At 48.9% G+C, this 72,089-nt stretch overlaps 2 pseudogenes; one reads left to right on the top strand and one right to left on the bottom strand.

Moving 5' to 3' along the window:
• Nucleotides 1-41,695: 41,695 nt before the first annotated feature.
• Nucleotides 41,696-46,964, bottom strand: LOC149366583 (tonsoku-like protein; annotated as a pseudogene).
• A 4,544-nt stretch (nt 46,965-51,508) lies between these two features.
• LOC149366582 (sulfotransferase ssu-1-like) lies at nt 51,509-52,452 on the top strand (annotated as a pseudogene).
• The last annotated feature ends 19,637 nt before the right edge of the window (nt 52,453-72,089 follow it).

Raw genomic sequence — 72,089 nt, 5'->3', positions numbered from 1 at the left:
GTCACCTGTGCTGCCCTGCGTGGCCCACAGAGTGACGTCATCAGCGTACAGGGCGTGCTGCACGCCGGCGACAACACTCAGCTGTGCCGGCAGGTGCATCATGGCCAGATTGAAGACCAGCGGGGAAAGTACCGCGCCTTGGGGGGGTTCCCCGCGTGCCGAGTAGATAAGGACCATGCTCTCTATCTTGGATTCAGATGTGGGATTGACGATCTATTAAAAATTGGCTTATGTACCGGAATGTGTTGAGGCCACCGTCGGTCAGGCTAATGTTAGTGAGTATGACCTCGTGTGTTACATTGTAAAATGCCCTCTTAAGATCCAAGGCGAGTACTACCCGGTCATTATGGGGGCATTCGAGGGGGTCTAGGACTTCCCGATTAAGTAGCAGGAGGACATCCTGTGCGGATCTGTGTGGGCGGATTCCGAACATGGTGCTCGCAAAGATATGTTTGCTTTCAAGATATCCAAGCAACCGATCCCGCACCATCGTCTCCATTAGTTTGCCCACACATGACGTGAGAGAGATGGGACGGAGGTTATCTGTGTCAATTGGTTTTCCTGCTTTAGGAATAAAAGTGACCAGAGCCGTTTACCAGTCGATTGGCAAGGGGGTGTCCCCACGACAAATTACGTTTCGCCTTCGTCGTGTGAAAAAAAAACGGCGCTGCTGCAGCGGAACGCCGACTTGCCACGAAAGACACGTTGGGTCAACGCCTGGATTACCCGCGGAAACAGCGTCCGTCTGCCAGGAAGTCTTCAGCGAGCGTCTCCGCTACACGAGGTGCGAACGCACGTTCGAACGCATGAAATGCGCGGGAACGCCGCTCGAGGACATTCCAGCTTCTGCGCGACGTGGTTGACATATTTCTCTCTCTCCCAACACGTGACGGGGGCGTGTTTCCTAAGGAGAGTGTGTGATGGGTGCCACAGTGAACTTCCTCATCAGGCCCGGCCCCCATATAGGGAATCTAGGGAAAGAAAACGCTTTAAAAACTCGGCAGCAAGTACGGCCGAGGGGCGGGTCTCAACATCAGGCGTTTCACCATTGAGCGTCTCGCCACAAGCTCCTTTGTTTGTACATAATGTATATTTAGTTGTATAAAGTTTTCCTCCTTGTCTTTCCCGCATTCTCGTCTCCGACCTCCCTCATTCCCTCTCCCGCCCGACCATGCTACCTGATCTTTAACGTGCAGTGCTCTACAAGCCCCATTCGGACCATCTGGTGGAAACGACTGTGCAATCAAATTTAGAGTATAATTTACAGCACTCTTAGGAAGAACATTCCCCGGCAATTTTGGGGTTTTCGCGAGTTCAAGCTTCTTACGTGTCCCTCATAATGCTTATGTAATTTGCAACGACTTTTAAAACGTGCATGTCTAGCGGCATGCGTGTAACTATTGGTGCTCACGCCTGGTGTAAGGGGGTAGAGAAGCTGCGAAATTTGAGTATAACGTACCTTGCGGTCATTCTTGGCCGTAACGAGCTTTTTCCGGCTCGCCTGAGGGCCAGGAGTTCCCGCCTCGTCGCGTTCCTCGTCCTGGGGGACATCTAGCGGGGTGGGAGCGGCGCCACGCTGCAAGTAAAGGTGAACGGTTATCTTTGCTGACTGTAATGCATTTTATTCGTGGGAAAGGACTTGGTGCTAAGAGGTCGCGGTAAGTGGTCGAGAGTGCATAGCCCTCGACGACTTTGTCAGCCCACTCCACCGCCGAAACTTGCGTTCTGGGGTCAGAGCTAGCCAGCGCGGTCTCCCACCACTCGAGAGAAGGAGCGGTAACTAGATCACCCGGAGGTGGCGCTATTTTTCAGTCCCATAGGATATGATTGTAGTTGGCTCGTTGGCCGCAGTGTTTATAGTTCAGTTTGTTGAGATCAGGATAAATGAACGCGAGGAGTGATGGGGTGCGTATCGATGTCGTCTGTAGACGCCATGTAACCTCTTCTTCTTCAGTCAGGTTTTTGTGCGGAGGGGGGGGGGGAGAGTTCTCCTCTCGTTTAAAATGATTGGCTGGATCATAATATGTGATCACGGAATCCTTCGTGTAATTCAAGGAGCCAGACTCAGAACCCTGGAGGATACCGAAAACATTTCACTTGTCTCAATCTTACCTCAATACTAAAAAGTTATTCCCAAATAGATTCAGAAAAAGAGCGAAAATAATCATATTCTTAGAAAACATGCCGGCGTCCATGAAATTGGTCCTCCTTTTGGAGTAGCGATTTCAGGAATCTGAGCCTAATTTGCCGGAATGTATAGTTTACGGAGGTTTAACGTCCCAAAGCGACTCAGGCTATGAGGGATGCCGTAGTGAAGGGCTCCGGAAATTTTGACCACCGGTGTTTCCTTAACGTGCACTGACATCGCACAGTACACGGGCCTCTAGAATTTCGCCTTTATCGAAATTCGTCCGCCGTGGCCGGGATTGAACCCGTGTCTTTCGAAACATCAGTAGAGCGCCACGACCACTCAGCAACCGCGGCGGCAATTTGCCGGAATTTAACCTCATTCAGATTTTCATAGCTTTCAACAAAACGCGTATAGTGAAGAATCGCGTGGCAAACCGTTAGACTTGGTGACGCTGTATATGGAAGAAAAAACGGTGAGTTACTCGCACAAGCTTCCTAGCACTAGGCGCGTTACTAGGCCCCAATCTAAAGTAGGGCGAATTGCGGAGGAATTTCCAGATGAGGTGGGAAGTAGATATGAAGTACTCCCACGGGCCTGATATCGTCTACCGCACCGAGTAATTGGCCAGTTGTGTAGACAAGCAAAAACTATAATGCTACTGTTTTCACGTCCTACGGCGGAGCTGACGTCAGGCACCGAAACAGAGACCGACGTAAGTGAATAACGAGTGCTAGACACTTACCAGAATGTTTAGCCATCCACCAATGAGTTGCGGCTCTGGTTTCTCGTCGCCATCTTCCTCGTCGCCTTCGCCCTTGGGTGTAGCAGGGGACGAGTCCGAGTGCTTCTGAGGTGATACGGGAGAGCTGCCTTTCTTTCCCTGGGAAGAAGGTTTTCCAACAGCGCTAGGTTTCGATTTCGCGCCTGATGGACCCTTTTCAGGGCCTTCTGCCTTTTCGTTACGTTTGCTGACCTTGCCGGCGGTCTTAGCAAGGCTATCGGACGCCGGGGATTTCCTGTCTTCGCCTCGCCTCGGCTGCCCTTTTCTGCTGGCAGCCGACACGTCACGGTCCGAGTGGATGCTGTTCTGGCTCTGGTCCCTTTCGAGTCCCCGTTTCTTCTTCTGGTCGACAGGAGCGCTGCGGCCGGACTTGTAGGAGGAAGACTTAGCCAGGTTTCGTCGTGCTACAGGCTCCGCATCGACGTCCTCGTTGGACTGCCTCCGCGACTTGTCCGGCTCGTCTGTGCCGGGTGAGACGGCGTTGTCAGGCCTTGAAAAGTTCGGCGAGGGTGAAGTCTGTTCCTCGCCGTCACGACGCGTCCTTTCCACGCTGCCTGCTTCGCTGCCAGAGCGCGACTGCTCCCGTTCCTCCTTTCGGTCGTAGCTGCGTGCCCTCGAGGGAGCCGCCGGACGTTCACGGCGGCCCCTTGCTTCGACGCTTTCATCTTCCTGTCGACCACGCCTCTCCCGCTTCTCCATGACCTCCGGGGCTCGACCTCGGGCGGTTCCTTGGCGGATGGACTTAGCCTCTTCGCTGAGTAGTAGGCCTAGCAGAAATTCTGGGACAGTGCGGATGCAGCGACCAGTCTCTCAGGGGAACGCCTCCTTCTGCGTGCCCCTCGAGCAAGATGTGGCTCTTCATCTTCTTCGCCCGATGTGGATGACTGGCACGAGATATTAGACGTATCAGTAAAATGCAGCCGTGCGTGGACCTAGTGACGCTAGAATGTAGTTTTCACATACAAGGAGGTGCTGAATAGGGCAAGTTGGATTGCCTTCATAATCAGAGTTGAGAGCAAACAGATGATGATAAAAGAAAAGGCAATGCTCACTAACGCGTTTTCAGAACTAGTTTATATTGTTTACGTTTTGGAATGCCTGCGCCGCTCATTTCGAGCCGTCTGCAGTGTTATACCGCGTCACTATTTCTTTGCCTTCATACTCTGATAAACAGCGCGCACGTATGTGGCGATGACTGTCCTCCTTCGTCTGCCGAACTACGGCGCAAAATGAATTGTGAGCTCCAGGCCACAGAGTTTCTGAAGATAACCGATAAGGAAAAGAGGCGTCACTATCTTGGCGAGTTTTTTGAAGATAACGTAATGAACCGCGGTAATGACAGGAAGTGGACACCACGTATTAAGGCGAAAGCCTTTAATGCCTTGCTATCGTTAGCAGCTGTGTATCGTTAGCAGCTGTTCTTTTCCTCAAAAAGCGTTGCGTTCAAAGGGCAAGGCATCGCGCCGAACAAGTGGTGGCGTTCCTCCCTTTCTGTATGGTGCGGTTCGGGTGTCCACAGAGATAACAGAGAATTACTGCGCCATTTCCATTCCTCAAAAAGCGTTGCGTTCAAAGGGCAAGGCATCGCGCCGAACAAGTGGTGGCGTTCCTCCCTTTCTGTATGGTGCGGTTCGGGTGTCCACCGAGATGACAGAGAATTACTGCGCCATTTCTTTTCCTCAAAAAGCGTTGCGTTCAAAGGGCAAGGCATCGCGCCGAACAAGTGGTGGCGTTCCTCCCTTTCTGTATGGTGCGGTTCGGGTGTCCACCGAGATGACAGAGAATTAATGCGCCATTTCTTTTCCTCAAAAAGCGTTGCGTTCGAAGGTCGAGGGGGAGAGAGAGAGAAACAACTTTATTGCCATAGATTGGCGGGATTTAGGGCAGGTGGGCTTGGTGTGGCCCCCAGGTGGTGGCGACTTCCTGGGCCCACGAAATGAGTGGCAGTTGGATGCTTTTGTCTGGCCTCCTGAGGAGTTGGTTCCATCTTCGGAGGGAGCTGGCAGTAAGGTTCGAGGGGGCGGATTTCCCGCGCAACGCGAGAGGATGTGTGCCTGGGTGGCGATTTCTCCCTGGTAACAATTTTGGCAGACGGGGTCGTATTCCCCGTCTGTGATGAGTGAAAGTCTAGAATGGCTAAAGATGGAGTGTGTCTGTGTCACAAAGTGCGCGCATGCTTTATTTTTCTTCTTTCTTGACCGACCAAAGTGGCCACGGCTGGCCATGGCGCCGGTAGTATGCGGGCATGTCGCGACGCAGCGGCGATGACTTTGCCTCCCCCCGCGTGGGCATTGACCCCTCGCGACGCTGGAGGGGTCAAGACTACGCCGCCCCCCTCCTCAGGATTATCGCCGGGAAGCGATTGCTTTCACGAGGGGGGGGGGGGAAGCTAAGCGGCCGTTCAATTCCCTAACACCCGTCCCAACCTTGAGAAGTTAACATCCCTCCTCGTTAGGACCATACCTTTCCTTCGCGTCCCCTTCAGTTTCTTCATGTTTCTTCTCCCCCCTTCTCAACATCTGTAAATCGTTGGTGCACGGGGCCGAGAGGATTCGTTTGCTTTTATTTGTTTTTTTTGTGGTTTGTCACGTGAACACGGTGGCGGGAAAATCACGACCGAGTTAGTTGGTTTAGAGATTTCGGTGCGTGCCGACGTGTGTAGGGTCAGCCAGGGCAGTGGTCGGCAAGCGAGCCTATAGGCGGTGTCTGACGCGTAGAGCGCGGCGACGGCGGCCCCGAAAGACGCGTGGAAGACGCGTAACCCGGGGCCCAAGTTCGCCCGTATCCGCACCCCCCCCCCCATCAGCACCGCGCGCTTCCGCAGCCCGACGCTCCCTGCGACCGGACCTTGCCACTACGCAGCTAAGTCACCGATTCTCGCCACTCGCTCTGCTCTTTTCTTTGTTCTGTCGCTGTTCTCGTCCTATTCTTTTGTATATTGCTTTAATCGTGTAACTTTGTTGTATAGTTCTCGCCCTGTTGTTTTCCTTCCTATTGTTAATAGTTGTTTGTGTTCGATTCTGTGTTTATTCGTGTCGCGTCTCTGTATTGCCGCTGTTTTGTTGGGCCTTGTTTTGTAACTTTTTGTTGTGCTGGTTTGCCCAAGTATAAAGGTGTTTGATAAGTAACCTGCCTACGCCTCATGCCTCCGGTCAACGGCTAATCAGGCGTGGCCCCTATCGCCGGTCAGCAGTCTAACCTCATCTTCCGCACGCGGGGTGGAGAGGTTGTCACTCCTCCCCCTCCGAACTTACGGAGAGTGCAGCAGTGGGCAGGTTGGCCCGATTAATTATAACTTCGGCGCCAACCAAACATCTAGCCGCCCACCATATCTTGACAATTGGCGTCCGCGGACAGGACTTGCTGACCACGATTGGCCTTGACCGCGAGGCATAGTATCTGGGCAATATCTCAGCATTGCGAGAGCTGAGAACCAGAGCGTGTGCGCAATGGCAGATTTGGAGAAGATAATTGCTTTCGGGAGGCAGCTAGGCTTTGAGGGGGTAGCCCTTCAGGAATTCCTCAGAGACGAGCGCGCGAAGCACCGCGAGCACTTGAAAGAAGAGGAGCAGCGGCTTCGTGATGAGGACGAAAGGGACAAGGCGCGCTCCGCTCGGCGGCTACTAGAGATGAACACGGAGCTGCAGATTCTCCGCGCTAGAAGCGAGGGTAGCGTGAGCGCGAGTTCGGATTCCGCTGCAAATGGAAGTGAAGCGACATCGCGTTTCACAGGTGTCAGTCCACATAAGCTGATGGCGCCGTTTAACGATAAAACGGACGACTTGGACGCCTACCTGACAAGATTTGAGCGGGTCGCAGAGGCGCAGAAGTGGCCACGAGAGCAATGGGCTACGGCCCTGAGCACCTGCCTGACGGGAGAGGCATTGAGCGTTTTCGGCCGGATGCCTGGATCGGACGCGGGGGACTACGATAAAGTCAAGCGAGCTCTCCTGCTACGTTTCCACTTGACGGAGGAGGGGTTCCGACAGAAGTTCAGGGCAGAAGCGCCCCACGAACACGAAACCCCGTCCCAATTCTTCACCCGATTGGAGAATTACTGGGAGAGGTGGGTACAACTCTCCGCTTCCGAGAAGACCTACGAGGGTATCAAGAGCCTTCTTTTAACGGAGCAGTTTCTAGAGAACTGCACGCCTTCGATGGCTACTTTTCTGAAAGAGAAAACGGCAGCCGATACGAAGGAACTGCTGCAAAGGGCTGACAACTATGTGAGTGCCAGGGGGGGCCACTTACTTTGGCAGGCGCGAACCGAAGCGTGAGGCTCGGTCCGTGGACAAATCTTCGGATGCTGGCCGCAAGGGCCAACAGGGAAGGCCGCCATCAGCGTCCGTACCATCCGCGCTTCGCTGCTACATTTGCGGGCGATCGGGGCACGCCGCGGCGCAGTGCAAGGAGAACCGGAGAAATTCAGAGCAGGGCAACAGGGCACTCCCTGGAGCAAAGGACGTGTCGGCCTGCATTCAGAACGGCTATTTAGAGCTGAAGGATGGTCAGTTCGTGCCGGTGGTGAACCTCGGCAGGGCCCAAACGTCCGGTACCCTTCCCGTCGTTGAAGGTCTCATCGCCGGGCAGAAGATAAAAGTATTAAGGGACACTGGCTGTAACATTGTTATTTTCAACCGAAACCTTGTCACAAAGTCCCAACTTACTGGCCGGAACCGAGCCGTTTACCTGGTGGACCGCTCGTTCAGAAGGCTACCCGAGGCACGAATCCAGGTTGACACACCCTACTATAGAGGAGAGGTGCTGGCCGGATGTATGGAATCGCCGCTGTTCGACCTCATTCTTGGGAATATCGACGGCGCCAGGCATCCGTCCGAGCCAGACGCGACTTGGAACAGTACCGCCCCGAGCACCGAGGGGTACGAAACGGGTACATCGGATCCCGTACAGGGGCAGCCAAGTGCCCCGGAAGAGCCCGCACCCGCGGCGGCCGTGACCACCCGTCAACAGTCCAGGCAGCAATCATCGGAGACGTTCCGCAAGCTACGCGTACCAACCGCTATTGCGGGAGTCACACCGTCGCAGATGAGCCGAGAGCAACAAGCGGACGAGACCCTCCGACGTTGTTTCCAGATGCAGAGGGGGGAGAGAATAATCCAGTGCAAGGGAGGAGGCTCGTACACCTTTCTGCTAAGGAATGACCTGCTCTACCGCCAGTTCATGCCAGAGTCAGGCTCGTCTACTTTACAGCTGGTGGTCCCCTCTCAACATCGAAGCAAAGTTCTCCGCCTCGCGCACTGCGGACTGATGGCAGGTCATTTGGGGCGCAAAAAGACGTGTGACCGAATTCTGACTGACTTCTTCTGGCCCGGCGTGCACAGTGACGCCGATCGGTTTGTGATGTCGTGCGACAGTTGCCAGAAGACCGCGCCACGGGGATCCGTTAAAAAGGTACCCCTAGAGAAAATGCCTCTCGTTGACACGCCGTTTCAAATCAAGAGAAAAGACGGCGTTTTCGGCTCCCAGTGGCCTCTACCAATTTAGGAGCATGCCTTTCGGCATCAAGACCGCCCCAGCCGTCTTCGCGAAGCTGATGAGGAAGCTTCTAGACGGGATAGACAACGTCTACCATTACTACGACGACCTGCTCGTGGCGACCGAGTCATGGGAGGACCATCTAAGGGCACTGGAGCAGGTTCTCACGCGAATCCGGGAGGCCGGGATGACAGTGCACCCGAAGAAATGCGAACTCGGCGTCGATCAGCTGTGTTTCCTGGGCCACACGATTGGAAAGGGGACCCTTGGCCCCATGGAATCAACCTTAGAAAGGATCCGCCAGGCCCCCCGACCGATGACCAAGCGCCAAGTGCGAGCATTTTTGGGCCTAGCAGGATACTACCGCGAATTCATCCCGAATTACGCAACTGTTGCCGCCCCTCTGACAGACTTGACCAGGAAGCTCGCGCCGAACAGCGTTAGGTGGGGAGGGGAAGAAGAACAAGCCTTTAACAGCTTGAAGCGATTGCTCTCAGAAGCCCCCATCCTGCAGGTTGCAGACTTCGGCAAGCCATTTGTACTGCGTACCGACGCCTCAGATCAAGGGGTTGGCGCGGTACTCCTGCAGGAGGGGGGCGGACTTCTGCACCCCGTCGCCTACGCGAGTCGGAAGCTACTTCCAAGAGAGAGGACATACGCAGCAGTTGAAAAGGAGTGCTTGGCCATTGTTTGGGCGATCAAGCGCTTCAACTTCTATCTATACGGCAAACGGTTCACCGTCCAGACTGATCATCAGCCCCTCAAGTATCTGAACGAGGCTCAGTTCATGAATTCACGGCTGCTTCGCTGGGCGCTGCTCCTACAGGAGTACGACTTCGGAGTCGAGAGCATTAAAGGAAAAGATAACGTCGGCGCAGACTACCTCAGCCGGGCGTGAATCGGCATGGAGGGAACTACATGCGCGCTACGGCGGCTCAGTTTCCCCCTTAGTTAGTAAGTTAGTATTTTCTTTTTTTTCCCTTTGTCTGTCGTGGACCTTTTTTTTGTGCTTGGAATGTTTGGTAACGCAAAATCTGCGGATGTTGTGTGCAGTGTTGAACTGTTTCAATTTCAAGTGCTGTGTGGAACAGTCTGCAGTGACTGTGACGTGACTGCGTGAAGTGTGCAGTGCGCGACTGTGCGAGCCATCGTGGGAAACGTTGTGCGACGAAGAGATGGTGCGCCCTGGTGACAGTGAAGTGCGCGTATTTTATCTGTGTTTCCTTGCTCGGCAAGACGCATTTGTGCATGCACGACATTTGTGTATTTGATTTTGAAATGTTATTAAGAATAACATTCTTTTCGTGGGGGTTGTGTCACAAAGTGCGCGCATGCTTTATTTTTCTTCTTTCTTGACCGACCAAAGTGGCCACGGCTGGCCATGGCGCCGGTAGTATGCGGGCATGTCGCGACGCAGCGGCGATGACTTTGCCTCCCCCCGCGTGGGCATTGACCCCTCGCGACGCTGGAGGGGTCAAGACTACGCCGCCCCCCTCCTCAGGATTATCGCCGGGAAGCGATTGCTTTCACGAGGGGGGGACGCTAAGCGGCCGTTCAATTCCCTAACACCCGTCCCAACCTTGAGAAGTTAACATCCCTCCTCGTTAGGACCATACCTTTCCTTCGCGTCCCCTTCAGTTTCTTCATGTTTCTTCTCCCCCCTTCTCAACATCTGTAAATCGTTGGTGCACGGGGCCGAGAGGATTCGTTTGCTTTTATTTGTTTTTTTGTGGTTTGTCACGTGAACACGGTGGCGGGAAAATCACGACCGAGTTAGTTGGTTTAGAGATTTCGGTGCGTGCCGACGTGTGTAGGGTCAGCCAGGGCAGTGGTCGGCAAGCGAGCCTATAGGCGGTGTCTGACGCGTAGAGCGCGGCGACGGCGGCCCCGAAAGACGCGTGGAAGACGCGTAACCCGGGGCCCAAGTTCGCCCGTATCCGCACCCCCCCCCCCATCAGCACCGCGCGCTTCCGCAGCCCGACGCTCCCTGCGACCGGACCTTGCCACTACGCAGCTAAGTCACCGATTCTCGCCACTCGCTCTGCTCTTTTCTTTGTTCTGTCGCTGTTCTCGTCCTATTCTTTTGTATATTGCTTTAATCGTGTAACTTTGTTGTATAGTTCTCGCCCTGTTGTTTTCCTTCCTATTGTTAATAGTTGTTTGTGTTCGATTCTGTGTTTATTCGTGTCGCGTCTCTGTATTGCCGCTGTTTTGTTGGGCCTTGTTTTGTAACTTTTTGTTGTGCTGGTTTGCCCAAGTATAAAGGTGTTTGATAAGTAACCTGCCTACGCCTCATGCCTCCGGTCAACGGCTAATCAGGCGTGGCCCCTATCGCCGGTCAGCAGTCTAACCTCATCTTCCGCACGCGGGGTGGAGAGGTTGTCACTCCTCCCCCTCCGAACTTACGGAGAGTGCAGCAGTGGGCAGGTTGGCCCGATTAATTATAACTTCGGCGCCAACCAAACATCTAGCCGCCCACCATATCGTGACAGTCTGCAACCTGCGGAGCCGAGGCTCTCCAGACCTTTGCCGAAATTACCAACCTCTACAGAGAGATCAGACGCCAGTTCCCGCGTCCACACCCCGATTCAAAGGGCGAGGCATCGCGCCGAACGAGTGGTGGCGTTCCGTGGACTGCCCGGCAGCGCTACAACACGCTGTCGCGTTCCACTCCTAAAGGCGAAGCTGACGCTTCATTAATTAGCTGTTAATTAGTATTTAGTTATTAATCAGTAAATAGTCACAAATTAGTAATTTGTCATTACTTCGTCATCAATTATGTGTGACGTCATCCAGTGGTGGTGTCACCAGTGTCAAACAGGCAAAGTGGTGCGGAAAACGCTTTCGCCTCTTAGGGCGCGTTCACACTACACCAAAGTTCCGGCGAGCGAAGCGGATTCGGACAGATTCGGCCGCTTTTGACGCCGACGAAGGCGGAAAGCGGCGCGGAGAGGGTGATCGGTGCGGGACCGATTTTTCCGCCTTCGCCGCGGAAGCGACGACGGGCCGTTGACGTCATGTCCGGACAAATTCTAGCATGGCGGCAAGCATGGCAGCGGGCCGGGCTAGCGCTTTCTCGGTGGAGATGCTACTAGACGCTATAAAGGAACACCCACTCCTTTACGACAAGCGGCAGCTGAACTTTAAAGACGTGTCACATAAGGAGGAGCTCTGGGAAAAGATCGGCAAAGAACTGGGAGTGAGCGGTACGTACAATTGCTTTTATATCTTGCTTCACGCCGATACACGCGAGAATCGTTTTTTTTTTTTTCGGATGCCAGCGTAGTACGTTTCGCGTTGTTCTCGTTATGCTGTGAACTTTTATCCCTTGCATGCGGACCTTGCGCGATCGTGTACGACGCATGCTCATGCCGCCGTTGAGAACTCTGTTTTCGAGTGCCAGTAGAGTATACGTTTTGGCGTATACAGTATACGTTTCGCGTGGTCTTCCCGTTTTGAGCATACGGGAAGGATGGTTGTTTTCGCGCCGCTGCTAGCTTTTATACCACGCATTCGGACTCGCGCGATCGTACGACGCATGCATTACGCACTGAAAAACCGGCGCACATATTTTGCTTATGCCGCTGTTTGCATCTATCGCATGCACGCACAGCTCGTGCGAGCACGCGCGACGTACTTTCGTTACTTTGCTTGTGCCACTGCCAGCTCCTGTCCCATGCAGGTTCAGCTCGTACGAATATCTTGGAGTGTATATCATCACGGTAGCAGCGCTGGGCGTTGCGTTACAAGCTCTGGGGCGGACCGTGAGCGCGATGCATTTTTAGCGATTTATTTCGTGTCGCGAAAGTCGAATGCCAAATATTGTTGAAAAGTGAAGCCAAGGATCTTGATGTGGCTCCGCCGGGGGATCCTCTCAATAATCAGTTTGATTCCTGTACCAGCTTGGTTGTGTGCGCTTACGAGCGTACGTGTACCTTCATAACACCGAGGAAAATGTGAGCGCCGCCGCGGTGGCTGAGCGGTTATGGTGCTCGGCTGCTGGCCGAAAAGACGCGGGTTCGATCCCGGCCGCGGCGGCTAGAATTTCTTTGGAGGAGAAATTCTAGAGGCCCGTGTACTGTGCGATGTCAGTGCACGTTAAAGAACCCCAGGTGGTCGAAATTTCCGGAGCCCTCCACTACGGCGTCTCTCATAGCCTTAGTCGCTTTGGGACGTTAAACCCCATAACATCAACATCATCAAATGTGAGCGCCCAGTTACCACATCTGAACTGTACAAAAATACAAATACAAAATGCCTTTATTTAAACATCATGCGATGCTAGGAGGCGCACCCAAAAAAGAACAACGCGAAACGTACTACACTGGCATCCGAAAAAAAAACGATTCTCGCGTGTATCAGCGTGAAGCAAGATATAAAAGCAATTGTACGTACCGCTCACTCCCAGTTCTTTGCCGATCTTTTCCCAGAGCTCCTCCTTATGTGACACGTCTTTAACCAATGGAGTAATTAACTTTTTATTCCCTGCAGTTAGCATGCATGTTTGTATTGAGATAGTGACATGTGATGAATATTCAACTGTGCACAATTTTAGTAACGCGCGCGTGTCCTGTGATACAAGGAGAGGGCTGAGTCGGGCTGGTTGGTTCATGTCGAATGGTACGGCGCATGTGTTTGTCTCTTCTTCAGTCCCGTCCGTCAGCGCTGTTTTGCCGTACCATTCCTGTGATACGCACATCTAAATTTGAGTTTAACTTCATGTTAGATGGACCAGCTTAATTTATGTGAAACAGGCAGCTTCCTTTCATCTCGTTTAGTGGAACTGGTTGGTTTTAAGCGGAACAGATGTGATTTGTAGTTCCACGCCGGTTATGTGGAAACCAATTACAGTCAGTTCTTCGAAGGTTTAGAGATGAAACTTGGTTCCTGCTCGTGGGAGGTAAAGCTCATAAAAAACTCTCCTAATTACCTTGTAGGAAAGGACCAAGCAAAGGAGTTTCAATTTTCCTTTGGGCCTACAGATGTCGTTTCGTAGATACATGGGGTCATATTCTCGAAAGGCGCACTAATGAAATAAATGCCAACACTTCATTTCTATAAACATTCTTTTATAAAATCTCCAGTATTCGCGCTCGTATTCAGAAAAAAGACACGAGATTACTTAAGGCTATACCCGTAGATCAGCGCCTGGCGCAGGTTATCAGGTGTGGTGGAAATTTTATATTGCGCTTACGAGCGCACCCACCCCCGCTTCCGCCGCGAAGCTGGTCTTTCTTCTGCCTTTCGCAACTCTTCCAGCATAGCCATTACAGAGTTGCAGAGAAGAATCGAAACAATCTCCTCCTCCTCTGAAATGCTCGCCATTCTTCGATAAAACGGCGCAAGACAGTGTGCAGCCGAACAACCAGCGACAAAAGCGCGCGAACTGTCTGCAGGGCTCACGCGCGCTCTCGCTTCGTTCGCGAATTCCCGATACCGGAAAAGAAACTGCCATGAGGTCTCGCTGCTTTCGTGAAAAAGCGAGAAGCAGCCGCAGTTCCGCGTCGGATCCGCCGTCGCGGGTGGGGTAATGAGAACAGCCCCTTTTTTTCCAGCGAAGCGAATCCGCTTCGCTCGCCGGAACTTTGGTGTAGTGTGAACGCGCCCTTAGACAAAGTGCCGCCTGAATTTTTTGGCTTGGCCAGGATCGGAGCAAAAACGCGGATTTTGCGGCGGAATCTTAGCTCCATGGCAATGCATGCTGTTCACCTCGTCCAGATCAAATTCTTTTATTAGGGGTTGATGGCATCCTAGTCGAAATCAATAGGAAGAAATGGGCAGGGCATTGTTGGGACTGTGGCATCCCACTGTTGTCACCACTGTTGGGACTGGGTGTCCGAGCCAGGAAACGGTCGAGGCGACGGTGAGTAAAAGGACGTTTATGTACAGTATGTACAAGGGCTTTTACATGATACAAGGGTCAAGAGCACCACGGGCTAGCACAAAGAAGAAGAGCGGCCCCGGCGGCGAGCGTAGCTCCGGCGTGATGACTCTTCTGCTGCCCGTCTGCTGCTCGGGTTCAGCGCGGCTCCGTTTTTATAGCCACTGATAACGGTTACGGCAGCCAGCCGTTCAAATCCTCCAATCACTGGCCACCGTTCAAATTAGACCAATGGTCGAGAGCCGGCGAGCGTCGGAAGAGCTCGCACCGACGGAGAGGAGGAGAGGAGGAAGGGTCCGTGTCGGCGCCGCGGCGGCGGGATGAGTCACGCTGCATGTCGCGACTTGTCCGAGAAAGTCTGGGCCTGCTTTGAGCGCCGGCGGGCGCGCAGCGCTGGTTTAGACAGGCCCGCCAGCGAAATGTGGACGCCGGCACTACAGCATGTAATACGAAGGCAAGGTTACCGTTGGTCCTTCAGGGTAACGGAGTGGATTCCAAGAGAAGGCAAGCGTAGCAGGGGGCGGCAGAAAGTTAGCTGGGCGGATGAGATGAAGAAGTGCGGGGATACGGTGGTCGCCGCTGGATATGAAAAGCATTAATTGGAGAGATATGGGAGATGCCCCTGCACTGCAGTGAGCGTAGTCAGGCTGATGACGGTGATGGCGCAGCACCTGGCGGTTGTGGTGAAAACATTTATGTAGTCATAGGGAAGGATGTTTGGGGTCCTGACCTGAAGGGTCACGCCCTTACAACCACTAGGTCGGATGCCTAGTCATGCACCCCATTGGCAGTTGCCGCAGCTCGGGCGCGCTGCTTTAGGCCCTTTGGGCCTCGAGGGTGCAGCAACCGGACAGGGTCGCCTCCCAGTCCTCTCGGGTGGCGTTTGAGATGGGGGTAGGGATGGGTTCTGCTGGCAGGCCCACATCATGTGGTAGGTGTCAGACACCTCCCCACAGTGCGAGCACCGCCCGTCGAATTGAGGATCGACATGCGAGGATCGTCGAATGAGGATCAAAACGAGCAGGCGCAGGAGTACCCGCTCGTTGGCCTTCCCCAGCCCTTTGCACGGGGTGGGAAGAGTTTGGTGCGTGGGTTTGTACTAATCGCATATTTCCTTAAATATGTAAACCAGACAGAAATCGGAGTCCAAGTCGGCGTCGGGTCCGTGGGGAATGCCCGGAGAGAGAACGCGCGGGCAGCGGCGTTGGCTGCCTCGTTTTCGAGGAGGCCTTCGTGACCTCGAGCCCAAACGAGATCGATGTGCGGGATCCGAGTCTCGGCTGCAGTTGCGGTAGATGGGATAAGCCAGGGGAGTAGCCCATCCTTGCTGGACGTTTCGACAAGCCGCTCGCGAAGCGGTGATTATTTATTTGGAGGAGGTGTCGGAGGCTTCCAGGGCGATGGCAACTTCTTCATCGTGAACTGCTGACTGGGCCTTGCAAGTAAGGGCGTCTACTGTTTTGCCCTCGTTGACTACCGCAGCCGTGTACCATCCCCTGGGATCCGGGCCGGAGGCGTCAACTTAGAAGACTCCTGGTTTGCCCCGGAAAGCGCGGTCCAAGGCTTCCGCCCGCGCCAGGCGCCTGCCATTATGGTCCTCTTTGGACATGTTGGCGGGAAGAGGCCGCACTTGGAGGGCGCGTCTCCAGTGTATGGGAAGGCGGCACCTCTCCTGTGTGAATTGGGTGTGCTGGATGTGAAGTCGGGCTAGAAGGCGGCGACCCGACCCTGTCTTTGTCAGACGAGTGTATTGGTTGTTGAGGTGGGCCTCCCAAAGCTCCCTGCAAGTGTTCACCACCCCCAGTGCCATAGAGGTAGAGACCCTGTCTGGAGAACCAACCTTGATGACGTGACCACCGAGATGCACCTAACTGGTTATCGAAATCATTACGTCATGTGCCATGTCACCAAGCCCCCCCCCCCCAATCTGGAAGTCTAATAATAATACTCTTTATTATTGCGTTAGTATTAGAGGGGTCTGTGTAAGCGAAAATGGCGACCGTCGTCTGTCCCAGGGTATTAGAAATCTCCACGACAATTTGTGAGTCTTCATCAGAGAATCTTTGGCAAAGAGAAAATGATTCTTCGCGAAAGAAAAGCATGGGACGCACGATAATATTTTGTGAATATAAAGACTTGAAATATTGATATCTTGTTCGCTACATATAGTATGTGCAGGAAGCAGAAACATGAAAGGGAACTTTGAGCAAAACAACAAATTTTGTCGTTACTTCTGCACTGAAGCTGAAAGTGTTTCGTGGGCATTATCCGTCCAGAGGAAAAGTATAACAAAAAGAAAGGTGTGTTTTTTTACTATTACTTTCGAAGTAACCATCAGTTGAATGTGGAGAACGTGCTGACTTTCTTATTGCATATAGCTGTTTATATTGTAAAAAAAATGGCTGAGGCTTAGCTTAGGTTAAGCGTAGTCAGATGCGAAGCATATTGTCGCCGAGTTGCATATCGAGCACGCCGCTTGGCTAGACGTTCTTCACGCTCTTCATCAGTCTCTGTAGCACGCCGCAACTTTTGCTTCTCATTCCAACGAGCAGCCCGCCTGTCTCCAGGAGGCATCTCTATCCCGTGTACGCCTAGCAGAGGCAGGCGCACCCCCTTGTATATCGCCGCTCCAGCATCACGTGTTCACTTCAGCGCACCTAGCGGCAGAAGCAGGAAACACATTGGTCGCGACGCCTCGCGTGACGGCGCGAGCTGGGCCCCCGTTTTTCATCTGCTGTGACGTCACGCATCACGTGGTATGACATGGAGGTCACGAAAGGTCAATGGTAACGACACCCCGCGCTCGAGGAGCTGGGTTAGGCTATTTTAGTATGCTTCGCATAAAATATGGTGCTCGGCCCTTCAGCGGGTTATTTACATGCTGGTGGGTCATCGCTGATTATCAAAAACCTGTGCGTCATGCGCGAATGCCCTGTTGGAAGCCTATACAGTATAACCTCATTGACCCGCTTGCTTTGACTGAGACACTTCCATTTAGTTAGCTTTATATTGTTCTCTGGGTTCATAACGTACACTTTCAGTTTAGAAAGGCCAGTGTATGTAGACAGTCTTCTTCCTTCTTCTCGAGAGCACATCTGCCACGTCACTTCCTGCTATATGACTGGGGCACATTCGGAACCTTGAGACAATGGCCTCGACAACCACGTGATTTTCAACCACGTCTCCTGGCAGCCCTGGCCACTGGAAATGGCTTTCCTGTCTTTTTTTTTTGCACCTTGAGTGATGCCATTTGATTGGGTATTAGCAGGTTTGGTTTAGTTCATGGGGGTTTTACGTCCCAAAGCAACTCAGGCTATGAGGGACACCGCAGTATGACCGTGGAAGAACATACCGGAAGAAAAGCAGTGTATCGCTTCCAGGTAGAGCACAGGAAATGTAAAGATAGTTAATTTTTCTCCATTAAATTCCATTTAAATACTGGGCTAAATTGTCTTGTTTTAAAGGAGATACCTATAGTTCGTTTAAAATAGTGGCTTCCATGAGAAACGTGAAAATATTTGAAAAATTAGCAAGCGCTTCAAAGAGAGGGACTTTAATTATCACCTAATATTAACATGGGGTCCAATGGGATGTATTCAATACCATGAACAGCAGTTTGCCAATATTCCTCAAGAGCAAAATATACAGCAGCTGTATCTTACCCTTACTCACCTATGGGGCAGAAACGTGGAGGCTAACAGAAAGGGTTCAGCTTAAGGTAAGGACAACGCAGCAAGCTATAGAAAGAAAAATGATACGTGTAATGTTAAGAGATGGGAGGCGGGCGGAGTGGGTGAGGGAACAAACGCGGGTTAATACATCCTTGTCGAAATCAAGACGAAGAAATGGGCTTGGGCAGGGCATGTAATGCGAAGGCAAGATAACTGCTGGTCCTTATGTGTAACGGAGTGGATTCCAAGAAAAGGCAAGCGTGGCAGGGGGCGGAAGAAAGATAGGTGGGCGAATGATATTAAGAAATTTGAGGGAATACAGTGGCCGCAACTGGCGAAGGACAGGGTTAATTGGGGAGAGACATGGGAGGGGCCTTTGCTCTGGAGTGGGCATAGTCAGGCTGATGATGATGATGTGAAATAGTTTTTCTCAGCGTTTGAAGTGAAGTGTTGCACTTGAAATTAAAACGTGTACTGCGAGTTCAAACCCACACATTTCGCAGAGAGATTTGTCTTGTTTTGTTAGTAAGAAACTGTGTGTAAGGTGGACAAGTACAATGCGAGGCGATACAAAACTTCTGTAAAACGGTCTTGATACGTAGATGATTTCCGGTCTCCTCGAAATGGGTATTACAGAATGTAGCTTGAATATTCGTTCTCCCCAACCCGAAACAAAGAAAATGCCGGAAGCAGTAATTATCGATGCGAAGCCCATTTCTTAAATCTGTACTTGGAGCAAGTTGTAGCGCAAACCACTAGCTAGCCACTTCCTTCCAGCAGCATAAACGCGAGGGCGAAGGACGAGATAGCCTCTTCTCCGAGGGTTTTCAGGTTCGCATTACAAAGCGAGACCGGTGTTTTCACGTGGATTCCGCAGCAGGTACGGTTTCCGGTGTCGGCACCTATGGCGGAAGTTTTTCTCATCAATCACAGACAGCAAACGGCCATCGATACTATCCTGAGGAAATGGGCAAATGTTTTGGCACAATTTCAAGAAAATTGCGACGGCAAAGTTATCTGGTGTAGAGGAATGTAGTTTTCGTTTGTGCCTGAGTACGGAATAAAGTACATCACTTAAGTACTTCCGTGCAAGTTTAACGTGTGGAAACACCCTCCATGCCCAGAAAGTCAAGAAAGCGCTTTCGCAGGCATCATTAAGTGCGGAAACTAAGCTTACCACTATGCTTTTAAAGGAATGTTTAAAATAAAAGCATCTAGTATCTACTAACATGATAACTAGATACCGGCCGCAGTGGTCGAATTTCGATGGAGGACAAATTTAGAGGCCCATTTGCTGTGTGATGTCAATGCACGTTAAAGAGCCCCCGGTGGAAGAAATTTCCGGAGCCCTTCACTACGGCGTCTCTCATGGCTTGAGTCGCTTTGAGACGTCAAACCCCATAAACCGAACCAAACCAGAAATCTTGAAAGTAAAACGAGGGCTGCGCAACAAGCTGTTCAACAAGGCTATAGCGTTTTCCCAGTCATCGAGGGCAATGTGCATGTAAAGGGCCATTGAAAAGTTCATGCGCCCTGCTTCAGCATTAGGTCTTGATGGTATCGAGACCGGCCAGGGTTGTCCTAGACTTTTCCACTTGACAACTTAGCTAATTAGTTTTTGTGGGGATAACGTCCCAAAGCAGTTCAGGCTACGAGAGACGCCGTAGTGGAGGGCTCCGGAAATTTCGACCACCTGGGGTTCTTTAACGTGTACTGACATCGAACAAACAGTACGCCAGGCTCTAGAATTTCGCCTCAATCGAAATTTGACCGCCGCGGCGGGGACCAGTTGACAACTTTCTCAATACCTTAGATATATTTGGAAAGCATTGGAACGGTGCGCCCCTCTTAAATGCGATCGCTATTCTTCAGACGCTTACCAGTTAAGTGCCCCGCTGCGGTGGCTCAGTGGTTACGGCGCTCGGCTGCTGACCGAAAGACGCGGGTTCGATCCCGGCCGCGGCGGCCGAATTTCGATGGAGGCGAAATTCTGGACGCCCGTGTACTGTGCGATGTGAGTGCACGTTAAAGGACCCCAGGGTCGAAATTTCCGGAGCCCTCCACTACGGCGTCCCTCATAGCCTGGGTCACTTTGGGACGTCAAACCCTAATAAGCCAAACGAAACCAAATCTTACCAGTGAAGTACCTTCGGATGGGATGAAGGAAGGAATAAACATTTATTGAGAGAGAAGAGCGAGGTGGTTGTGGCCGACGCCGTGGAGATGGCGATGAGTGCCCCCTGGTCTTTCAGGGTGGCGCTGGTGAGCCGCACCTACAAACAGCCACGCATTTGGTCGGTGAATGAGAGGCACAAAATCTTTGCGCAAGGAATCGCCTCACTTGAGCAAGGCAATGTGTCGTATTTCACAAGCCCTCCAATGTGTGCCGCCAGAAACGGAGAAGTTAATGGAGGATCTGCTGCTGCCGCATTCGTTGAAGTCGATTTTGCGCAGGCGGTTGCGCTGCACGTTCTAAGCATGACGGTTATCTGAAAAAGCGTTAAAGAAGTCGTTACACAACAGTCGGCACAAACTGAGCGCGTCCCCTCTCGGCTGCCGCGGCCGCCATACCCTCCTCTTCCGCTTTCCACCTTAAGATTTCGCCTTTCTCTCTTCAACCGCTGCCCCTCACCCGCCTTTTAAATCTCGCCCTGACAAAGCCATCCTCGCCTTTGATCTGAAAGGGGCTTTCGACAATGTTAAACACGGAAGCATCCTGGCCAACTTGAGTTCTACCGATTGTGGGGCTAGGGCCTACGCGTATGTACGAGATTTCTTGACTAATATCCAGGCCTTTCTTCGGATTGAGGGCGAGGAATACGGCCCTTACATGATGGGAACACGGGGTACCCCTCAGGGAGCGGTGTTATCACCGCTCCTGTTGAAGATAGCTATGATGCGCCTCCCAAGCCAACTGGTCTGGGTGGAAGGCATTCAACACGCGTTATAAGCAGATGACATTACAATTTGGACCACTGAGGGAAGCCTTGGGGACATAGAGGCCCGCCTTCAGAAGGCCGCTTCCATAGTCGATGCGTATGCTATTGACTGTGGGCTCCAATGCGCTCCAGCGAAATCAGAGCTTCTGCATGTCAGAGCGGACCCGCAGGATAGGACAGCAATTCACATCTCTCCGTCAGGAGGTCCTATTAGAGAGATAGAGGAGCTCCGTATTCTGGGCCTTTTCATTCATCACAGACTCAGACCGGACTCCACCATTGTGAAAGTGAAGAGAGTAGGCGAACAGGTAGGGCGCATGATCCGCCGCGTTTCCAACAAGCGGGGCGGTCTGCGGGGCAGGGACGCGCTTCGGCTCGTCTATGCCTTCGTGACTAGCCGGATCCTCTACGCCGTGGCATAACTCCGCACTACTAAGGAAGACGAGGCGCGAATAGACGCCATCATCCGCAAGGCAACTAAGCGAGTCCTGGGTCTCCCGGTGGCTACCTCTAATGCCAAACTCAAGGCATTGGGGGTGCTAAACTCCTACCAGGAGCTGCGGGAGGCCCACCTTGTGAACCAATACACGCGGCTCATGCAGACGGTCCCTGGGCGCCGCTTGCTAAACCGCTTACACATCCAACACGACTGCACTCCAGAGGAGGCGGAGCGTATCCCAGTACAGTGGCGCCATATGCTCTGGGTCTCCCCGCTCCCCCGTAACATGGACACCAACATGCACGAAAACAGACGACAAGCGCGGGCTCGGGCTCTTGAGAGACAACACGGCTCCCGACCCGGAGTATATTATGTAGACGCAGCAGGGCCATCGCCCACGGGATTTTACACGGCCGCTGTCGTTCACCAGGAAATGCACGTTGGTGGACTCTCTTTTCGAGCCCCGAATTCAATGCCAGCCGAGGAAGTAGCGATAGCGCTTGCTGCCGCCCACGCCAATTCGAGAATCATCATTACGGACTCCCGAAAAGCATGTGATCATTACTTGGCAGGGGAGATCTCCCCCTAATCTGCTTGCATTCTAAGACGGACTACCACTGATCCAACACCGAAAAGAATCATTTGGGCTCCTGGCCATCAGAGCTTACGAGGTAATGAGGCCGCTGACGCGGCTGCCCGAGCGCTTATTCACCGGGCTCCTCAACCCAGCTCTTCTGGCTCAGAGACTAACCAGCCGCTGCTGCGATTCAGGGAAATAATAACGCATTATAGCGACAACCACCGCCTTTTCCCGGCCCCTGCAAAGGGGCTGAGTAAGACGGAGGAGCGAACTTTAAGGCGCCCGCAGACAGGTACTCTACTCTGTCCTCCAATCTTAAAACATTAGGATCCTAACACGGATGGGCGATGCCCGCACTGTGGGGAGACCTGTGATAACTTCCACACGGTGTGGGCATGTACTCAAAATCTCCACCTCCCCCCTTCCGCTACCCCTTCCAGAGAGGCATGGGAGACTGCCCTCCTCAACTGCTCCTCGCTTGAGTCCCAAAGGGCTCGGTGAAACGGGCGAGAGACGGGGCATTGTCATGCGGTGTATCGGACTAGGGACGCCGACCATGTAGCGGGGCTGTGGCTCCCAAATTCTATTTCAGCAATTAAAACTTTTCACCACCACCACCAACGCCCTCCTTTCGTTATCGCCCTACTTTCATTATTCGCTGGGCACTTCACTTTACTAGAGTTCTGCTGGTTACGCCGACAACGACGACGACGACGGGCAAGCCAGGAACAGGCGCTGCTGAGAGCTGCGCTATAAAATTGCCACGCTGGAAATGATGGAAACCAGCATCCATTAACCATGGTGGATTGTGGTAGTGGGGCATTATGGTATACTGGGATTATAAATGGTGGGATAACGGCCATACAGGATGGTGGACATGAAAGGTGGCATAAGATGGGGTGGAGCGCATATGGCAGGTTCTCTCAGATCATGAATGGCAGTTTGCCAATATCCCTCAAGAAAAAATCTACAACAGCTCTATCTTACCGGCACTCACCTATGGGGCAGAAACATGGAGGCTAGCAAAGAGGCTTCAGCTTAAGGTGAAGACAACACAGCGAGCTATCTTAAGGTGAAGACAACACAGCGAGCTATGGAAAGAAAAATGATAGGTGTAGCGATAAGAGATTGGAAGCGGGCGGAGTGGGTGAGGAAACAAACGCGGGTTAATGACATCTTACTCGAAATCCAGAGGAAGAAATGTGCTTGGGCAGAGCATGTAATGCGAAGGCAAGACAACCGCTGGCCCTTAAGGGTAACAGAGTGGATTCCAAGAGAAGGCAAGCGTCGCAGGGGGCGGCAGAAAGTTAGGTGAGTGGATGAGGTTAAGACGTTTGCGGGGATACGGTGGCCGCTGCTGGCAAAGGACAGGGTTAATTGGAGAGACATGGGAGGGGCCTTTGCCCTGCAGTGGGAGTAGTCAGGCTGATGATGGTATAGTGGTCATGATCGGTGGTCGAAAACTGGAATGATAGAAAATGGATTTGCAGCCATGTTGAGTAGTGGTTAGTGCGTGTTGGTCTGTTCAATAATGAAGGGGCCGCGTGATCGCGCTACATTGTACAGTCGTGAGCAAAAGTGGAGAGATCGGCGCTTCGGCGGCGGGAGCAGTTGCGGGGCCGCCCCACGGCGCTGCTATCTCGTTCAAAGACATAACATCTTATTATAAGGATAGGCACAGCGTGTACCCAGCCCCTGCAAAGGGACTGGGGAAAGCAAACGAACGCGTTCTACTTAGACTATTCACTAATACAATGCTGTGCCCGGCAGTATTAAAACATTTCGATCCCGCGTTCACTGGCAGGTGCAAACACTGTGGCGAGGTGGCTGACACCTACCACATGGGTTGGGCTTGCCAGCGCAACTCAGCTCTCTCCCCCCCCCCCCAACCCTACCAGAGAGGAACGGGAGGCGGCCCTGCTTGGCTGCTCGGACCTTCAGGCCCAAAAGGCTTTGGTCAAGAGGGCTAAGCTGGCGGCTTCGACCAATGGGGTCCCGGAATAGGGACTCCACCCATTGCGGGGCTCTTTAAGAAAGCCTCACCTCTTTTATTAAATAAAGGCTTTTCATCATCATCATCTCGCCGCGCTTAAAGTCAGCCGCGCTCGCTCGCTGCGAGAGTGCCTCGAGTGACGACAAACTTCCCCCTCGCTCTCGCGCGGGTGTTTATCACGACTGATAAATTCCTAGTGCGGATTTCGGCTACTCTGCTGGTGAACGGTCGCGTCGACGAGGAGTGTGAAAAGAAAAGTGTGTAGTTCCCGAAGGGAAAGTGGGGGCAGCTGCTCCCACTCTCGGCGCGCTTCGGCGGTAACGCCGTCGGTGGCTTGCCTGCCTAATCAGCCGGCGGCTGGCACTTTTCAAGAAAAAAAAATGCTCGGGAAACTTTGCTCGAGCCTTGAGAAGTCACTTTTCAGGCCTGATTTTTGTCTTCAATCAGTAAATAGCTGTGAGAATGCCAAGTTGGGATCGCGGGAAAAACACAGAAAAAAGCTGTTCTTTAGCACTAATGCATCCGCATATTGAGAGCGCGTGTGAAATGCAAGCAGAGCCTTGATGTTGCGCCTTAAGTGTTGCAAAATTAGCATAGTTTCAACCCTTCACTGTGTGAAATGGGCATAGGCTACCTTTACTGAAGTTATTCGTTATGCGTGTGAATGGTGACGGCCTTGTGATACGAGTTCTCTGTAACAGAGCTCACTATGCACTGAGTCATGTTGCAAATTTGCAAGTCTGATGCGCGCGATTTGCGATGTCCATGAGCGACTGGTGCACCAGAAAGTGTCCCGTAAATGGAATTGTCGCGAAGTAACGGAGCAAGCGGACGGAAACGGGGCGTCAAACCACTTGGCTCCAGAGTGGTAAAGGGAGGTTTGATGTTAGTTTCACCAATATTTCGCGTTTTATCCATGCTGAAAAAAAATAGTAATTTTTATCGTCAGTTGGGAACTCGTCTCCATGTTTTTTCTCGTCTAATGCACCTAATAGTAAATTCCAGTCGGCGATCTGGAACAAGCTTTTTTTTGCTTCATTAAACGGAAAGCGCGTTTCTAAGCAGGATTCGGATTCAGATGCCGAGTTCTGAATGGCTGCTGCCACGCCACGAAGTATTTTCTGCTTCTTCGTTTGCTCACTGTGTTGCTCCAGATCGTACTTAAGCCAAAGTGGAGACACACCGCTGGAACTGCGAGAATACTTCTTGAAAGCGTCATCTCACGGTCCGTGCCTATATGCATAGTGCCTCCTTTTAAATATTGCTCTCCTGTTTGCCCAAAGATTTCCACGAGGCAGAGTCTTTGTATACAAAACTGCAGGGTACGTCTCATTATTCTCATGGGGAGAGACTGTCTGGTCGAGCCAGCCGTCTTATATAACTCGATCCCTAATGTGAGCACTTCTCGCGGCGAAGCTGAAGAGCAGATTGCTTGGTATTGAGCGTATATTTGCGGAATAGGCTCGGCACGCTGCCAGAAGCAACGTGCGCCTCCCACACGAGTCCTGATTGATTTGGTACAGCGAATACATCAGAAGGAAAACACAGGGCACTCTGGCTCCCCGCTTCATACACCCCCTTCAAATAAGTTACCACAAAATGCAGGGCAATCACGGGATCGTTATTGCCTTGAAAAAAAAATTTAAGCAATGGTGCTCTAATACTTTGTAAACTGGCCATTCACGGCAATTACACGAGCTGCACGGCGCGGCATAGACTCGTATATTGCCGGCACAACGCTCTCGCTCTCGCGCAGCCTGTTCCATTCCTGTTGCACGGCACTCCACAGTTCATCTGATGTAGCCGTGCTTAGATTCCGGGCTGCCAGTGCCTTTTTTATCATCCCCCACACATTCTCAATCGGGTTTAGGTCAGCACCTGCTGGTGGCCACTCCAGCGTACGGATTCCCAGCTGGTTAAGAAGTGTGCCCACGGCGCGAGCTGTGTGCACAGGGCTCCGATCCTGCTGAAACAGGAAGAAGCCGTCGCTGAAGGGGCCACCAAGCACATGGGGGATCAGCTCCTGTTCAATGATGGTAGCATATGCGGATGCGTTGAAGCGGCCCTCAATGCGCACGAGGGGGCCCAGGCCATCCTTGCTGATGCAACCCCACACATTCACAGAGCACCTGCCACTTGAGAGCACGCTTGACGTGTACTCTGGTAGATATCTGTAAAACAGGAGCGTGGACGGAGGTGACGAAGAGAACAAAACAGGTTTACATGATCTCTTTAGTCCAAAGGAAGCCCAATAATATATTACAAACCTATATAGAGAAATTCCTGATATTTGACAACCTAAAATCAAGACCTTAACCTTTTTTTCAAACGGATACTGCATAAAGACCGGTATTTGAATAAGAGAAGATGAATAACACCGCTACCGCTGTAACAGACCACAGCCATGACAAACATATTTATCTGAAGCACAGAAAAGAAATGTGAGAATTGTATTATTTTGAAGTAATGGCACCAATGGCTGAAGGGCGCTAAATTTAACGTCAGTGCTCAACTCTTTTTTGACATGTGCTAACGTCTACTCGTTTCTAATATTACAGAAAGAAAAACATATTAAACCCGCAATTCGGCTAAGTATACGTAACGCATTGGATACTCAGCATCGGAGAAACGGTTTTCACATACCTGCAGTTAAAGGGGCGCCAGACCTTCTGCTGCTGGTCCCACCGACTGGAGAAAGTACTCTCGTCAGAAAATACAACCTCCCTCCAGTCGGTGGTCGTCCAGTGCTGCACGGCTTGAGCAAATTGGAGCCGCTGAAGCCGTTGCCTGCTTGTAAGGTATGGCTTCTGGGCCGCAACAGAGTTGCTTAAGCCTGCTTCTTTGAGGCGTCTTCGTATTGTTGACGGTGACACCTGAAGGCCCAAGGCTTCACGTATCTCGCGGGAAGTAATGAAGGGGTCTGCCACAACAGCTGCGACGATCAGCTGATCCGTCTCTTCGTCGGTGATCCGTGGTCGACCACTGCGCTCTGCGTCACCAAGTCGGCCACCTTCATCCCGGTATGCATGTATAGCTCGACTTACGGCATTCCTCGAACGGCCAGTAATCCGGCAAATTGCACTCTGCGAAGTGCCCTGCAAGCTCAGTTCGACGATTCGTCTTCGTTCGGCGATAGGCACCGGCGGCGACATACTTGCAAAAGAAGAAGAAGAAGAAGAAGAAGAAGAAATTTCTTTATTTTGCTTGAGCAAAAAAGGTGACGGAAGAAAAAGCTGCTTAGTTGCAGCTTGACAAAGCTCCCGCCACCCAGACAGCAAGCACTTGCACAGCACATAGTTTTACAAAATTGATAAAACAGTCCTCTGAAAAGAGCAGTCAATTGTGAATTGTCACGTGCAGAACAATAAACAAAATAGACACTTGAAACAAGATTAAAAGAAAAAAAGGAATCCGTGGTACAGGTTAAACAAAAATTTTATAAATTCCCTTGTGCGACATTTGCAGAATGTCTATTTGTTTTTCGTCCAGTTCATTGAGCGCATGCGGTATGGCGTGTTTTAGTCGTTGTTTTCCGTACATTGTACGGGAAAATGGAATGAGCCATGGTGACTGATAGCGAAATGAATAGGTATTTGTTGGTTTTGTAGTCTAGCTAAGGTCAGAAATGTCTCAGATTTTCCTTGTATTGCATTCTTGTACTTACTTAACAGGTTATAAGAGTACATATCTTCCACTTTTAGAATGCGATGTTTGAGAAAAAGGGGTCCTGTGTGTTCTAAAAATGATGTGTTTTCAATAATGCGGATGACCCGTTTTTGTATTAAGGCAAGTTTATTGATGTTTGACTTGGTGGTATTTCCCCAAAGCAGTATACAGTAGCGGAGTTGTGAATAGAAAAGGGCATTATATAAGAGCTTTCTTGTAGCTAGTGGGAGGGTGTGACGGTGTTTGTTTATTGTACCTACAATCCTACTTAGCTTTGTCGACAGATGTTGAACATGCTCGTTCCAGGACATGTGCTCGGAAAAGAACATGCCAAGCGTTTTCACACACGTTTCCAGCCCAAATGTATACGGACCGAACGTAATGGTGGGAGATATTCCAGGTAGGACTCCGGGTGCACGAAAAAGAATACATTTTGTTTTGGATTCATTTAGTATCAGGCTATTTTTTCGGCACCATTCCTGTAGATTGTTACAGAATAAACTGGCATCTGTTTTTATTTCTTCTAAGTTTTGTCTAGATATCAATACTGTGCAATCGTCTGCAATATGACAAAGGCAGAGCTTGGCATGAATCAACGGCTAATATAGCCGTCATATCGGACCATGATCACGTGGGAATCGCCAGCACCAAGTGAAAGCCGCGCGATGGCTGAGAAAGCGCCGTACTCGGACGCAGAAGCTTCGACGCGATAGCGGCTCATGATAAAGATCGATTGATAAAACGATCTCTCAGTGTATCACCAATGCCCTGTTTCGCCACCAAAATGCTTGAACCTGTGGTTTGCTTGTCACTTAAAGCGACTATGCTGCGGCCGTGTTTCAATCTGGACCAAAATGTAGGGCATCTTGGCCGTAGTTGTGCAAGGCTCAGAATTTTGGTAATGCAAATTTACCGCACACTCGCACGCATTTACAATATATTAGCCTACGAAGGACAAGTATCCTTGATATGGATAGGGCCTTGTCAGGGACCACGGACCCCTACGAGAGCAAGATTTCTGTCTACTACTTATTTCCATCGCATGCCATGTTACCCATTTCCGAGTGGCTGCTACTATTACCATAGTTACCTCTCCGCCGCGGTGACTCAGTGGTTCGCTCGACTGCTGAGCCCTAGGAGGCAGGTTCGATCCAGCCGCGTTCGATGGAGGCAAAACACAAGGCGCCTGTGTACCGTGCGATGTCGGCGGTCATTAAACAACCCCAGGTGGTCGAAATTATCTGCAACACTCCACTACGACGTCCCTCGTAGCCCTAGTTGATTCGGGACATTAAACCTAAAAAAACCGTAAGCTGCAACAGTCACCAACAGCAGCAACCATCCTCATTCAATGGCGAATCGTTTTGTGTCACCCGAGAATCGGAGAGAGCGATTTTTCAGTTCCATTGCTATATAGACAGGAACAGCAGCTCTGTCTCTGTTGTCCTTCCAAAACGCGTCATTATGCAACTGCTTTCGCAGAAATTCCGAGTTACCTCATGCTGTACTTTATGAGGGTTAATTGGTTTGTTCATAGAAGGTTGTGGCCAAGTACTACACCAGGGTGGCCAAATCCTGTTCTGATGAGGAAGTGCGTTGTCGGTTCTGGTCACCGAAATCAGGCCGCACTCCAAGTCTGGTTATGCAATTCCATCGACGCGCGGAGCTTTTTTTTTATCCGGTGGAGAATTGCGTGGCACCGGGATTCGAACCCCGGTCCTCTTGCACGCGAGGCGGATGCTCTACCTCTACGCCATCGCTACGCCATCGCTCTGGAAACTGAACCTGGCAACGTTTAACGCAAGAACCTTATCAAGTGAGGCTAGCTTAGCAGTGCTGCTGGAGGAATTTGCCGGTATTAAATGGGATATCATAGGGCTTAGTGAGGTTAGGAGGACAGATGAGGCGTATACAGTACTAAAGGGCGGGCATGTACTGTGCTATCGTGGATTAGCAGATAGGCGAGAACTAGGTGTGGGATTTCTCATAAATCAGGATATAGCTGGCAACATCGAGGAGTTTTACAGTATTAACGAGAGAGTGGCAGCTATCGTAATTAGGCTTCATAAGAGGTACAAGCTGAAGGTGGTGCAGGCCTACGCGCCTACATCAAGCCATGATGACCAGATAGATGAAAGCTTCTATGATGATGTGGAATCGGCAATGACCAAAGTAAAATCACAGTACACTGTACTGATGGGCGACTTTAATGCAAAGGTAGGTAAAAAGCAGGCTGGAGACAAGGCGGTAGGTGACTATGGCATAGGTTCTAGGAAGAGTAGGGGAGAGTTATTAGTAGAGTTCGCAGATAGAAATAATTTACGGATTATGAATACCTTCTTCCGCAAACCAGCAAACAGGAAGTGGACGTGGAAAAGCCTCAATGGTGAGACTAAAAATGAAATAGACTTCATACTATGTGCACACCCTGGCATCGTAGAGGATGTGGATGTCCTCGGTAAGGAACGCTGCAGCGACCACAGAATGGTAAGGTCTCGTGTTAGCTTAGATTTGAAGAGGGAACGGAGGAAACTGGTGAAGCGAAAGGCTATTAACGAGTTAGCATTAAGAGGGAAGGTAGAGGAATTCACAATGTCGCTGCAAAACAGATTTTCCGCTTTAACTGAAGAAGACGACCGTAGTGTTGAAACAATGAATGATAATCTTACAGCTATCGTTACCGAGTGCGCCGCAGAAGTAGGTGGCAGGATCGTTCGACAGGATACCAACAAGCTATCTCAGGAGACTAAAGATCTGATTAAGAAACGTCAAAGCATGAGGACGTCTAACTCCACAGACAGGATAGAAGTAGCAGAGCTATGTAAGTTAATAAATAAGCGCAAGGTAGCCGACATAAGAAAGTTTAACATGGAGAAAATCGACCATGCTCTAAGGAATGGAGGTAGCCTAAAATCAGTGAGGAGAAAACTGGGCATAGGTAAAAACCAGATGTATGCGCTAAAAGACAAACAGGGCAATGTCATCAGCAATATGGATAAGATAGTTGAATTAGCCGAAGAGTTCTACACAAATCTATACAGTAGCGAATGTAATCATCAAGTTACTGAGGGAGGCAGTCGAGCACAGCAATGGGACATCCCGCCAGTCACGAAGGAGGAAGTAAAGAAAGCCTTAGGAGCAATGCAAAGAGGGAAAGCAGCTGGTGGGGATCAGGTAACAGCAGATTTGCTGAAGTACGGAGAAGAGATTGTGCTACAAGAACTAGCCACCCTGTATACGCAATGCCTTGTGACCTCGAGAGTACCAGAAGCTTGGAAGAACGCTAACATTATCTTAATTCATAAGAAAGGAGACGCCAAGGACTTGAAGAATTACAGACCGATCAGCTTATTGTCCGTTGCCTACAAGAAATTTACTAAGGTAATCGCTAATAGAGTCAGGACAACCTTGGACTTTAGTCAACCAAATGATCAGGCAGGCTTTCGTAAAGGATACTCGACAATAGACCACATTCACACTATCAATCAGGTGATAGAGAAATGCGCAGAATATAACCAACCCCTATATATAGCCTTCATTGATTACGAGAAAGCATTCGACTCAGTGGAAACCTCAGCTGTCATGCAGGCATTGCGGAATCAGGGTGTGGAAGAGTGCTATGTGAAAATATTGGAAGATATTTATAACGATTGCACAGCTACTATAGTTCTCCATAAAGTCAGCAATAAAATTCCAATACGGAAAGGTGTCAGACAGGGAGACACGATCTCGCCAATGCTCTTCACTGCCTGCTTACAGGAGGTATTCCGGGGACTGGAATGGGAAGAGTTGGGGGTAAGAGTTAATGGAGAATACCTGAGTAATTTGCGATTCGCTGATGACATTGCCTTGCTAAGCCACTCGGGACAAGAACTGCAAAGCATGATCAATCAGCTAGACAGGCAGAGTAGAACGGTGGGGCTAAGAATTAACATGCAGAAAACCAAAGTAATGTTCAATAGCCTTGCAAGGGAACAGCAGTTCGCAATTGGTAGCGAGGTGCTGGAAGTCGTAAGAGAATATGTCTACTTAGGGCAGGTAGTGACCGCAGATCCGGATCATGAGAGGGAAATAACTAGAAGAATAAGAATGGGGTGGAGCGCGTATGGCAGGTTCTCTCAGGTCATGAATGGTAGCTTACCAATATCCCTGAAGAGAAAAGTATATAACAGCTGTATCCTACCGGTACTCACCTATGGGGCAGAAACGTGGAGGCTAACAAAGAGGGTTCAGCTTAAGTTAAGAACAACGCAGCGATCTATGGAAAGGAAAATGATAGGTGTAACGTTAAAAGATCGGAAGAGGGCGGAGTGGGTGAGGGAACAAACGCGGGTTAATGACATCCTAGTTGAAATCAAGAGGAAGAAGAGGGCTTGGGCAGGGCATGTAATGCGAAGGCAAGATAACCGCTGGTCCTTAAGGGTAAGGGAGTGGATTCCAAGAGAAAGAAAACGTAGCAGGGGAGGGCAGAAAGTTAGGTGGGCGGATGAGATTAAGAAGTTTTCGGGGATACAGTGGCGGCAACTAGCAAAGGACAGGGTAAATTGGAGAGACATGGGAGAGGCCTTTGCCCTGCAGTGGGTGTAGTCAGGCTGATGATGATGATGATGTATTTTATGACACAGCACTCTTCTGCAGATTCAGCAGAATGCATACTGAGCTTGCAGGTGTCGTGAATAGAGTTTAAAAATTCTTCTCACGTCTCATAGCACCCTAGTATATTTTGCGGCGCTTCGCAAAGAAACCTGCTTTCAACGCGAATCATTTCACACGCCCGCAGCCTAAAGAAATAAAATTAGCATTTCAAGAAACAACACTACTAACTTGGGCCAAGGGGGAATTTTGTCTCTTCTTTTCAAGAATTCGCCTGTTTTGTCAGCCAGCTCTTGTGGTCGTGTCTCATTCATTTTACTGTACCAAAAAAAAGCTTATCATATGTGCTAAGAAAATAACGGGTAATGTTCTGTGCGTTTTTGTCTGTAGCACCTTCCAAGCTTGCAAAAAAGACCGGTCGCTCATGGACATCGCAAATCGCGCGCATCAGACTTGCAAATTTGCAACATGACTCCGTGCATAGTGAGCTCTGATACAGAGAACTCGTATCACAAGGCCGTCACCATTCACACGCATAACGAATAACTTCAGTAAAGGTAGCCTATGCCCATTTCACACAGTGAAGGGTTGAAACTATGCTAATTTTGCAACACTTAAGGCGCAACATCAAGGCTCTGCTTGCATTTCACAAGCGCTCTCAATATGCGGATGCATTAGTGCTAAAGAACAGCTTTTTTCTGTGTTTTTCCCGCGATCCCAACTTGGCATTCTCACAGCTATTTACTGATTGAAGACAAAAATCAGGCCTGAAAAGTGACTTCTCAAGGCTCGAGCAAAGTTTCCTGAGCATTTTTTTTTTCTTGAAAAGTGCCAGCCGCCGGCTGTTTAGGCAGGCAAGCCACCGACGGCGTTACCGCCGAAGCGCGCCGAGAGTGGGAGCAGCTGCCGCTACTTTCCCTTCGGGAACTACACACTTTTCTTTTCACACTCCTCGTCGACGCGACCGTTCACCAGCAGAGTAGCCGAAATCCGCACTAGGAATTTATCAGTCGTGATAAACACCAGCGCGAGAGCGAGGGGGAAGTTTGTCGTCACTCGAGGCACTCTCGCAGCGAGCGAGCGCGGCGAGATAGCAGCGCCGTGGGGCGGCCCCGCAACTGCTCCCGCCGCCGAAGCGCCGATCTCTCCACTTTTGCTCACGACTGTACATGGAGTGATAGGGCTAACTCAAATTATAGCGAAGCTGCCTGATGGACGTGAAAAAGGTTAAAGGCTCAGGAAACCGCCAGCACGTAAACATCCGAGCGGCTCCGCGTGTGACAAGTTTCGATCGGTGAACAGATTAGGGCTCTTGTTTTTGTCGCACTATCATCCGTGCAGCATAAATAGGCATTCTAGTTTGAGCTCGCACTGTTCAGTGTAAACCTAAGCGCGAGAGTCATGCAGCGTTTACTACAGCTCACATTAGTCTTGTCCCTATATGGGCTCATCATGGCGAGTGACACTTGGAACTTCTACCAGGTACAGTGGAAGTGATCTGTATTATTGCCCTTGTACCTACGATTGCCATTTGTAATTTGACAAATGTAGAGAGAGAAAAAAAGCCTAAGCATTTCTATTGCGTCGCTGTAACCAAAGGTAGCCAAGTTTAAAGCGAGCTGCGTTAAAATTTCGTTGCGTTACAGCGTAGCATTTCTATTTGAAATGTATTTCAGAGTTGAAATGTTGCGATGAATCCTGTAAAGGAAGAGACTTGTAGGCATGATTATATTAAAAAGCGAAGCTCCTGATTTCAAAGAGAAACTTAGGAGGTGTTGAATTAAAAGTAGGTGAGGGAGTTAATGCACAATAAATTAACGACCTTTCATTTGATGATAATTTTGCCCGTCAAAAGAACTCAGGATCAGGGTATGAATTGCAGCGCATGACTGAGCGTGCAACGGGCGAACTACTACAATAGGGAAGGAGAGGTAATTGGTTATTAGGGCTTTAACGTCCCAAAGCAACTCAGGCTATGAGAGACGCCGTAGTGAAGGGCTCCGGAAATTTCTACCACCTGGGGTTCTTTAACGTGCACTGACATCGCACAGTACACAGGCCTCTAGAATTTCGCCTCCATTGAAATTCGGCCTCCACGGCCGGGATCGAACCCGCGTATTTCGGGTCAGCAGCCGAGCGCCGTAAACACAGCCACCGCGGCGGTTCTGGAAGGAGAGGTTAATTTGAGGGAAACGTGCAGGGGTCAGCCTAAAGGATAACTGTCTGGTGTACAAATCAGCCCTCAGGAAAGGAAGAGGAAAAGAGAGTTATGCTGAGTGGAGGTGTGCACAGAAAACCTGCGAATATCTTGAAGCACATTAGCGGCATCCGTAATCAGAACCTTAAAAAATACATGAAGCGTGACCGTACATCCGGCACGAGAGAACAAAGTCACTGGGAGGGCAACAAAAGGTTAGAGTGCATTGGCTGCTGCACTTAAGTTATGAAAGATTCAACTAACCGTCATCCAAAGTAGACTTTATCACAGCTGTACATTGTCACCACTCTCGTGGGGGATCCAAACTTGAAAAAGCATACTAGAATAAAAACTTTTGAAATTAGATTAAGTACCATGAAGGAAGATATGAAAAGGCAACTCGCCGAGCATTATGACGCACTGAGGGATGCCAGTAGATTAGAGGGCAAACGCAAGAAATCATATCCTAGGTGAAATTAAGAAGAGATGAATTTGGGGGCGGTATATAATGCTTAGAATAGCAAGAGATGGAGCGTTAGGGTGTCAAGTACGGTTCAAATGGGAGACAAACATAGCCGTAGGCAGAAGAGTGAAGTGGGCAGAAGAATTGTGAAATATGTAAAGAAAGGTTACCCGCCGCGGCGGCTCAGTGGTTAAGGCGCTCGCTTACCGAGCCCGAGGAGCCGGGTTCGAAACCAGCCGCAGCGGATGCGTTTCAATGGAGGCGGAACGCTAAAAGGCGCCCGTGTGCTGTGCGATGTCAGTGCATGTTGAAGATCCCCAGGTGGTCAAACTTATTCCGGAGACCTCCACTACGGCACCTCTTTCTCTCTCTTCTTTCACACCCACCTTCTTTCCTTCCCTTACGGTGCCGTTCAGGTGTTCACAATTTTTTGGATTGGAAAACGTTTATTGTCAGCACTGAGCCCTAGTGGGCATTATACTAGGTGGCTTCGAGCCCATGGCTCTTGGCGACCTTGTGAGCCCACTCAGTGGCCCGGACTTGCGTCAACGGGTCTGAGCTGGCCAGTATAGCCTCCCACCGCTCTAGAGAACAGATACTGCCCCGTTTCCTTTCCTCAAAAACCAGTTTACAAGGATGGTCACGGCAGGCATTGCACAGGAGAGAGGAAACTGCGTGTTAAATGAATTTCGGTGTCTGTGTAGCCTCCTTCCACAACCTCACAAAGACACTAACCTGGGAGTGGCCCAAGGATTCATTGCACCGACGCAGCAGAATCGGTTGGTTGGTTTATGGTTTATGGGGTTTAACGTCCCAAAGCGACTAAGGCTATGAGAGACGCCGTAGTGGAGGGCTCCGGAAATTTCGACCACCTGGGGTTCTTTAACGTGCACTGACATCGCACAGTACACGGGCGATGTCAGTGCACGGTTCCGGTTGGTTGGTTGGTTTATGGGGTTTAACGTCCCAAAGCGACTCAGGCTATGAAAGACACCGTAGTGAAGGGCTCCGGAGATTTCGACCACCTGGGGTTCTTTAACGTGCACTGGCATCGCACAGTACACGGGCCTCTAGAATTTCTCCTCCAAAGGAATTCTGCCGCCGCGGCCGGGATCGAACCCGCGTCTTTTGGGTCAGCAGCCGAGCACCATAACCACTGAGCCACCGCGGCGGCCCTGATTCCGTCGCTTCAGTTGCGGGGGTGTTTACGCTCAAACTAAGTAGGTTCTCTCCAGTTTCACTGATGCTCTACGAACACAAAAGCGGCGATCTTGCACTGCCGAGGTATAGGCCGTTCAATCGATCCTTTTTAAGGCGCCATTCTGTCACCCCTTCCTGCAGGACACACGCTCGAGACCCATCCTGATGTACGAGTGTTACCGCACGGGGGTCACGGCCGAGCCAGCGAACACTGTCAACTTCACCATCCTGTGGGACTGCACTGGGTCCCTGGGCGTCTGGTGTCCTCTCCGCACATGGGCTGCTCAGACCGGCGAGCCCAACAGCTACCGACAGTGGGTGACCTCAAAAGCGCACTGTGCTGACCCAGTTCACGCTCTCGCAAAGAAGCATTTTGAGCTCTGACACGAAATGGGCAAAACAGGAATGGGCCACAGCGCCCGTATTGCTGCCCACAACCTCTAGGCCACAATCTGTGTTCACCTCAAAAGAGGCAGCATAGCTATGCTTGTGAAAGTGATTACTAAATTTGTTCACTAATTAGAAGCGTTATATAAGAATAGGGTGCAGTGCATATGGCAGGTTCTCTCAGATCAGGAATGGCAATTTAAAAATAACCCTCAAGAGAAAAGTACTCACCATAGAGCAGAAACGTGCAGGCTAACAAAGAGGGTACAGCTTAAAGGGACACTGAGGAGAGCTCTATTAATATTTTTTTTTATAGCAAAATCCGATAGTTCGGCATTTCATGGCTTTGTTGCCACTTGGCCGGCAGCGAAAGATGCATTTATTTCTAAGAAATTTGGATTCGAAGTTGAAATAGTTTTTCCCGCCGCTCTGATTCAAACTTGGGATTCTGCTATGACGACACAGAACTAAGTGACGTGAAACATGACATTCACATGACGTAACGCAGACTCCGTGATTTCTGGCGGCCAGCAGTGCGGCCCAGCAGCAGCCGAAAAGAAAGCTACCGCCGGCCGCACGTTGAAGGCATCTATCGGCTATTGCGGCCGTCGCTTCGTTTACATTTGCACCGGCGTTTTGCCAGCGTTACAATGGATCCCGTTCTCGAAGTCGTCAACGAAGTTCTCGCAAATAGACGCCTTTAGCATACCGTGTACCTTGTTACCGCTAGCGGAATACCGGGAGCCCCCATACCGCTGAGAGCAAGCGCTGATTGGACCCGGCGCTGCAGGAGCGCGCGTAGCTATCGGGTACGTGGCGCCATCTGGCGACGTCAAGGAGATTTGCGCATGCATTTGCTGCGCCTCAGTGATTCGTAGCTTCTCGTGTCCTAGTGTTGCTAGAACTATTGGTTCTAGCAACACTGTTTTGTGCTATGACGCCATGAAGCTTGTACTTGTGAGTTTGGCCTGTGGCGGCGATACCTGTATTTTGGTTCTTGCTCTTTTCTATGTTACAGGAGCTGTGTTGTCAGTATGAATGGTGTTTTTGTAATCAGGAGCTGGTATTCTGTCGATGCAAGTCAACTTCAATTTCTCCTCAGTGTCCCTTTAAGGACAATGCAGCAAGCTATGGAGAGAAAAATGATAGGTGTAACGTTAAGGGATCAGAAGCTGCCGGAGTGGGTGAGGGAACAAACGCGTCAGTGACATCCTAGTCGAAATCAAGAGGAAGCAGTGGGCTTGGGCAGGGCATGTAATGCGAAGGCAGGGTAACCGCTGGTCCTTAAGGGTAACGGAGTGGATTCCAAGAGAAGGCAAACGTAGCAGGGGACGGCAGAAAGTTAGGCGGACGGATGAGATTAAGAAGTTTGCGGGGATACAGTGGCCGCAACTGGCAAAGGACAGGATTAATTGGAGAGAAATGGGAGAGGCCTTTGCCCTGCAGTGGGTGTAGTCAGGCTGATGATGATGACAAATATTTAGCGACTCACTACGATTCATTTAGCGCTTAAATTCAAAACCAAAAAGGCTTAGAGCCCTTGAAGGCTACAGCTAAAATTTACATTGTTCTGCTTCAAGAAAATAACCGCTAAGCACAGCTCCCCGCAGAATTTGCATTGTGTCAAATGACTCCCGGTCTATTGCGTGTAGTCTTCGTGGGTTGTTGTAAGTGTTGGTCTGTAGCTTTCGTACTGCGCAATTTCCTTTCCTCAAATACAATTTTCATTTTCTTCATTACTGTATTAACAATTTGAGCAGCAGGCGAGCAATTCGAAATTTACTACAGTGAAACCGAAACAAAAAGTGTGGGCCAGCTCCTTCAACAAAAGCTAGGTGTACTAACATCAATTTTCGCAGCAGGTGGCTCAATGGTAAGGCGCTCGTCTACCGAGCCAGAATACCCGGGTTCGAACCTGACCGCTGCGGCCGCGTTTCGATGGAGGCGAAACGCAGGAGGCGCCCGTGTTCTGTGCGATGTCAGTGCACGTTAAAGATCCCCAGATGGCACCTCTTTCCCTCTTTCTTCTTTCACTCCCACCTCCCTCCCTTCCCTTACGGCGTGGTTCAGGTGTCCGCCGAGATATATGAGACAGATACTGCACCATTTCTTTACCTCAAAAACCAATTTACCAATTTTTGCCCTCTTGCGGCAGAGGCTTGAGGAGAAGCAGGCGCAGTACAAGCTTTATGCGGACCAGCGGAGTGGCGCCAAGTGTCGTGACTTTCAGATTGGCCAGTACGTGCGTGTCCGCAAACCAAATGTGCGAGGCAAACTGTCAGCTCGGTTTTCGGAGCCTCGGAAGATTGTGGAGCAGCGTGGACCTGCATCTTATCTGCTGGATGATGGGCGAGTGTGGCACTCGTCCAAGTTTTCTGCGGTTCGCCCAGAAGTAGTAGTTCAGCAGCAACTGTCCTCCCCAGCTCCAGCGGCCCTTTTCGCTGATATTTCGCCGCCTATCGACGGCAACAGAATACTGCCGCCCAGTTCACAGTCCGGAACCGTGGTCCAGGGTTCTTCTTCGGACGCGCCTTCAATCCATCTGTTGCCAGCCGCTCAAGTTAGCTGCTCGGGCCCTTCATCGCACCTGGTTTCGCCCGCTCCGGAATCGGCAGCCGCTCCTCAACCCTCGTGTAGTACATCCACAGCGGCAACTGCGGCTTCACTTCCTGTGCCGCCTCGCCGAAGTACTCGTAAAAAGAAGCGGCCCGCATGGTTCAAAGACTATGACATCAGCTAGACATTTTGTTTTTTTTTCTAAAGTGCGGCGGAAATGTGATAAAGATGAAGTGTGGAAGGTGTGCTGCATGCACTCGTGCGCACGGGAGTAGAGAAGACGACGAAGTAGGAGAATACAGATCGGCTCGACCGTATGCTACGTGTACTGTTTTACTGCTAAGTACCATTACTACGATACAACACCGATGAGAATCGCATTATAGATAAACGGAAAACTAAACAGGCTATTACATATGGCGAGCTATGTATATCAGATAAATTATAATGAGCTGCTAATCTATGATGGTTAAAATTTAACTGTCAGAATTTAAGTGACCAGCTAGCTGTTAACACATCTCAGTTGTATATTGATGTCTGCCACTGGTGGCAGAAATAATCTGGTGCATTTTTTAATTAACAATTATTTTTAAATATTACTGACAATCTTCAGTCAAACAGCCTGTATTGTCGTCTTGAATGGCCAGTGCATAGCTATGCATGCTTTTACCTAACAGGACCACGATTAAGAGTTACCGCACGCATTAGCAGTGGGCTGCTCAAAGATTGAAACAAGAGATTGCACATGCTCTCAAGGGGGCAGTACACTTCTTGCCTACCGCCGCTGTCATTGCAGCTGACGCCGCGACGACAGCGGGAGAGTCACACTGAAGATGTTTTATGGCAGCAGACACACAGATCATGAAGTAACCGCAGCCAAGAAGAGAGAGAAAAATGACTGAAGATGGTTAGCTTCATATGTCTGCACATGTTGTACGCATCTTGGCACAAAATATGCTGGTCTTTGATCCTGGAAAGAACTTTCTGTAACAAAACTTAAAGCTAAAAGTGATTGAGGGGGCTTCCCAATTTTTCCGTGCACTGTTTCCAAGCAGCTTTTCTGGTAAGTTAGGGCAGGTAACTTTGTTTTAAAGATGGGTATCCAACTACAGCGGCGTCACATATCTAGGACTCCTTTTTTTTCTTTCCGATGCCATAACATAACACTATTTAACTGGCTCTTCTAAACTTTTTCTTCTTTTATACATAAAATTATTGCCTATCTGGTGGTAGAAGGCAGGAATACACAGGTAATGGCTAGATATTACAGAGGGTATATCAACCCTCAAAACTGCCCTCAGCACAACTGCCACTTTGTTCACAGCAAAGTCCACATCTTTTCATCGATAAGCTTCGAGTACAACACCATTGGCACCAATCAATCTGAGTGTATGCCAGCATCCGTGGACTAATGGTTCAGTATGCATGAAGTTCTTTCGAGTTTAAACAACTGCTTTAATTTGCAATCATGTTTATCAGGCATGCAACTCAGCAACATTGGTGAGTGAGCACCGAAATGGCCAAATGTTGCTCTCGAGATTCTATCACTTGTTTTCATCCCTATAACTGCTTATCTTAGAGCCCGCCGAGGTAGCTAGGTGGTTATGGCGCTCGGCTGCTGACCCGAAAGACGTGGGTTCAATCCCGGTCGCGGCGGTCAAATTTCGATGGAGGCGAAATTCTAGAGGCCCGTGTACTGTGCCATGTCAGTGCACGTTAAAGAACCCCAGGTGGTCGAAATTTCCGGAGCCCTCCACTACGGCGTCCCATAGCCTGAGTCGCCTTGGGACGTTAAACCCCAATAAATGAAACAATGCTCATTTTAGAGTCTATCTGAAAGGTGTGCAACTATTGCAGCAGTTTAAAAAGGGCAAGTGAACATTTTCGAGGTTGAAAAGGCTTTGCATATCCCTGCATTGCATTTAAAGGTACACAGGCGAAAGTTAATTTGAGTCTTCTTGTTTATAATTTTGTGCAAGCAGCACTCAACATGAACCAATAAAAGTTCAAAAATTTGAGGGAGTGTTAGTGATGCATGTTGTAGTGGAAGACTTCAGATAAACATTTCTGCATTCTCTCTCGAAATGTGGCCAGGTTCAGTCTCATGTGGGTACCCATTGTGGGTACCCATGTGGGTACCCATTGTGGTGGGTACTCACCAAACTACCAGTACCAAATCGCAATGCAGGATCTATCAATGTGCAATAGATAAACTATAATAGAGTTGATTTCAACCTTCTTTGGTTCCTGAGCCTGTCACCACCACTGACAGCAACATCACATCACAAAACAGGTTTGGAAACACAGTGTGCTGTGCAGGTAAAGTCGTTGTGATGAGCATGGGGCAAGAAATGCATTCACCAGGTTTCAAACAACACTGAGAAAGGATTCTTAACAGTGTTTAATCAACATGAGATGCACTGCCACTGCCTAGTGAAGGCACAAGTTGAAACCAAAACTGCTCAAGAGAAAAAGCTAAAAAAGAGAGACATCTTGATTATATGTGAGAATGCACGCTCGGACAGTGTGCTTTGACTATAAGTGATGATACTTCTGTCATCTTAACCAGAGTAAATGAAAGATGAAATTTTGTTGTCACAGGAACTTGTATGAATTCAGTCAGTGACATGCCGAAAACGTGCAGCTTTCATCCTGAAGTAGAAAAAAAAACAGCTGCATCACACATTCTTCTCTCTCCACCTCCAGTCAGCCCGCGTGGATTATACAACAAATGGCACACTGATAGTAGCACCTGCACCCTGGTACAATCGGAAAACCTTCTGCTGCCTACAAGTGAATGCGCAACACAGTACACTGACAATGATGCTGTTCAATTTAGACAAAAACCATCAAAAATCTATTGCTGTAAAAGAAACGAGTGATTCATTTAAAAAATGCACAGGACATCTCTGCCCACTTTGTAAAGTGGAGTACCATCACATCTTAACTAAGACTGCTGGATCACTGTTGGCCTGTCCAAGCGAACTAGGCTAATGTATTTCACAGAAACCATGAATGCCGGGAGGTTTGCTTAACGGGAAAATGAAATATACACCCTGGTATAGGAATAAATGACCGGCCACAAAAATATCTGAGACCCTTAAGGGAACAGTTTCAACTCACTTTATGCTCTCGGCAATAAATTTCCAAAGTATAATTCTGACCTCGCCAGGAAGTCAGGTTATCGTGCTTTCCTATAGTGAGAGAGCATAGAGAAGCTTGATATAAGGGCAGTTCATTATGACTGCCATAGAAAAGAAAACTACATATTCATGCATAACAAATCTCTTTACATTAAGAAGACAACAAAGTAGGCTGTATAAATTACAGAACATAAGTAAAGGGCAGGTACAGAAAGCTCAAAATTCAGCACGTTTTACAGCCCAAAGCAACAAGAAATTAGAATATACACCTAGAGGTCACCCTGAATGGCACTTTCATGAGTGATAACCATTACGACACGTATAGAACGATTTCAGACCGTCGTTACATTAAAAGAGTGCAACACACTAACAAATGTTACCTGGCACCACATGCTTTCATAAACAACAATCACAAGCACTGTGATCAGAGAAAATTTTCACACCACTAAGCTTGTGCGACAGATCCTCAAAGCACTCGTAACTGATGCCCGGGCTAGCTGTGATGTCCAGCTTGGACAGTGTTCCTCCAACCACTGATGCACACACGGCACTAATGTCTTCGTCCGTCACGCCACAACAACCAATCCCAATTTCCACAAGTCTGCACTTAGCCTTCGCCAGGAAGCTAGCTAATGCTTCTCCAACCCTTGCCACGTCACCTGTGAAGCAACCTGAAAGATCCAAGACCTGCAGGGGATTGTCGTCCAGCACCAGGCTTAGTCTATCAAGTGCGTCAACACTCAAGGCGTTGAACCCTACATAAAGGGCCTCCAAAGTCTTCACGCATCGCAGATATGAACCGGGGTCTGTGAAACCGCAAGATTCAATTCTTAAGACTCTCAACCGGGGTGTAAGTGCTAGAAGTGATGTCAGCGCCGAGCCACCTTCGTTTCCAATAGGATTGTAGCTCAATTCCAGCTCTGTGCATGGCAACTGAGCCTGTGTCTTCTTCAAAGACTGGACTGCAATGTCAAGGTAGTTACCTCTCAGGCCTGTACATTTGAGTCCAAGGTAATTGAGGGAGCGTAGTGTGACAAGGCACTCACACAGTGCTGTCATCGCTGAAGGCGTCAGAACAGTGCCAGAAATGTCAAGGGTGTGCAGAGGGTCTTGATGCCTAAGGGCACGGAAGAAGAGGTCAATGTTTCCAATGCTGAAACAGGGAATAGTGAAATCCCCACTTTCCACACATGGCTGAAGGATGGAGGCAAAGTTCGCACAGGCAGGGACATTTTTCCGCTCGCACTCCGAACGGTACCGCTCAGCAAGAGGAGGCAAGTCCCAGGATTCCACTTGTCCAATGACCTCCGTGCAAGGACCTTGCAGCAAGCTATCTATGCTGTCCGACTGGTCAAGCAGTGCTCCATCAGGAAGTGTTATTCTCAGCACAGGGCGCGTTCCCTGGAAATCCTGGTAGCGTTTTGAGGCTTCGGCTGCCAGCCACCCAACAGTCCTCGCAGAACCAGTACCCTTCGGCAATGGAACTAAGAACAGTGTGTTGAGGATGCGAACTCGAAGTGAGGAATTGCTTCCTGAGGATGCAATTATACTTTTACAAGGAGAAGGACTTGGAGTTGCTGCAACCTCTTCATGAGGGGTGCCAGCAATAGGGGGCAGCTCCTCCTGCTCAATGCTGTCAGCTGTGTTCATGACCTCGGCATCATCACTTTCTTCAGTAGAACTTTCCTCCTCATCAATACGCATGATTTTTGTGCTGAAAGAACTTTCAGCTGACCGATTCCTTTTCCGTGTCGCAGGCAACTGTGGTTCTACGAGACGTCTTGACTTGGATTTAGGCTTTCCGAGGTCATCTTCAAGCCAGTCGTCTGCTCCTTTTATCAAAGCAGGACCCTCTTGCACGTTGCTGCGTTGTGATTGAGATGCTATCCATGGACTGTCGTCGCAGATGGGCCCGCAGAGAGAAACACTGTCTCTGTTAGAAGCCGTAGCTTTTTTAAGCCACGCTTCAACTTTTTGCAGGTTTGCTTCTTCACTGGAATTTAACTGTGACTTGTTCTCACGCTTCCAATTAAGGAGAACGTCTAGCGGAGTGTGCCCTTCGGCAGTTCTCACTGTTCGGCTAGCTCCCTTCTCCAACAAGTACAAGGCGACCTCCAAGTGCCCATTTCCTAACGTGTCATGCAGCGGTGTTACACCCTTCATGCCAGGGCTGCTCACATTGGCACCTGCTTCCACAAGGCACTTCACGATCTCCAAGTAGCCATAGTTTGCGGCCTCATGCAGAGGCTGCCACCCACTGTAGTCCCGGACGTGCATGGAGTGACCCATTCGGAGTAGCTCCTTGACCTTCTTCAACGAACCATCAATGCAAGCTTTGTGCAGCTTTGTTTCACCCTTAGTGTTGATTTTTTCCTCCAGCTTTTTCCTCGGCCTTCGCACAGAGTCGCTGAACTCAGGGTCGCTGTCACTGGCATCGGAGATGTCATTGAGATCAATTTCAGACAATGTGCCCGACTGCTGGCTACTTCTTGAGCTGTCCGTGTCATCAGCACCAGCTGCCCGCAGCTCTTCTATTCGGTCCTGTATTTTGTCTTCAGCCTTGCCTCGCACCAAAACCAGCTCCTCTAGACATTCAAGTTCCAGCGATGGCTTGCCCGCTCTTCTGGAGAGAGTAACCGCTTCCTGAATTGCACCTTCTACTTCTGCAGATTCCTTGCCGCTCGTCTTCTGCAACATCTTAGCAATCCTCAGCTTAATTAATGCTATCTCATCAGGTTCATCGGCCCGTAGAGTAAGCTCGAGGCGGTAGTATTTAAGGGCCGACTCATATTCGCGGACATCACTGCATGTCTCAGCCAGGGAGACATATAGATCAGCCAGCTTCTTCGAAGGTATGGCGTCGGGACATGAAAGGGCCTCTTCAACAGCTTTTTCATACTCTTTCAGTGATGGCTTCTGAAGCAAGCAGTGCACCAATGCATCACCGGCCTTTTCATGAAGCCTGACACGTTCAACCACATCCGCAGCATCTTTCAGGTCTAAGTCCCAAGTCCTGAGTGCCTGGCTCAGCTTCACGCAACGAACAGCATGTTCATGGTCTTCCTGCTTGGTGGTTTTCTGGCGCATGGCGTGTTTGAAAGCGATTCAAGCTTCGTCCCGATCCCCAACCTGCAACAAGGCGGCTCCCCGAAGCAAATGGGCTTCACACTTTATATCCGGCTGCTTAGCTTCTCGACCAATGTCAAGGAGGCGTCCTGCCAGCGAAAGCGCGTTTTCCGCGTTCCCTCGCCTGAGGTGGATGTTTGTCAACACCGACAGGCACCGACACAAGTCCTCTCTGGATTCGCGATGCTTCACAAACTGCACAAGGGCAAACTTGAAGCTCTCAATGGCTTTGGCGTCTTCGACAGCGTCATACAGGAGGCCCATGTTGAAGAACAAGCGACCTTTCATGACAGCTCGTTTGGGCTCGCTCAAGGTTTCAGCGAGGTTGTCTTCCACGATGCGCAGTGACTTTAGGTACACATTTCTGGCCTTGCTGATGAGCCGATCGCTGGGCTGTGGCTCTGTCTGGTGCTGCACAAAGTACAACTGGCCGATTGTTGCCAAAGCGCGCTGCTGTTCAACATGTGACCCGGCCTTTTCGGCCAGCGACAGATAGCTCTTGAGGTTGTCGCGGGCCTCGTCAAAGCGCTCCAGCTGTATCAGGCACTCTCCGCGTCTTCGGTGCACTTCCGCTTTGTCCAGTGGTGTTGGGTCTGGCAGCACGCTGCAGATTTGGAAAGCCTGCATAAAATTAGCAGCAAGCATGAAATGAGTTGCTGTGTTAGTGCATTTTTTTTTCTCCAGAAGAGCTAAGCTTAAGGTATACATGACCATTTTGCGGTGGTTTTTCTCCTCATGCACAGATAAACACAAACACAGAAATACATTTAGCTTTTGCCTCATGGTAAACACGACAGCACAAAACAAGCATCAATAAATGTTTCTGAAAAGGCTGAAAAAATTTGAACTTGTGTGGAACAACTGCAAATCGATAGAGCAATCTGTATACAAGATAAGCCCTTCGCCCTGAAACAACATAACTCAGTTTGATCAAGGTACAATTTTCACAATGCAGCATCCATCATGTTTTCAGAAAGAGTGGTTCTAAGAAACCTACATTCAACTGTTTGCTACTGTGGCGGTGAGATACCAGAGCGAGATACATATAGTAAGCTCATTAGCTACCCAGATAATATGTGCATAACTAACTTCACAAGCATAGTAGTTTGCGATGTTTCTTAAATTAGTTGTATACGGTTATACGTTTTGCCTCCTTAAACACTAAACACTTTAGCGCGAGAAAAGTCGCCTGGTTCTGAATTTCTCCGTCTAATCTAGCAACAGAAGTTCCCTCCACACAGAAAGCTCCTTCGAAGCTCGCTAATAAACTAAATTATAAAATTATAACTTGCCCCACAGGACAAGAAAACGTAGTCGTCACCACACGTACCTCTTCGAATTCGACCAGTGCCGCTTCATGATCTCCATGCTCCCGTAGAGTGTCGCCCTTGTACAAGCACAGATCGTACAAGTCTCGGAACTTTCCGTTCCTCTGAGCGTGACATTTATCTTGATCGATACGCCGACACAGCGACGCAGATGCGTTCCGGTTGCTGCCTCCTGGCATGATTGCCGGATGCAGATCGCGTCAGCGCCGCGGATGATTAGAAACGACTCCGACTCGGAGCGGATGCCTTCGTCTTGCTCCATCGAACATGATCACAGGGGTATGTTCTGCGAGCAGGCACCATTCTAGATACCGAATATGAGTTAACGTCCGGGTAAACTATGAAAGTAAGACCTAAACGGTGCACTAAGCTCACTTCACTACTTTCACAACACAGACAGGGACTTGGAGATCACCACGAAGGCAGCACTGCTTCCACTTCACCCTAACATCACAAGGCGGGCTGTCGCGGTCGACGCGCCGACGGCCTGATGGTCCTTGGAGAGCATTGTGATGATATCGCGCTCTACACTTCAGCGATCCGGCAGCTCATAGTCGGCTGACAGCAGCGTTCAGCAGTTCTCTTTAACGCACACTTCGGTGGTGCTTACAATGACGGCATGTCGCTTACGGCGCAGTCTTCTTTTGCGGGCACAAGAGAACAGCGCGGACACGGTCCGATCGTTGCTTCGGCACTTAACACAAGTACCCGCGCATTCCACTGCACTGCACTTCGGGATCGCTGGCACACATCAAGGACTGTCACACTCTGTTTAAGGTATAGTAACACGCTTTGGTGCCGCTTATATATAAAACTGTGTACACGAAGGCTTTACAACACGGATATCGCCGGTCTTTTCCGTCCCGAACGAGCGCTCAACCGCGAAACATCCCGCTCATCTCTCCGTTCCCGAGCGCGCCATTTTTCCTTTCGTTGCCAGTGGCGATTGGTCCGCCACAGTGCTGTTGAGTCTATGGCCAAGAATTTTACTTCCGATCCTTAGCAGTGGAAGCTTACATTCGGATAAATAACAATAAATAAAACCAAAGTACGAAAGAATATGAAAAAAAAACAAAGAAACAAAAACCATGCGTCTGTTTTCTTAAACTCGGGAAAAAGAAAATACAACTTCGGATAATGACATAAACTCAAATAGGTTTCGAGGGAAGGAAATCTTTAACGCGCTCAGATGTCCTTTTTCTATTTATGCACCACACAACATTACGGAATGGCATTTTGAAATTATTGAAGGATGGGTTGTAAAATGAACGGGCAAAAAAAAAGGCATATCAGATGATATTTACAGAATTATCACCTATCTAAACTTTTCTAAGCATTTATCTCTAAGCATTTATTATTTCACTCCGTACTTGCGTGCGTGTGTGTAAATGAAATTTAGTTCTGTGGAAAAGACTGGGCGGAGCAACCGTCTTACATCTAAGTAAATGCCTGAACCGCGTCGTGATGGCAGGGATTAGTTTATTGAATTATTCGGGTTTAACGCCCCAGAGCCACTCCTACTATAAGGGACGCCGTAGTGAAGGGCTCCGGAAATTTCGAACACCATGTACGAGGCCCGTGTACTTGTGCATCGCTCGTTGCCATAGCAACTGTGACGCCGAGCGGCAAGAATTTGGCCCGGGCCGCACCCGGTGTTTGACCTTGGCCGATTTGGACTAAAATCGATTTCCACTCATAATTCGGCGTGCCCGACACGATGGCAACCTCCGAATCTGACCCGGGTCATTTTCAAAAAAATTTTTTTTTGTGGGCCAACAAGTTCCCAGGTTTGAGATATGGTGTCGCTTGTGGCGTCACCATTCACGTCACTACGCTTTCGTACGTCACACAGCGGAGTTAAACTCGGCAAATTTTTTCATGTTAGATCCCTCCAAGCCCACGCCAACTGGGTAAAGCAGTGGAAATGGATGTGCCATTCATATGAAATTGGAACGCAAAGCTTCACTTTCTGGTTCTAATTAAGTTACCTTTATAAAAGGGCAGTGGACACCGGATAAAAGGAGTAGCATATGAGAAGCTTCCGAGTCCCCGGTCCTGGAATGATAGGCATTCGCTCTTTAAGAAAAGAACTGATTCGAGAGATGGGTCATGATACACAAATAATAAAGTGTTATCAATTTGAGCACAGTCTTTATCAAAAGAAAGTGAAGGCGCAAACAACAAATTATGCAGTTCCACGTACAACAACTTAAATAAGCACAAAGAGCAATAATCAGTGATCGACTGAATTGTTAAACAAAAAAAAAATGCGCACAACACTCATAAATGCACACAAAAAAAGAAATGCCGCGCACAAAAATTATCACAAAGAAAAATCTCTGCCTCTCCCGTAACCGAGAGTAGAGTAAGCATGAAATGTTTACGGGCCTAATGTCATCTCGGTGGACACCCGAACCGCACCGTACAGGAAGGGAGGAACGCCACCACTCGTTCGGCGCGATGCCTTGCCCTTTGAACGCAGCGCTTCTCCCCCGGGCCCCTGTGCGCCTGCGCGGCTTTGCTTCGATGCGCGAAGCCCCTAAGAGGTCACGTATGACAACGAAGTGTATCGTGGAATTTATGTGCTTTTTGCACGCGTTATTAGAAATCGGAAATTATAATTCCGTGCATTATCAAACGCACAGATCGACTGATATCTTGATAAACATTGAGAAGGCACTGGCAGCAGTTATGTTTTGTGGCTCCTTTGGAGACCAACCGGCGCTTGCATGCCGGTCGCGTAGGAGGGCTTAGAGAGTCTCGTTAAATCTCGTTAAGTCTCGTACGGTGCCCGGATGTTTTCGTTTCACTTCCCTTTTATTCAGAGCCCGGATGACTGGAATTCAGTGCCCGGATGATGGCTCTCGGTCTCGGCGTGACGTCAACACACTGCCGACAACGGGAGCTAAAAGCATTTCATGCTTAATAACCACGATGTGGGCAGTTTTTATAGGAAGCAACCATGTCATAATTTCTTATGAACAAACTGACATCACCTATCGAATTATTCTAATCAAATATATGAATAAAAATAACATCGGCATATACGCGGGGCTGAATGCTTGTACGCACTCCATGCGGATTAAAATTGAGCTGTCCATCTCTCCTGCTAGTCTCTGTGCTTCTTAATGGTCTTCTGTTTCTTTTTCCTTCACTGGCTCGGTCTTCTGTACCGCATGGTTGTCCAGGTTTCACAGGAAGCACTGTTTCTCATTTAAAAATGGCTGAGGCTTAGCTAAGGTTAAGCCTAGTCAGATGCGAAGCATATTGATGGCTAGGCTTGGTAAAGTTCCTCGCTTTGTTCTTCAGTTGTTGTAGAACGTTGTCGCCGAGCCGCATATTGAGCACGCCGCTTAGCCAGACGTTCATCCCGCTCTTCATCGGTCTCTGTGGCACGCTGAAGCTTTCGCTTCTCGTTCAAATCAGCCCTGCTTCTAGGCGGCATCCCAACACCTGGCCGCCTCGTAAGTGCCCGGAGAGCGAGGCAAGCTCAGCTTTATACCGCTGCTGTAGCGTCACGTGGTCAGCTGCAGCGCCTCTCATGTGGAGCCTCCACCGCCGCGGCCGACCGCGCGAGCCGGCAGCCCATCTCTCCTCTGCTGTGACGTCATGTTGTCACGTGGTGTCACGTGGTCACGCTAAAGGTCAATGGTAGCTCCACCGCCGCGCTCGACGGGCTGTAGTGTAGCTCTAGTAATATGCTTCGCATAAAAGGTTTCCGCATTCGATTGGCAGTACTCGTACTTCAGGGCATTCTGGATATCCTGGACTGGTCGAAGTGCCTTCTCCACCTTTCCTGCTGGTGTAACTACCTTTAGCTTCCCGCTTCTGCTCGTTGCGCACAGTAACACACCGCTTATAACGGTTTACCGCGAGGCGCTTCTTCAGCATCTCTTTGTTCCGAATGCGGTAGAACAACTTCTGCTTCCGTCCCGTCGCCGTCATTACAGTTTTTTCGCGCCTGAAACCTGCCAGCAACATTGTCAGTCCCGCGCAACAGTCGATCAACGTATGATGTCACGACCAGACTTGAGCGTTCTTCTCTATTCCGGCTTTTGCCTTGGCACTTAACCCACCGAGCAGCCTCCTCGCTCGTTCTGCTTATCACGTGACCTGGGTAACCAATTTGAACGCTTTCCACCCGATACTCAGCGCTTACATTGATGAGAGGGTGGCAAGACTGATACAGCACACTATAAGCACGGCACAGCGATGAGATCCTTGATGACGTTCTATTATTGCGCTGACGCAAAATGTAACTTTTTTGCTGATCGCAGATGGCACAGCCAAAAAAGATGGTCCGGGTTCATTATCAATTTTTGATCCAGAAACTGTAATTCGCCTTCATTTTAAGCCTCATGCCTGAAGTTGAAGCCGAGTTCTTCGATTTTGTCTGCCGCCTAACCAAAGAATAAAAATCCTGGAAGAGCAGAATAAAGACCCCTTGAAAACGTTCCGAAGTGTATGTGGGAGGGCGTCTGTTCTGTAAGTTACTCTTCTTTTCCCTGCAAAAACGAGCCGGTCTTCGATTATCCCGTGTAATACATAGCATAAGCATTATTTAGGCCGCCGCGGTGGCTCAGTGGCTATGGTGCTCGGCTGCTAACCCAAAAGACGCGGGTTCGATCCCGGCCGCGGCGGCTGGAATTTCTTTGGAGGAGAAATTCTAGAGGCCCGTGTACTGTGCGATGTCAGTGCACGTTAAAGAACCCCAGGTGGTCGAAATTTCCGGAGCCCTCCACTACGGCGTCTCTCATAGCCTTAGTCGCTTTGGGACGTTAAACCCCATAAACCAACCAACCATAAGCATTATTTACACTATTATGTGCAAAATGCATAGATCTGAGGGCTCATAGTTAAGTAGTGTCTTTTGATTGCCTAATACCTTAAGACATGTTCTTTTGTTTGCCTTCTGTGTTTTCCAGGCGAACAACTAACATGTCCAGTGAAGACAACAATCTCTGGCAAGAGGTGGACGGAGAGCGCTACAACGCAACGTTTGACCCAAACAAGATACGGGAAGCCCTTCAGCTGAAACCTCGAGAAGGCGACGTCATCCTGATGGCATATCCAAGCTCCGGAATCCACTGGATGGCTCAAATGATTCAGCTGATCTGTTACGAAGGACGCAGTGCTCGCATGAGGAGTTCTTATCGAGGATTCATACTCTCGAGCAACTTGGTAAGAAGGTTGATGAAGTGACGTCTACACCTCGCCTGCTTACTACCCACCTGCAACCGGGAAAAGTTCCCGTCACTTCAGAAGCGAAATATGTGTACGTTGCTCGAGCTCCGTGGGATGTCTGCATATCAGTCTACGAGGCATGGGGAGCACTTCCTGGCGTGCCCAATTTTTCGTCATTCGGGGAATATTTGCCAACTTTTCTTGCAGGAACGGCGGTCACGGGCGACTATTTCCAACACCTGCACGCCGGTTACGCGAGAAGAAATGAAAAAAATTTCTTATTTTTCACCTACGAGGAGGCTTCCAGAGACTGTGAAGGCGTTTTTCTCCGCCTGGCATAGTTTCTCTCCCCCAACTATGCCGGGGTTCTCCGCGAGAACCCGGAGTTTCTTAGCGAAGTCGTTGACCAATGCGACGCCGAGTTTATGAGAAAATTTCTCCAGCTTCCCAAAGAGAAGTTTATCGAGCGAGTGTACCGAAACTCAAGCGTTAAGTATGACGCCGCACAAATTGCGGCGGAAATTCAACAGAATACCATCCAGTTCGTAAGAAAGGCTAAAACAGGCCGATGGGCGGAAGCCCTCAACAAGGATCAGCTGAGACTCATATTGGACAAGAGAAATGAGATACCAGAGGGTAAATGTGTGAGGGATATATGGAACGAAGAATTTCTGAAAGTTTCGGAAGCTGTGCTATAGTGCGTGGTCGCCTTACCACCTGGAACTGAGAATTTGATTAAATATGTCGTAAGAATATCTTACCGCACAACGAAGAGGTACTGTTTGAGAAGAACGTCCGGAATTTGTAACTTTTAGCTGTGTGCTCAGAACAGAGAAGCTACTGTGACGCAAGCAAAGCAGGCGGGTGAAAAGCACATACTTCAGTTCGTCTCTACTTGCACAGACTGCCAAGAAAATAAGCTTTATTGGCTTTTTTTTTTTAAATTGTTTTTCAGACACTTTGTGCACAAAATCGCTTCGCCAGATGAACTCAAACTGCGTTTCCCTTCGCTCTGTCATATCCTGTTGCAGTGGCGTAGTTGATAAAATGATGAAATTGGTGTGACGAAGAAACTCAGAAATCTGTTACTTTAAACAAAGTGTAAAAAATACCATCTAGTTTCTCGTGACTGCTCTGTATGAAACCGTTGTGGATTTAGGAGTAAGCATTACGGTTTATATTTTCTCCACTCACGACATGCGCGAACTTTAAAATAATAATTTATGTGTTAGCCACACAACCTTGTTATTAAGAAGCGACATGGCAGTTGCCCGTAATGGAGTTATATGCAAACTTGTCGGTTCAAAACAAACTTCGGAAGGCTTTCTTGACATCACGTGTAAAGCAAGGGTCATTTGACCTCGCGTTGAATGCGATTCTGGATACAGATAGCTGCAATTTTTTCGAGTTTATCCAGTAATAGAAGCCAGTTTTTTTGGCGGTCACTTTTCAAAAAGTGTCTGCAAGCCAGAACAAGAAACTAGCAACTATCTGATACATTTCAAGTGAATCGACAGGTGCGTATACCGGCATAGTGTCATTTTGTTTTATTAATGGGAAGCATTATTTGGCTCACGAGAAGCAAAACCTGTCACCGGAAGTTGTCCGCAGATCGCGTACGCAGAGCGTGTCCATCGAAACTGGTACCATGTCACATGAACTCATAATCAGATTATAATTGTGTGAATGAGGTACAAGGTATTGACGGTGTAGTATGTCGTAACAATAAAAATTTGGCCCGGGCTACGCGCGAATTTGACCTTAGACGATATGGACCAAAATCGATATCCAACCATAATTGCTCGACACGATGGCGACCGTGGCGACCATCAAATGCGTCCCGAGTCATTTCCAAAGTTGGCCCTAGCCGCTCCCGAAATTTGTCCATCATAGTCCGTCGGCGCTGTGTCTATCACCTCATGTCTTCCTGTCCCGTTTTTTCGCGCCGTTCCGTTGCTATGATTATGGACCAACTGGCCCAAAAATCTTCCCTTGTTCCCGAAATTCGACCTTGACCAAAATCGAGGCTTGCATATTGGATTGGTGTACCAACATTCGGTCACGTGGTACACGCTATGTTCACGCGTTGATCTCACAATACACATCCGCGGCACACAGAACCCCAGCTGTGTTCTCTTCGTTATACTCGGTGGCAGGTAACCTCGTTGGCGTTGCGACAGTTGCGAGCAATGACACATACCGTATAACGAAGCAATGGCTATAACGAACAAATCTTGGGGTATCGTCCATATCATTTGAACAATGTTAAACTGCATTATTCTCTACCTGCTTTTTATTCCGTGGCTAAGATTTGTTAGGCAATATTTCTGTATTTTTAACCCGATAGATCTTGTAAGAAATGTACTTTGTAACTTAATACAGTATTGTGCGGTTTTATCGTAAAGACTTTCAAAATTTTTCTTACCTCAACCGCTGGCTCGTTTGCGGTGAAACTGCACACAGAGCTTGCGTATTATGGTAACTTTTGTATCGTAGCAAGCTTTACAACGGTACTTACTTAGTTGAGCCGTGCATGACGCAAAAGCGTAATCGTCTGCTTCGAGATCGGCAAACCGAAACCCAAAACACCGAGTTTTGGCTGGATGGATGGACGGATGGACGGATGGATGGATGGACGGATGGACGGATGGATGGATGGATGGCTGGATGGATGGATCGATGGATCGATGGATGGATGGATGGATGGATGGACGGATGGACGGATGGACGGATGGACGGATGGATGGATGGATGGATGGATGAACGGACGGACGGACGGATTTACGAATAGACGGATGGATGGATGGATGGATGGATGGATGGATGAATGGGAGCGCCCCCTTTGAAACGGGGTGGTGGCCATTGCCACCACCCCGTGTTACTGTGTTGGCAATTCTCATTAAAATTCGCCATCACCTTTACCTACGGTTTCCTACAATTCTAACCTTATGCCACATCTCTACTTTTCAGCCACCAATCCTCCAATCGCTTTTTGCTAACTTCCACTGCAGATTTATTTACATGACCATTGTTATCTTTAAACCCTAGGGCCTCAGGAAGAGTGACTGTGCCTGCATCGACATCCGGATGGATACCATCACATTTTAGTATGAGGTGTTCAATTGTTTCCACATATCTACCACACACTGCACATATGTCATCTTCTTCGTTAAATTTCTTTTTGTAGCTGCGCGTTCTAAGACACCCTGACCTAGCTTCAAAAAGTAGGGCACTGCCTCTTGAGTTATCATAGAAAAATTCTTTCCTCATCTGCCTTTTCCAGTATCGATGTACTTCCACACTATGTTTCTTTTCCACTGAATTCATCCAATTTTTAACTTCCGCATTTTTAACCGGTCGTTTAATGCTCTTTCTTTCTCCGTCCTCATGACCGGCATACTTACTGGTTAGTTTTCTAGTTTTTTTTCCGCCATTGTGAGTCAAACCTCTTTCTGTACAAATATTTAAATACCTTAGCTGCCCACCTGTTATCGTCCAATTTCCTCAGGCGTTCTTCATAAAGTATTTTCCTCTTAGCTTCCCGTGCTTCGAACGATGCCCAGCCCATATCCCCTTGTACTGCCTCGTTTGTGGTTTTGCCGTGGGCACCTAGTGCTAATCTTCCAACAGCTCTCTGATTTACGTCTAATCTCGACTGAACTTCTGCCCTTAAGCACAGAACCGCTTTGCCGAAAGTAAATCCCGGCACCATTATTCCTTTCCAAATACCTCTTAGTACTTCATATTTGTTGTACCCCCATAATGCCCTATGTTTCATTATCCCGGCGTCTCTTCGTCCTTTTGCCCTTAGAGCCTGTTCATGCTTTTCCGTGTATATCTGCCCTTCGTTTAGCCATATCCCGAGGTATTTGTATTCGGCCACTTTGGGTATTTCGTGGCGTTGTATTGTAAGCACCTGATCGGTTGTATCGTTAAAAATCATCACACCTGATTTAGTTGCGCTAAAACTGAATCCTAGAGCGTCTCCTTCGTCTCCACAGTAATTAACCAAAGTTTGTAAATCTTCCTGGCTATCTGCTAAGAGTACAATATTGTCCGCGTACATTAAACCCTGGAGTCGCTGCTCAACTACATTTACGCCTAATCTGTACGACAGATTATAACCTAGATTACTTTCTTCCAGCCTTCTTTCCATATTTATCACGTAAAGCATGAACAGCATGAACTTTTTTTCCCTTCCCATGTAATTTCAACTTCATTACCTCGGTAGATTTCCTGTAGAAAGTCAATTACCTCCTGACCGATACCTAAATCTTTTAATATGCTCCACAGGAGTTCCCTGTTCACGTTATCGTATGGACCGCTTTTGTCCAGAAAGGCTAATACAGAGGTCTGTTTCCCGCCTTAGCTACTTCTATGCATTGGGTAACCACGAACAGGCTATCATCTAAGCGCCTACCCCTTCTGAACCCATTCTGAAGTTCTCCGAGCATCCGATTACTGCATTTTTAATTTCACCGCCTGCATTGCCAGCCTGTACATAACAGATGTTATCGTAATCGGACGGAAGGATTTTATGTTAATCTTATCTCCTTTCCCTTTATAAATCAAATTCATTTTACTCTGTCTCCAGCTGTGCGGAATTTGCTTATTAGTTATTACTGTCTCCAATGCTTTTATCAGCGCTTCCTTGCCTCTTGGGGCGCCAGTAGCGCCATCTGTCTTCTGCAGTGGAAAGCGTCACAAGGCGCCAAGGCGAGCGTTGCAAGGAGCGCGGGGGCCTTTTTGTCTGCTTCAACTGAAGCGCTTCGAACATTTTCGGCCAACTGAGAGGGAAAAATGCCAGTAACAACTATTTTAACGAGGCTGTGCCATTAAAAGAATATTGTTTCACGTCTTCTTTTTTTCGTACAATGACTTTATCCAATAGACCGATTTCACAAAGCCTACTGCGCATGCGCGCGTTTACCGGAAGTAGCCAGCCGCCATCTTGGCTGTAGTCTTTCGTGGCGTCGTCTGCACGACAGCCTACATTACTTTGCGCCTTGACTGGCATTATACCCGGCCGCAGTAGCTTTCCGCCGTTTCGTTTATTGTGTTGAGCTCTAAAAAGGTAACAGAGGCTCCACGGCGGAGTTTCGAGGAGTGCAATGCTAATCGCGGTAGGAGCAGCGCAGAGAGGGTGGTCAGTTGCCGCATGAAGTAGAGTGGCCGCGGTGGCGACGCTGCGTTTGTTCCTCGAACCTTGCTTTGGAAAATGCTGCAGGTGGCGATAAAAACGCGCTTGACCGCCGCTTTCGTTAATTTTGTCAGCAGAACATTTGAACGCATAGCGATGCACGCGATTTAATTAACGTCTTCAGACAGTATTTACATTTCTAGCCACCTCATTTTGCTGTTTCAGTATTCGCTGTATTCATCTAGGCATTCGCTATAGACGTGTCACACAGCGTTTGTTGCCTTTATTTTTTCTTTCATAGCCCTTGATCAAAACCGGCCATGCGATTGTTTTTTTCTTATTCACGTAAACACATACATGTATTCACGACGTGCTCGGCGGGTCACCAGCAGGAAAGGTGAGCGATTCGAGCGTGCTATGCCGTTTTTCTAAATGGAGATGTGACAAATGCTTGTGTTCAGTACAAAATGAGAAAAGGAGAAGCCAATCGGGGAGCTTTTGAATACGCCTAATTAGGGTTTAGGGGGTTTAAATTTCGTGACGAATAGTTTTATTTTGATTATTGATACACTAATTACTTTTTTATTTAGGTTAATATAATCTTCTGCCGGGGCGTCTCCCGCACGACTCACTTTCGCTATTTTCGTAGTACGAGTCTGAACAGGTTGACTGATTGGTAAACACTAGATGGCCTTTTTTATCCAAAACAACGGACAAAATGTGGGTGATATCCCGGCATAAATGGCATGTGGCTGTTACTGGAATACCATGTATAATCAACGACCAGTGAGCAACAAAACATTGGAAATTATTCCACATTTCGACAGTTTTATAGCCTCGCTTTCTCATTCCGTGTAATAGAGAAAGCATTATCGCTAGTATCGCTCGAGACATCAGGAGTGAATACGTGCATCAAGCTAACATTGTGGATTCCTGAATATAACAATAAATCTTAGCACACTTGTTCCCTTACAACCTTGCACCGGGCAGAAATCGCTGCAAAGAAGGCTTGACGACGCAGCACGAAGGCAAATCCGATTGCCTTCTTTTTAACAATTTAAGGGACTGCCTCAAAGCGGAGAGCCGCGTAAAAGGCATATAATACAGTTCAGTACTTGAAAATTTGCCATTTGTCATTGTCCACCGATCAACAGGGACAGTACGGCTAAATGTACTGAACAGCACTTCTTCAGCTGCATCTCGTGAACAGCTTCTACGCAATGTCTTGGCTACCTTTTCTCTTCTAGAAAACGGAAAATCCGGGACGCTCTGCTTCGCACAGTTGTCGGAGCTCACGACACTCCTCAGGTGAACGCACTTGTCCCACAAATACAGCATTCACGCAAAGGAACACCGTGTGGCGACGCAAACAGGGCTGCTTCTCGAGCGTGCGCCACGCACCGCGCTGACCCGGCCGCCGGCCGGAGTACCACAACTCCCAGAGTGCATCGCGGCGGCGGTGGCGTAGCGCAACTGCTTGTGAAATCGGTCTATTCAGCTTATATCGTCTGCTTTCGTGGCTCGTCTAAAGCGTCGGAGGACGACGTCGCGAAGTCCTGAGCTGTGTTTTCCTTGTTTAATTTCGCTGTAGAAGACAGATGGTGCTTCTGCCGCCCTTCAACAAAAACTCGGTGTTTTGGGTTTCGGTTCGCCGATCTCGACGCAGACGATTACGCTTTTGCATCATGCACGGCTCAACTAAGTAAGTACCATTGTAAAATTTGCAACGATACAAAAGTTAGCGTAATACGCAAGCTCTGTGTGCAGCTTCACTGCAAACGAGCCAGCGGTTGAGGTAAGAAAAATTTTGAGAGTCTTTACTATAAAAACGCACAACACTAAGCCTAATTATACAGCTCTCCCCGTACGTCACACCTCGGGCAGTTTTAGCAAGCTGGGCGTGCGCATAAGCGCGCTACGCAGCGCAGAGGACTTCCGCTATGCTGTTTGCCAGCACAGGAGCTCTATCTGCTCCCCGCACGTGTATCATCACCTGCTTTATTGCTATAGCATCCTTGGCCACAATTCCCTACTGCACACTCAGTGCGAAATGAGCATACACAAAGGAGAAAACAACGCCACTCACTTGTTCGTACACTCAAAACATACGAAGGGGTACCCAAAAGAAACCGGACTTATTTTTGTTTGAACTTATTTGTTCACATTTTAAGCACAGACCTTCAATCTCCTTCAAAGTATTCCCCACTTGCAATGATACGCAAGTCAAATCTTTCATTCCATTTTTCAAAACATTGTTTAAATTCAACTTTTGTGATGCTTGACAGTGCCTCCGTCGTTTTTTTTTCTTCACCTCAGCAACATCAGCGAAACGCTTTCCATTCACCTATTTTTTCATTCTAGGAAACAAAGAAAGTAGGACGGGGCAAGGTCGGGAGAGTATGAGGGTTGGGAAATAGGGGTCATGCCATTTTTGGTCCAAAATTGTCGTAGAGACAGGGCTGTCTGAGCAGGGGCATTGCCATGATGGAAAAACCAGTCTCCCGACCGCCACAAATCAGGCCGCTTCCACCGCACACTCTTGTCCAATCTTTCCAAAACATCCTAGTAGAAAGCTTCGTTAACTGTCTGACCCTGCGGATCAAATTCTCAATGGACGACTCCTCTCACGTCGAAAAAACAAATCAGCATTGTTTTGAGGTTTGGTTTTACCTGACGAGCTTTCTTGAGGCGAGGTGAATTTGAAGTTTTCCATTGGCATGATTATTGCTTTGATTCAGGATTCGATTCAGGAACACTTGAGTTGTCCCCATAGCATCTTCCTTGTACGTCTTTCTTAATATTTCAAGAGTTTCCTTTCAACTTTCTCCGAGCAAAAATCAGAATTTCACCGGCGCACGCTGTTCACGAAAATCAGCCATTGCAAAAACGACATTCACACAAAACATTCGTCACTCTAAAACTCTGCCTAAACTAGTCTGACCTCCTTCAACGACGGCACTCGGTTTACTGACTCTGGAATGTTCGTTCTATGCGCTCCTAGTGGCAAAACGCGGTACCACAGAAGCTTTGCCGACCAAAAAATTTAGTCCGGTTTCTTTTGAGTACCCCCTCGTAGGGACACTACCCCCCGCAGCACTGACATCCAATTGTCTCCCTGCAACAATATCCATAATACACCTCGCGTAATTAGGCGATAGTAGTTTCAGTAATTAGTCCACAGTAGATGTAGTAACCGCCTTATGCTGTCCCCTCGAGAGAGGGCCTTTCAGAATATTTTCGAATAAATTTTTGGAATAATTAAGAGATCTGCCAGAATCTTAGCGTAATGAACATAGCTCTTCTTAAAGCCACAAATCACTGCATTCATTGTACAATTTTCCCTCACCATACAATCGCACTCTAGCAGAATTTCGCTAGCTGTAAAAGGCACTAAAACATACTGTAGAAAAACACCCGGCACTAAAAAGTAAATACGACAACCACACTGAGTTTGATGATGGTGGTTCAAAGATGTATTCTCAACTATGAAGTGGAGTTGTATGAAATGACGGCGGAGGGAACAAGCTTTCGTGGTGGAACACATTTTTCACTGCTGAATGTTTTGCCACCTTTGCGTATGTAGAAAAATTATGAACGTAAAATTGATCAAAGCAGAATTTGCATTGACTCCACAAAAGAACTCACACTGTTTCCACCCTATAAATGCAGTCACAGCATCAGTCGGTGGTGTCATAGAAAACCAACTTATCGCTTCAATACAGTCATGAAAGTTGTGTGATCAAAGTTCTAGTAGGTCTTCAGCAATTTCTGAATTAGGGGCGAAGAAAGAACGCACGTCGGGTTTGCGCATGCGCGAGACAGGGAAATAAAAACGTAAGCTCTCTCTGCAAATACAGCGATTTAGTACGGTGTGGGCTGATAGGTGAATATCGGACTGAGTTGAACATTGAATAAGCCACACCTTGTGAAACCTATATTAGGAGAACGGAACACGCATACTCTAACAATGTTTCATTGACAATGTTTAATTTCTAGTTCGCACAGAGCACACTCACATTACACACTGCTTTGTTATCGCAGAACATGAACTTGCATTAACACCTCTCTTGTTGCGAAAGGAACACTACGCGAGTCGCCGAGCCATTTCGCGGATCCGAGGAAAGGCCATGCTGCGCATGCGCGAGGAGCAGTGACGTCACACGGCGCACAGCTGGCGCGCCGCCGCCGTCACTGCGCGGGTGACTCAGAGGTGCCGCCACCGCGCTCGCCAGTTGCGCGTGCGCAGTAGCGGCGCATAGCTAGCGTGCCGCTGCCGCGCGCTCTCCATCGCCTCTCTCTCTCTCCTCGTTGCTTGCGCAATCCTCCAGGTTTAACAGAGCTAAACCACTGCCAATTTTTTGGAATAGTTGGTGCATACTTGAACTGGTGAAAAAATAGCTCCAATCCATGGAAACCACAAGAAAGAACGAAGACGAGACACAGCGCTTGTCTAAAATTACGCGGACTAGTGTGCGCTATAAACTATTGATGTGCGAATATTCGAAATTTTCGAATATAATTCGAATAACATATCTTTAGTATTCGTATTCGATTGGGAAACCAAGTATTCGTGTTGTGTCGAATATTCGATCCGACGCGAATATTCCTATTTGGCCGAATGTTCGATTGTGAGCACAGGCGTTCATATCAGTCCGCAAGTCCTATCGACATAGACATGGCGACATTGCGCCGCCCAGAGCATTGCGTAACGTTAGGCCATGCCGTAGCTGACTGCGCTGATGAGCTCCTTTGTGGCTATACCTGCCAATGGGCGTCTGAGTCTGATTCGTGCCATGGCGAACCAAGGCTGTGGAAAGCCATCGGCGAAGCTGCTGCATCCCAGCAACGCGCTTTTGTGCTTATAGCATGCTAGCCTTATTCAGTGCTGTGTACTAGTCATTTTCTGTGATAATTCCACTCCTCTAGGAATAATGTTGTAGACTTTGATACTTTTTGTGCAGCCACACACACCTTTTGTGTACTTTTACTCATTGATAGTTGAACTGTGATGTTCTTAGATGCTCAAATAAATGTTTTGTAGTGGTTAAATGCGTCTGTCCTTCATTATTCGATATTCGATTCGATATTCGGAGCTAAGTATTGGTATTCGATTCGTATTCGAAAAATTTGACAATCGCACACCCCTACTATAAACCACATTTTGTTTTCAAGCTCAAAAATGTAGAAAAATAGTAAAAACATTTGAGCAAGTTTAGAACCAGAACAAGATTATTGGTCCAGTTTCCGTCATAACATAACTATCTTGCGAGAATTTTTTGTACTTTTTGCTTCATAGACAAGCAAAACTGCTAAAAAAGTTTCAAAACACTGTAGCGTAACCAAAAACGAGGACCAAAATGAACAGAAGGAACATCACGAGCGCAGTGATAAAGAGCTCGCTTTTTTTGAGAACGCGATAATGTTGCGCAAAATTGACTACGTGTTTTTTTTTTTGCTGGCGTATAAGTGTGCTGCTTAAGAACAATAAAGTTTGATGGAAGTTAGCGCTCGTGGTGTTCCTTCTGTTCATTTTTATCCTCGTCCTTGGTCTCGATACAGTGTTTTGAAACCACCTACTACCAACAAGCCCAAGAAGCCACCCTACTGCTAAACAAGCCTACCCTCCAGAACCTTTTTTAGTTCTTCACAAAGAGGGAGAACTTTGAATGTTGCGTTTTCGCAACTGATAGTCTTGGTTGCTTTTGTGCCATAAAACACGGCACACACAAGCTCGCGCTTTTTATCGCCAGCTGTAACGCAGAGTGCCACAAAATGTCGACCTTTTTACCACTACACCGGATATTCCAATTTGCCGATGAACTGCGTACGGTTTCCGGGGCAGACGCCTACAAACACAGCTGAATGGAGCATACCTGAGCATGGCTGGAAGCAGGCTTGATATTTTTTTTATTTATTTACATTGATATTCGCCGTAGGGGTATTATGATTGGACAAGCTTCCAAGAATTGTGTCTTTTAGTGAACACTAAAATCCACTCATTCTGCACCGCTCTGGAATGCTTCAACAAAGTCCCTGGTGGGCGTGGAAAGACGAAAGTCATACATACGCAGATGTTTGGGGGCATGATGCGCCAGTGGAATGAAAGTATCGTACTTACACGGATCACAGTTTTACGTATCCGTTGCCGTCCTGCGAAGACTGCTTTTTGACTGCCCTTGCCGTCTGGTAAGCCAGTTCCCGTATGTTCACAGGCACTGAAAGCGCTCATCTTTTCTCTGACACGAGCCTGTAGACTCCTGCGTGCGTGTCTGTCTGAAAAACATTTATTACAAGTATATTACGGGGAGGAAGCTTAACCCCGACAATCACTATGTGGTGTCCTCAGTACAGGAGCCCATTGGCGACCGCCGCGGCTCGGGCTCGGTCGTCCAGATCCTTCTGGCTCACCAGGTCGGAGTAGCCTGCCTAGCTAGGCTGCCTCCCAGTCCTCCCGGGTGGGGTTGGGTTTTGGGGCGAGGTTCGGGGTTGACTGGCATGTCCACGCCATGTCCAAGGTGTCCGAAGACTTCTCCGCACAGCACGGGCACTTTCCGGTACATGCAGGATCAAAGTGTTTTAAAACTGTCGGGCACAGTGTTTTGGTGCAAAGACGGGGGAGTGTGTGTTCCTCCGCCTTTCTAAGGTCCTTATAGGGCTTCGGATAAATTGCGAGGCCCAATTGTCATGTTCTTCTTTAGTGCAGGAATTGTGTGTAGTAACGCACCACTGAAACCGTTTTGGAGGTTTTCCGAGGAATACGCAGAAGGAAAATTAGAGGTAGTATGGTTAACTCCTCAAAGAGTAGTTAGAAATGTTCCGAGTGATGCCTAGCACACCTACTGGTATAGGCAAATAGGTACTTGTTCTGCGCCCTACATACAGTAAAGATCCTGTTACTTTTACAAATTTGACTTAATCCGAATCAAAACGCAGACGCAGCAGCTGCAAGCAAGAAACCAAGAGGCAAGAAACAGCCAATTCATAGTAGAATCGCGAACAGCTATCGTTCGACCGTTCGGTGTAACACGCTATAATATATACACAAAAACCAACGACAACCCGAAGTATTCACACCCCACGTTCCAAACTTTATGCGCGAAAACATTAACTGCACGTCTCAATCGCTCTTCTAGAAAATCTGTCCCCCTTTCAGATCCGATGGATCACTCATATACGAAGATCCGGTTTTCGCTGCAAAAAAAAGCTTCCACTATCTCCCGCGTCACTCGGTCCCGGTGACGAAACGGAACACTCGTTTTTGAGAATAGCGGAGGGCACTTTTCTTGCGCTTGCTGCAGCTGCGACAGTAGAGCATCGAATCTTTCGAAGAATCACCGTCATTGAGACAGTTCTCATACTCCACCAGCCGCACAATCAAACAACTTCCTCTCTGACCAACGTACACCTTACCACATGTCAAGGGAACTTTGTACATTATGCCGACCTTGCAAGCAACAAACGGTGATACATCCCTAACACCACAACCATTTTTAAGGCGAAAGCCTTTAATGGTTCATTCTCCCGTCCGTGCGACGGACGTTACATTTCTGCCGTCCGTCCGTCCGTCCGTTCGGCGTTACATCCAGCGCCTGGGGTGACTCACCGACGAGCGCAGTTGCGAAAAGGTGACGTCATCATCATCGACAGATGGAGCTTTCGGCGCGGCGGCGTCGAGCGCTGCTACAGTGCCTAGAATTCTAGGCACTGTAGCGCTTCTCCGTCGTCAGTCGGTGTGTTGCAGCTAGTGGAGGAGGATGGTTCCCAAGCGGTGCGGCCGTAACAAACATAGGTAGTCATTGGCAGTCGAAGTAGCGCGACAAGGGCTTTTGCCTAGCGCACTTGAGGCTGCCAAAGTGCCCCGATAGATTTTTCCGGCGTTGTGCCATGCTGCGATTTCCTTTCAATTGACAGTTTTTTCGCGGCTGAAAATGTGATTCGAATGCCATACCTGCCAGCAGCATTCTTAAACCCGCACAATAGTCGATCAACGTGTGACATTACGACCGCACTTGAGCGTTCTTCTGTATTCCCGCTTTTGTCTTGGCACTTAACCCACCGAACAACATCCTCGCTTGCTCTGCTGATCACGTGACCTGGGTAACCACTTTGCTTTCGTCTTTCCACCTGATACTCAGCGCTTACATTGATGAGAGGGCGGCAAGACTGATACAGCAGACTTTAAGCACGGAACAGCGATGAGATCCTTGATGACGCTCTATTATTGCGCTGACGAAAAATTCAACTTTTTTTGCTGATCGCTGACGCAAACCCAACAAAGATGGTCCGGGTTCTTTCCCAATATTTGATCCATAAACTGTAATTCGCCTTCGTTTAGAGCCTTATGGCTGAAGTTCAAGTTCAGTTCTTCGATTTTGTCCACCTAACCAAAGAATAAAAATCCGGGAAGAGCAGAATAAAGACCCACTGAAAACTTTCGGAAGTTTATGTGGGATAGTGTCTGGACTGTAAGTTACTCTTTTTTGCACTGCAAAAACTAGCTGGTCTTCGATTATCCCGTGTAATACATAGCATAAGCATCATTTACACTCTTATGTGGGAAATGTATAGATCTGAGGGCTCATGGTTAGGTAGTCTCTTTTGATTGCCTAATACCTTAAGACATATTCTTTGTTTGTGTTCTGTGTTCTCTAGGCGAAGAGTTAACATGTCCAGTGAAGACGACAATCTCTGGCAGGAGGTGGACGGAGAGCGCTACAGCGCTTTATTTGACCCACACAAGATTCGGGAAGCCCTTCAACTGAAACCTCGAGAAGGCGACATCATCCTGGTGGCATATCCGAGCTCCGGAACACACTGGACGGCTCAGATGATTCAGCTCATCTGTTACGAAGGACGCAGTGCTCGCACTCATGAGGAGTTCTTCTCGAGGATTCACTTTCTCGAGCATTCTGGCAAGAAGGTTGATGAAGTGACGTCTGCACCCCGCCTGCTTACTACCCACCTGCAACCGGGAAAAGTTCCCATCTCTTCAGAAGCGAAATATGTGTACATTGCCCGAGCTCCGTGGGATGTCTGCACATCAGTCTACGAGGCATGGGGAGCCTTTCCTGGCGTGCCCAATTTTTCGTCATTCGGAGAGTATTTGCCAACTTTTCTTGCAGGAACGGCGGTCATGGGCGACTATTTTCAACACCTGCACGCCGGTTACGCGAGAAGAAATAAGAAAAATTTCTTATTTTTCACCTACGAGGAGGCTTCCAGAGACTGTGAAGGCGTTTTTCTCCGCCTGGCAGAGTTTCTCTCCCCCAGCTATGCCGGGGTTCTCCGCGAGAACCCAGAGTTGCTTAGCAAAGTCGTTGGCCAATGCGACGCCGAGTTTATGAGAAAATTTCTCGAGGTTCCTAAAGGGAAATTTATCGGGAAAATGTACCGCGACTCAAGCCTCAAACTTGACGCCGCAAAAATTGCGGCAGATATTCAACAGATTACCATCCAGTTCGTAAGAAAGGCTAAAACAGGCCGATGGGCGGAAACCCTTAGCAAGGATCAGCTGAGACTCATATTGGACAAGATAAATGCCACACCAGAGGGCAAATGCGTGAAGGATATATGGAGCGAAGAGTTTCTGAAAGTTTCAGAAGCTGCACTGTAGTACGGTCGTCTTCACACCTGGAACTGAGAATTTTAATAAAAATGTTGTAAGCAGCTTTTTTTTTTAAAGACAGGCAGTGGCACTCCTTGAGAAAAATGCCCACAATTTGAAACTTTTAGCTGTGTGCTCAGAACAGAAAAGTCACTGTGACGCATGTAAAGCAGGCTGGCGAAATGCACATACTTCAATTCGTTTCTGCTTGCACAGACTGCCAAGAAATTGAGCTTTACTCGCTTTTTATTTTTCAAAAATATTTTTATTTTTCAGACACTTTGGTATAAGATCACTTCGCCAGATGAACTCAAACTGCGTTTCCCTTCGTTTTGTCAAATCCTGTTGCAGTGGCGTAGTTGATAAAATGATGAAATTGGTGGGACCAAAGAAATAAGCAATTTGTTTCTTTAAACAAATGGTAAAAAAATTGCCTCTACTTATTCGTGACTGATTTGTATGAAACCGTTGAGGATTTAAGAGTAAGCATTATGGTTTATATTTTCTACACTCGCGCCATGCACGAACTTTAAATAATAATTCATGTGTTAGCGACACCGCAGTTGCCCGTAATGGAGTGATATCCTAACTTGTCGGTTCAAAACAAAAATTCAGGGGGGCACTTTGTTGACCTAAAGTACGGTGAGACGAAAGCCTTTTGCGCTGTGTTGGTGCTTGTGTCACTGATGTATGGTTAAGATGTTAATTAAGTACACAATTGTTTGTGAATCTTAAATGCTGAAGACACTGGACGGCGTGTGGGAGGCATCCGTCTGATTCGACGCCTTTCTGCAAACAGTGCCCAACATCCTAGACAAGGAGAACTACATAATTCGTTGTCCTCTCCTGATGCGCTGTGTATCCTTACCGGCCTTTTAGTTATAATATGTTACTATTATGTTCCTGCCACTTAGCGCCTACCTAGGTGCTCTGTGAATAGTTGTTTTTGTGTGTGTGTATACACACACGCGTGTATATTTATATGATTTCTGTACAAGACCATGTAAATAAATACCATGAAATGAAGAAAAAAAATCAGGAAGTAGCGTAGCCATTAGCAGGCTCGGCTGCGGAACGGAAGGGTGGTGGTTGGAATTCCATCGTGCAGAAAGATTTTTTTTCGGGTCTGACTAGAAAAAGCGTGACACTTCTGTTGACAACCTTCCGTCGACAACGATGGTGCATTAAAGGCTTCCGCCTTAAAACTTCGGAATGCTGATTGGCTGCGTCAAGCAGTGTGACTGTTCTCCAGGGCTGTCGACGGCCTGGTCTTCGTGCACACTTGTACCGTTTCAGGGAATGTGCAGAAGGCTTTGCCTGTTTCGTCTCGGGAACCGCTGGTCTTCAGTCTTCACCATGTACTTACGAGGTTGGTGCTGCTTTCGTGAATACCGCTGTGCGTCACCAGTTGTCGCTTTGAACGCGACCAGTTGTCTTGCAAGCGACAACATGTCCGCCAGAAGCAAGTCCTTACCAGGCAAAAACAGCAAAGCATAATCATAATGTAGAAGCCCGATAAAAAACCGCTGCAATCGTGATGGCACGTCTTCAATGCTCTTTTGGGAAATGGCGCGGCTTCGGCACTTCTGACAGCGGGTAACAAGCGTCTACAAAAAACGGGCACTGATTGAAGCCAGAGGCTGCGCCAAACAAAAGACCGTCGACGGTTTATTTGCAGCCTTTTCAAAGCCGACGAAACGAAAGCAGGGAAAGGGAACGAGAGAGGGGAAGACGAGGATTGGCGTCCACTGTAATGGCGATAAGCTGCAACCTGATACGCTAGGTGGCGTAACAATGCAGCCACGTAGTTTTCTATTTTTAGCTGCGCACCACCCAGCTTCGCCATTGCCGGCTCAGCACCGATGCGCGCCATTTTGGATGCTAATTGGCGCTTGTCTGGTCATAAGGTGGCAACACTACATGATTCCGTTCTCTCATAGGCAGCGTACGGCAGCTTCCGTTTAAGCCGCGCCATCTGGTGGCTTGTCGAGAATTTTTTTTTTACTTTAAACAGACGCGTGCAAGCCTCTATATTCACTGTTTTTAGGACGCAGATTATCACACTCTGTCTTCGAACATGTAAGACAACAGACTAAATCTACTTGTGCAAAATAAATTTCTGGCTCATTTCTTTCCTTGAACACCAACAATTAACAGCACGCCAATAATTTACAATGATCCTTGGTTGTGTGAGGACTGTCAGATTACCGCTTGGAGATGTTTTTGAGAGAAAAATCACCGTTTAAAAGCTGCTAGCTGTAAGGCGAGCCAGGATGCGAAGCCAGATTTTGGGTATAGAGCAGCTGAGAGAACAAACTTACGCGGTCGCAGATCGCTCGGAGCGCGCTAATTAGAAATCAAAGCGATCTGTGCCCTTTACTTTTAAGTTTTCATGATGATATTTATGGCTGCGACTTGTTGTATTTACGTGAGCAAGTGTTGACCGTATACACGCTACTCCGTATCCAATGAAATAGACTGGTTGAAGTTGAAGTTGAAGTTGAATTTACAATTCTATACAGTGAGAGATCCCATGGTACAAGACCGCGGGCGGGACCTCCCATGAAAATAAATTTCAATAAGCAACATAATATAAAATACACAACACATTAATTAGCGACGAAACAGAATAAATATAGGCACATAGTGTAATATTAGTTACTGAAATATTTAAATACAAACAATGTAATGCACGATAATGTAAAATAAAACACAGATACCGCGATACATAGAATCAATAACATAACAAAAAATCACAAATTAAGAAGGAAAAGCATACTGCATGGTTGCCTGCAGTATGGTTAAAGCAAGATTATCATTGAGAGAAACGTTTACAAATGAAATCTTCAGCCATCAACAACACGGCCATACCCGTTTGCTCGCGGCTGCGCGCGCTTTTAAGCAGCGTGAAGAAGAAAACAGAAGTCACACCAGCTTTGCTCCGTCTGTCTGGCACCAGTTCACCTAAGGATAATCGAAACAGCTGCCTCCCAAAGTAAGAAACCAGGTAACGCCAGTATCTACTGCACTACCTCCCTTTTCTGCACCACCCAACCCTCTGGAAGGCGCACCGACACTGTTTAACACATGGAAGATAAGGAACTGTCTGGTGCGATGGATCCGCGCTACTTCAAAGACGTTCAACGCCACGCAGTGGGTGTGCCCGGACCACCAGGACCATCGCTACGTGGCGAGCGAGCGTGGTACGGTGTGGAAGGAGAACCAAAGTTCGCACGGTCCGTTCGCGAACAGGCCCAAGTCTGGTCGTCGGACTCCAAGCTGTTCTCCTCCGGTAGCGGCCCGGCTCCCACGTTGCCTTTTAGCGAACAGTCCCAAGGGCCGCCATGGGACCCCACGCTGTTCTCATCCGGTAGTTGCCCGGCTCCCGCGTTGCCTTTTAATAAACAGGCCCAAGTGTGGTCATCGGACTCCAAGCTGTTCTCATCCGGTAGTGGCCCGGCTTCTGCGGTGCCCTATTGCAAACAGTCCCAAGGGTCGCCGTGGGACTATAAGCTGTTCTCCTCGGGTAGTGGCCAGGCTCCCGCGTTGCCTTTTACCGAACAGGCCCAAGTGTCGACATCGGACTCCAAGCTGTTCTCTTCAGGTACTGGCCAGGCTTCTGCGGTGCCCTTTTTCGAACAGTCCCAAAGACCGCCGTGGGACTCTAAGCTGTTCCCCTCCGGTAGTGGCAAAGTTGCCGCGGTGCCTTTTAGCGAACAGCCCCAAGGGCCGCCGTGGGACTCCACGCAGCTCTCCGGTAGTGGCAAAGTTGCCGCCGTGCCCGTTCGCGAAAAGGCCCAAGGGCCGCCGTGGGACTCCACGCAGCTCTCCGGTAGTGGCAAAGTTGCCGCCGTGCCCGTTCGCGAAAAGGCCCAAGGGCCGCCGTGGTACTCTCCACAGTTCTCCGGTAGTGGCAAGGCTGCCGTGGTACCCGTTCGCGAAAACGACCAAGGGCCGCCGTGGGACTCTAAGCTGTTCTCCTCCGGTAGTGGCCAGGCTACCGCGGTTCCCGTTCGCGAGAAGGTGCAAGGGCCACCGTGGGACCCTAAGCTGTTCTTCTACAGTGGAAGCCAGGCACCCATCGTTGTGCCCACCTGGGAAACGTGGCGGTTAAGCAAAGCATCTGCAGGGACGGAAACGAAGAGCAGCAGCTCGACGCCAACCTGTTACCTCTGTTCAGAGCATGCAGGGGTCTCTGGTAAGTGTCAGCCGTGCTCGACTTCTACTTCGTTGTAGTACTTGCTTAGGCAGTAGCAACGCCTTAAGGCCGGGATACATGCGGCGTTTTTTTCGACGACATTCGCGCGGCAGAAAACGTCGCGGCGGCGCGACGCCCGGCTGGAGATACATGGAGCGTTGGAGCGGCGGCGCGCCGCAGCGTATCCCTCGACGCGAAAGAAAATGTGATCAACAAGTGGCAAACACCACTGTGCAAGGAGGTCTGTGAGAACAGCGACGCTGACCATTCTGTTAAAATCGGGAAAGTTTCACTTCGACACCATTGTACAAATTTTAACACGCGCGCTTAAGTATCTATAAAGATTTGCGAGCTCGAATGCACGCCGTCGCGTACCTTTGGACACCCGCTCAGCCGCGGACACCAGCGGCTGCAGTTTTCTTCGACAGATTCGCTTCAGGGAGGGAGCGCAGGCATTCCGATCCAAGATTCGGCCGTGTCCTCCAAAAAAACCGACATTTCAAGCCTGATGAAGCGTTTATTTTCACGACAATAACATTTCCATGCCAAAAACACGGCGCAGCTCGACGGCCATGGCGGCCATGTTGGCGGCGGCAGGCAGAGGACCGGAAGAGCAGGCTTTTTGCGCTGCCATTGGCTCGCTTCAGCCGCCGCTTCCGGTCTCACCGGACGCCGCGCGTCAAAATCTAGCCGGTCCTGATCGGCGGCGGCGGGCGTTTTTCTCGACGCCGGGCGTCAAAGCTGCGCCGTCGGGCGAAAATTGACGACGCGCCGTGGTAAAAACGCTCCATGTATTCCGGCCTTTACATAGGAAAGCCTGTTGTAGGGCGCATCAAGTAACTTGTGAATGGGTGAGGTGTTCTTCCGGGAACAGCGCAACAGCGCATAGTCAGTCTTAAAATTGGTAAATTGGTTTTTGAGGAAAGCAAATGGCGCAGGATCTGTCTCACATATATAGGCGGACACCTGAACCGCGCCGTACGGGAAGGGAGCAAGGTAGGAGTGAAAGAAGAAAGAGAGAAAGAGGTGCCGTAGTGGAGCTAGGTCTCCGGAATAATTTCGACCACCTGGGGATCAGTCTTAACTGCTCGGTGCGAGCGTTGGAAACAGTACAAAAGAAAAAGTTTGCTACGCATCGGAAGAATGGACCATTATTCAAAGTGAATAAACTGAAACTGAATCACGCAAATGTCGTCTTCTATCTACCTGCGGTTCCAATTTTCTTCTACTTGCTTGTTTCCTAGTGGTCATTGTATATGCTTGCGTTGTTTATTCACTCGTTTATTTGGGCTGTGACATCACTAATTGCACGACATCATCGCAAGACCAACGCGTATTGCGTATATGCATGGTGTGAGCGGAGAATTAGACTGTACCGTAAGTTATACGTGCG

Source organism: Amblyomma mixtum, chromosome 1 (genome assembly GCF_055824585.1).
Source record: "Amblyomma mixtum isolate Tamu chromosome 1, ASM5582458v1, whole genome shotgun sequence".
Lineage (NCBI taxonomy): Eukaryota > Metazoa > Arthropoda > Arachnida > Ixodida > Ixodidae > Amblyomma > Amblyomma mixtum.
Note: the sequence above shows the minus strand (reverse complement) of the source record. Positions and strands in the feature narration are given on the sequence as shown.